Consider the following 72,089-nt stretch of genomic DNA (forward strand, 5'->3'; position numbering starts at 1 on the left):
GCAATGAGAAGCATTCATTACAGGCTATTGACCCTCAGCAGCCTTGGTGGAAGGAAGCATGGAACAGCAGTAGAAACCATGGCTGCTTTGAGATTCAAGCTGGGCTATGACATGAGCTGAGTGACACAAGGGACATGGGTGGTGGTTGCCGCAGCAAGCTAAAATTCAGGGAAACAATGGCCCAGAGATTAAGTAGAGTTTAGGAGCAAAACGGAGGCATTAGGAAGGGATGCCACCTTAAGGCACTGAAAGAGTAAAGTAGGTTTTGTATCTGGAGAAATTCTATTTGTTCAGCTACAAGGTGATGGCAATCATAATCCTGTTTTTGACTTGTATTAGCAGAGAAGCTAACTGTTGATCTGATACATAATTGTAGCACTAGACCTAAAAATAAGTGAGTGTACAACTTTTTTGACAATAAAGACTTAAGTTTTTCCTTTACTAACAAAGACTGAGATTTCAAGAATAAAAAGTCCAGAAACCAGGCACCTTTATCCAGTCACTGCATATTATAGCAAAACATCTTTTAGTGACTGTACTTAATACAGGGTTGCTTTAGTTGCTTCCTTGTCAATTTTTTTCTCGGTTTTATTTTTGAAAATATCAAACCTACAGAAAAGCTGGAAGCATTATAAACTCTTTCCTCATTTCATCAACTATAATAGTTGCTATATTTGCTTTCTATATAAAAAGCAAATTATACTTAAAATTTTCAGCCCCCCAAAATGTCCTTTATAACTTTTAATTAAAATATCCAGTTAAGGTTCAAATGTTAAAACCCTAATCCCCAGTGTGATGGTATTTGGAGGTGAGGACTTTAGGAGGTAAGCAGATTTAGATGAAGTCATCAGGGTGGATCCCTCATGATGAGAATTATGTTCTTATAAAAGAAAGAGACCAGAGCCCCCTCCCTCTCTACGCTATGAGAACACAGCAAGAAGGCATCTATCTGAAAACCAGAAAGAGTGTTCTCATCAGACTAAATAAATCTGCCAGTGCCTTGATCTTGGACTTCCCAGACTCCAGAACTGTGAGAAATTTGTTATTTAAGCCACCCAGTCTGTGGTGTTTTGTTACAGCATCCTGAACAGACCAAATGTTCTATAATCTATTATTGTTATTCTTTTCTTTAATATCAAATTGCCCCAAATTTGGCCCTTGAAGCCAATTTTTGTGTCCCACCAATCTATGGGCATTTTTTCTTTTCTGACTCAAGATGTTCTAAGCTGAGCTTATACTTTATCTGCCTCCAACCTGGAATCAACGATTTTCCCAAACATCCCTGGGTCTGTGGAATAATATTTAGAAACCAAGATCAAGGGAACCAGGGGTGCTCATTATTACCAGGTTATGGCTTCTAGGCCCTTTCAGAGCACAGAGCCAGAGCTGGGTTTGGGGGTGGGGGAAAGGTGGGGTGTTGGGAAGAAAGAGAGGAAAATACACATATATTCGTACAAATATCCCCAGTTCAAAACTCGTAACACGGGGGTCTTCTTTATCTTCCTCCACTTTCTATCTCCCTTCTCCCACTGTGAGTAACCTAATTTACACTAACATCAACAGTTTGCTCAATTTTTAAAACCTATGAGATTCAGAATTACTTCTTAAAAATAGTCTCAGGAACATTTTCATCTTTAAACACTTAAATTTAACATCAGTGTTACCGTATCATCCCAGATTATCCCACAGAAGTCATACAGAACAGACTAAGAGCTCTCTAAACAGCAACAAGAGATAACGCAACTATATTTTGGACTTGAACTGGACAACTTAGCAATGGCTGTTTCTTGAGAGTACCAAAGAGGACAAAGTTTAGAAGAGATTACTGTGGTTTCTGCTTTAACTGGTTGAAGACTATTTGAGGTGTTTTCCTTTTCAAAATCTATCCTGTTTGATGTTTGGCATTTGTTTCAAAGCAATCCAGTAGGAAGTGTGAGAAGATACACGAAACAGTGGTCATAAGTTAATGAGGTGGCAGTGGGTGATGGGTAGATGAGCGTTCTTTGTGCTATTTATATTCTCAGCTTTTGTGGATGTTTAAAATTTTTTATGATAGAAAGATTTTTAAAATATATTCCTGTCAAATCAGAGTAAGCATAAGCTTAAATGGCCAGCCCCAACTGAAATAAAAGGCAAATAAGATGTGGCTCTATTATGTGAAAATAGGAAGTGTGGATGACAGTCTAGCTTATCTTTAAAAAACTGTCTGAGGAACTTTCAATCTTTTGGACTTAAGTTCCATGTCTTAAAGACTAGTCTATGTAGCTAGACTATCCTCCACTAAATACAACTTCACCAATTGTGGGAAAAGAGTGACTTTAATTCTGCCTATCATTTTGCCAGATAGCTTTGTCACTAGAGGGAGAGTGTATGATTAAAATATTCTTATAAAATATTCTTACAGTGTGGATATTTCATATTCCCCTTGGGATCAAAGTCCCCTCACAGTGACGTGGAAACCCTCAGGCTATAGCATAACATGGCATCTCCCACAGCCAGATCTGCTGAGAGGCAAGGCATGAATGAACACAACGAATAGTGCTACATAAGTGAGACCAAAACTTGCAAAATCCAACCATGCAAAAGACAAAAACAGGAAAAACATTCAGGCAACTGTTGAGGCAATTTTGGTGTTTCTGAGAGAAGAGGAACATGAAAGACTTTCCAGGTAAGAGGGAAGCTGGACTTTGAAAAGAGGCTTGCCACTTGTAAAAGCATAAAAATAAATTAAAAATGACACTGGGGATGATGCATCTTCTGTCTAGTAAAGCTGGTTCCCCTACCTCATTTTTTCATAAACAGAAAGGAGCTAGAAAAATAAAAAACTGTAACTACACAGTAAGAATGGGGGAAATGCACATGACCTCTGACTTCTCTTTCTTTTCCTGGGGGTGTCATCATGATCAGGAGGGTTTCTGCTTCTGGCCACCAAGTTGGCCAACTGCTGTCCAATGGGGATTGGCTTTAACCAGCTCACACACTGACCAAAAAAAAAAAGCGTTTTCACAACAAAGCTATAGAGCCTGGGGAAGCTTCCCAGGCTAGAAGACAAATAACCACTGCCATTAATGTGCACATGGAGGGACTGCATTTTAATAAAAATGGTCATGACCCAAGATGAGAAATAGTCTGCAAATTTGGAGCAAAAGAATCCGGTTGAGCTTGGGAATAGCCAGATCATGTAAAGAAATTTTCCTTGTACCTCTTATCAAGGAAATTTACATGACATAATGTATTCTAATCAAGGATGCTTTGTTAACTCAGTGCTCAGATTAGTACTAGACGATGCAAGAACCTCCATTTTCTGAGGCAGTTTCTGTTCTTTCAAAAAAAACAAAGTCTCAGAGTACTGGGATACAGTACTCATCTGAGATACTTAAAAATTAAAACTGTAGGAGAGCATCTTGCTATCTTACCACACTTGACCTGCATGGAACAATCACTATAGCCTGGGCAGAAGAGATGCTGTCTAGCTGGCTCCAGGGCACGTCCAACATGGCAGAAGGATGGGCTGCCCCCATCAAGGACCAAATTTCTGGATAAACTATCATTTTTTTAATTTAAAAAAATCCCAAATTTTTGGGGTCCCAGCTTGACATAGTACAGAAGGATGCCAAGACGAGGATGCAGGTTAGGCAGATTTCAAGATACCTACATCAAAAATTCTAGATCCTTTGTTAAGCTATGCAAAGAAAACCGGTTCACTAGGTGGTCTCAAGGTTGAAGTGCTGGAGTTGTTAAAAATAATTTTACATCAAGTTTTCATAAATATCTCTTCATTTATTTCAGTCAAGATCTCAAAAACAATAAAACCAAATTGTACCAGAAAGTGTCAGCAGAAATTATCACTTTCTTAGGAAGTCGGTGAGATTCCAAAGTGTCTGGGTGTGAGCACAGCTTTGTGTGCAGGAGCACATCATGCTGCCAGGGGGTCCTCTGGAGGTGGATGTCTAGGTGTGGGATGAGGGAAGAATCCAACTCTAGGATCTTGAGCTGCATTAAGACATGCTCACCACTTGGGCTGGAAAATTCAGATGCCAATTCTAGAGATGAAGCCGTTCAAAAATGGTCTGAGTTGAAGCTTAGCCATAGGTTTGGAATTGTAGGAAGATCTGGGAGTTGCATTCTCAGCCCTGGTCTCTGAATTATAAAGAGTGTTATCTGGTTAGGCAACAGGACTGTGAAAAGAAGGACTGCAGCAGAAAAGCCAGTGGTTGGTCAGGAACGTCAAGCATTCACATTCCATGTCCTTATGCATCACAGATGTGGCCAGCTGTGAGCAAACCAGATTCATTTCTTCTTTTCAGCCATCTTCATCAGCCGATGGTCTAGGTCTTGATTTAAGGATCAATGGAGACCAAGCAGTAGCAAGGGTTTTAGAATTAGTTTCCTTCTAATGCCACTTCTACTATAAATGGATACAAAGAAACTAATTCACCAATGGAAAACCGTGAAAAACTGGTGATACCTGTAACAGCTTTATAGCTGTAAATTGTTTATATGACTTTAACACTGAAATACATATCATTTGCTTTGAAGTAAGTCAGTAGCTTAAAGAAATGATGACTCACCAATCTACAGCATCTAAAAACATCCTGTAGCATCAAGTTTGATAAGCAGTCGATTCTGTCTGTGGCCTACCCTGAATACTATAGACTACGTACCGTAATGTTTTGCCGTCAGCAGATAAAGAACAAATGTATGTGACAGGTGCCAATATACCATTTCCCCTGTTCAAGTGAATAAAATTAGACCCCCTATATTCTACCTTCCCCCTGACATGACCTTCAATTTCTGGAAAATTAGGCGTGTCTATGTGTTGAAATAAGTACAACTCTTTGGAGTCAGACGTGCTACCATTGCGCCACGAGGTCACTAAATAAGTACAACTCTTTGTTTTACAAGAATATAAGAGCAGAGACTAATTCAGAAGCCTGTACCTAATATTTATGAATCATATGGAAATACTTGGGGAGGTACCATTTTCAGTCACTTTTCAGAACTTATTTTTAAACCAATTCTCAGGACCCCAAGATTAAAATTTAAAAAACAAAAACAAAACAAAAAGAGAACATGAACAGCTATAGCTGTCTATATGCTGCTAATTCTAGCAGCCAGAGAGGAATTTCACCAAATGTCAAACGGGTTGTCTCTGGACTAGAGATGAGGCAAAGGGCCTTGTTGTTTGCTGTTGGCTGTCTTGGAGGAATCTATCCATGGCTCTCCCATTTAATGGGCCTCTGGTCTTATCTATCAAAGAATCCCTTTTCGCCCAGGAAAAGAGTAGTAATAAATATTTAAGTATAGTGTATTATCTAATATCCTTTATTATCATCCCAGAAAGTCTCAGTAAATATAAATGTGAACTACTTAGTGGAGTAAGTAGTGCCTATCAGTGGTGATGCAATACTGATTTACTGAATGAGGAATACCTTGAACTTGACTTCTACTTGCTGTTCCCCAATCTCAGAAACCTATGACACTGATTAAGCCCCACTGGTGACTAACCTAGTAACTAATTCAAATGGAGTCAGCAGAGGAGAACACATAAGGCTTATAACATAAGCACTCAGGCATTCTAAAGCCTTCATCTGGGCCAACATAAGTTACCTAATTACCTACATAAACTCTACCCCACAGCCTAGATCTGGAAAAATCAGGAAAAATCAGGGGAAAAAAAAAAATGGAGATCAGCACCCACAACACACCGCATGCCACTCCTTCTGCAGCTATTCCTAGCCAGCACGTGTGAAAGACTTTATTTGTCAGCTCGTTTCACTTTTCCTTGATCCTCTACTTTCTTTATGGCTGCCTGGATAGCCTCTTGGTCACCCAGGAACTGGTGAGGCCCGATGGCATGCAGGTTCTCATCCAGTTCCAGGAGAATGGGGACTCCGGTGGGAAGAGTAATGTTGATAATGTCTTCATCTGAGATACCTGGAGATTAAGAGAGGGAGGAGCAAAGTGTTAAAGACAATCCAGAAGGAAGCCCTGTTTCCTTATTGAACTGCACATTTACTTAGTCCCATGTTAACTGCAGTTTGGAACCACACCAGATACCGTAAGGGATTCCAGCTATCGTTGCTGGGAGCCAAGGAAAAAGTTTAAAGAAAACAAAAAAAAGACAGTCACATTACATCGAATCTTAGGACAGTAAATATCTTTAGGGGCAACCTGTTCCTGGCTGTTTCCTATCTAAATCTTAAGGGAATGAACATTATTCTCTCCATGCCCACATTTGTGTTACTGGTTTTCCACAGAAATCAATTTTGAAAAACCTGAAAGTGAACCACAAGGGTTTTCTCGTTTTTTCCTTTTATATGTTGTCCCCAGGCTGGCTAAAATTAACCTTGGAACCTAGTTTAACTGATCAAAAAGTGGCTGGTATTCCCGCACTGAGTGAGCGGGGGCTAGACCCAGCCAAGCAGAAGCCCTCCGCCTGGTGCTCAGGAAGCACCATCGAGGGGAGTCGAGAGAGGATGGATTAACATGCCTTGTAAACAGGCCTCGTTCTCCTCTGTCCCTTACCTCCCAACTGCTAGGAGAACAAGGTGTGTGTAATGGAGAAATCACCTTCAATTCTCTTTTTATTTCCTTTTAAATTTTATTTATTTATTTATTTATTTATTTATCTATCTATCTATCTATTTATTGCCAGGCTGCATGGCTTGTGGGATCTTAGTTCCCTGACCAGGGATCAAACCCGGGCCCTTGGCAGTGAGAACACGGAGTCCTAACCACTGGACCGCTAGGGAATTCCAATTCTTTTTTAAATAACCTGAATCAGGGAATTCCCTGGCAGTCCAGTGGTTAGGACTCTGCACTCTCACTGCCAAGGGCCTGGGTTCGATCCCTGGTAGGGGAACTAAAATCCCACAAGCCATGCAGGGCGGCCAAAAAAAAAAAATTTTTTTTTTGAATAAGTAAATAAATAATCTGAATCGTAGGTTGTTTAACTTCGGCCAGAAGAGCTGGAGCTGTAGCAAGGATGGCAGCAGCCGTGGTGATAAGGTTTTTATTATTATGAGTACTTTTAACAATAAATAGCAAACGTACTGAGAGTACATTCTGCATGCCAGGTACCCTTGTAAGTACTATATGTGTATTAACTTATTTAATCACTATTGTAATCCTAGGAGACTAGGCACTATTATTTTTCCATGTAACAATTTCTGACACAGAGAGGTTAAGCAAACAACTCAGGATCACACAGGCAGTAAATAGCAAAGCCTGGATTTAAACCCAGGTATCTGTAACTAGTGCACAATGTCTTTCAAGCTTCTCTGAGTTCAAAACGGGCAAAGAGAAGAAGAGGAGACCTAAAGAGATGGAGTTAATAAGCTAATTAAAAGGCAACTGAAAGTATTCAAATTATCTACTTTAAAAACACACCTTTATTATATAGACTTCTAAATTCTAACCATATGCTTCTGTTCTATATGAATAGAAAGGACCTAAATAGAGCAAGTTCTGAGGGGAGTTCAAGGGTCCATCTTTACTTGGAAGGTGAGGATGACAGAATAAGTTAGTAGCAGTTAGTTATCAATGCACTTTATCATTTTGACTAACCAGTGGTCATAACTATGACTAGTCACAGAATCATAGCACTGGATCTCAACCGCTGGGGTGGTCCTTTATTAGAATTTCATTTCTAGGTCCAGAGAGCTTCCTAAGAACTCTTAAGCACAAGCTGTATACTCAAACAGCTACGAAACAATGGAAAGGATCCTCACTTGGAAGTCAGGGTCTCTTCAAAGTACATGTCCCATCTCCTCCTCTGCCAGTCCCCTTCCAAATACTACCTAGTATATAACTTTAGACAAGTAACCTCGTTGGGCCTCCACTGCCTCTGTCTAATTAAAAGAAAGAAACATACACTCTTCTCTACCATTACAAAGGGTGCAGGGTGGGAAGGATGGACTTAAAAGAGAATATACATGAAAAAGTATAGCACAATAAGTATTGCTTCTTTCTCTATGAGGAATTCTCTTCTAGGTAGAAGATTTAAAGGGTAGGCTACTAAAACACTGCTTTGCCCTGCCAAGCCCTCATCCCCACACTGCAACCCTACACAAGATTACCATCTCAAACTAAAGCTGGCAAGAACAGATAAATTCAGACCACACAGCCAGCTGTTTAGCTGGGAGATGACTGCCTTGGATTCTAAGAGCCCTCGAGCTCTGTAAGGTCAGATCTGTCAGCTGGACGCAGAGCAGCTGCCACTGCATCCCTTGGAGGTACCCAGGGTGGAACGCAAGAGCACGTGGTTTAGAGCCAGGTGACCACTAAGGATATAGAGAAACTGAAAACCGAATACATTGTAAAATTAAGAGTATAAAATCCTGTGGAATCCTTGGAAAACCATCTGGCAATTCCTCAAACAGTTACGCATAGAATTACCATTGGACCCAGCAATTTCACTCCTAGGTGTACACACCCAAGGGAAATGAAAACACAGGCCCACACAAAAACCTGCATGTGAGCCCTCAGAGCAGCATTACTCACAATAGACACAAGATGGAAACAGCCTAAGTGTCCACCAACTGATGAACAGATAAAGTAAATGTGGTAGATCCAGGCAATGGAATATTATTTGGCCATAAAAAGGAATGAAGCACTGATGCATGCTAAACACTGATGCCCCTTGAAAACACTGTGCTAAGTGAAAGAAACCAGTCACAAAGTACATACTGTATGAGTACATTTGTATGAAATGTCTGGAACAGGCAAATCTATAGTGACATAAATAGATCTGGGTTGCTTAGGCCAGAGGGAATGGGAGGACTGGGCAGTGACTGCGAGGATAATGAAAATGCTCTAAACCTGACTGTGGTGATAGATGGACAACCCTGTGAAAAGCCCCTGAACTGTACACTTTAAGTGGGTGAACTGTGTGCCATGTGAATTATATCTCGAGAAAGCTGTTTAAAAAACTACTAAACAGATTCAGAGAAGTTAAATAAAACTGTTTGTCACAAGACTGTTAACAAAGTAAAATTGGACCTTTTTGTTTTTTAATTCCCAAATTCCAGGACTTCAGCTCTGGTCATCTGACTCGCCTATGGATATTTCTGCCACAGCATAAGGAGAGAGGAGAATGTGTTCATGCTCCACCCTTGTGAAGGGCTGGGTGCCAATTGGACACCAGCACCTAGTGTTCGCATGTCTTCAAGACTAGTCAAGGGATGAACAGATTTGTCTGATCCCCCGAAACAGCTAATACACTGGGATCATGATGGGCCAGGTTTAGGGGTTGCAGCCTGTGACCTCAGAAAAAAGTTCTAGGTCTTTAGCAAGGGGCGAGGGGCACACATGGAACTCATCTGACCACAGCCTCAGCTCTAACTAGACCTAACAAGTCCTTTCTTTAAGAGCACCACTCTCAAGCTCATGCCTATGGCTTAGGTAACAACCCACTTTTGTGTGGGATTAAATGAAAGAGCCAACTAAACAAAGGCCATGAGAAGTACAATATTTCACCTATAAAAAGAGGAGAGCTTAACAAACATAGAACTGTTTCCAATAAATAAAGATGACGTTCCACTTTAATAACCACGCATGCCATTTGCACAGCAGACTAATTACTTACAAATATTTAAAATACTTAGACTGGTTAATAACCAGTCAATGAGACTTAAGCGACTGACATTTTAAAAATAGCAAAGTAGGAAAAACCACAATGAAGCCATTACTCATTACTTAATTTTGGCATAAGCCACATTCTGTCCTAAGAGAGTTAAGCAAGCAGAACTCCTAAGGCTAGAAAAATGCATCTGCATTGGATTAAACCAAACTGCATCAATACTATATTATGTAATATCATATTACAAACTCATTAACTGGAACATCATATGAAAGCTAAAACTCATGGCCAGATATCATGTCTGATAACGGGCTTAGCTTGTTTTATATGGCATCCAAGAATGTTCTGAAGGAAAACATCAAATCCTGCAACAACCCTTCTCCATCACTACCCCTTCACCAACTCCCAACCGTTGTCTTTAATTCTTGAATCTTCACGTGGGAGCGTCTGGGAGTTAACTGCAATCCATTTAAATGACTGGGATATTTCCAGTAGGAAAGAATGAAAGTTTGGTGGGAAGTCAAAGGAGTAACTTGAAGCCAAAATGGGAAGAAATTCAAACAATTTCATTTTCTGCATACGGGACTAACTTCAGAAAGTCAAATCCATACCTATGATGACTCCCCTGAGTCACTGTAGCAGGAACAGGAACCACAGACAGTCATTAAGATCACTGCACATATATACAGTGTTCCCACTTCGCCTTCTGTTACAAGTGGCTGAGCAAATGCTCACTTCTCCCACAGGGATTATAAGGGACCATGCTTTATACCTCCTTCTGTCACCCATGCTCTCTGATCAGTGCCTTATACGCTGCAAGAATTTAGTAAATGTTTGTTCTACTATAAGGAATTCTATCACGTGTTGCTGGTAGGATCCAGAAATTATTTAGCTTTATGATCCAATATTGCAACTGCATGTATTATGTGAATCTGCTTCTTACATATAAATAAAGGCTATTAGGCATAAAATGTTAACTGAAAGCTCTAATGTATACAGCCTATACGTGAAAGCACTTGGAGGGCTTTGTCAGAGGAACAGTACCAGCTGAGTTACAGAAGGAAATCAAAAGGGAGATGTATGCGCCTCAAAAGTAAGGCCTTTGTACGTCCAATTCTAGGTGCTGTATCCTTGTACCAAGAATAGTACAGTACCTGATTTAATGAGCCCTTGGCACACAGTGGAAATGAATGAATCTGAACTCTGAGCTTTCAAATTAAATCTAGTCCTTTACTGTTGAAGACTTGATTAAACATTGTGTTTCCTTTATTACCCTATTAAGAAAAAAAGAGAGGGTTGAAAAGGTTGGGAAAAAAAGTCATTTGTAATTAGTGCTCATAAAATAAACAATTTGAATTAAATTTATCTTCTATATATTTTCTTTGGTTTTCTCCAAAATGTGCGCTCGAAATTTCTGAATATCAGGAACAGGAGAAAAGATGTTCAGGGAGACAGATCTGTTACAGGACAAGAGGAAACCCCAGCTCCACAATGCATGTTTTTGGGGATGAGAGGGAGAGGAAAACAGCTCCGATCAAATCATTCAGCTGTGGGGTGCCACCCACGCCCCACCTCCTTTCCCCAGTTGAGTCAGTCACCATCCAAGCGCCACTGACGGGTGATTTGTGATAAGAGTTCTGTATTCTTCTATTGCCAAAGTGAGAGCTGACACAAGAGATTCTGAATTTAAGGTATAGTCTACCTATTTTCAATTTTATTTCTTTTAGGTTTAAATGCTACCCATGTATAACTTAAAGCTGGGGGACAATTGGAAAGGGGTTATTTCAATAGTGTAACATGATGGCAGCATAACAGCCTCTAGCGTAGAATAAGGCAGAGAGAAGAATCCATTCTACATCTAATTTTATAGTTAAATGGCCTATATCTTTAAAAAATGAAGCTTTCTATAAATCAATTATAATAAGAAAAAGCTTAGCCACACCACTAGATAAGCATTTGCCTCACAGAAGAGAGGCCTGACTTTGCTACTTCTGAAAATATCCCACTATAAAATGCCAAAGGTGACTGACTGGTCAGTCCCCATCCCCATAGCAAGTCCCAGTGACCTTTCCTCCTTGAGTCTCTAATTTCACCTCATCACTTCTTTGCCTTGTTATGTGTGCAGCTGCACACAGTTCTTCAGGGGTCTGTCTTGCATGCCACTCTTACTCCAAACTTGAAACTGCCTAGTCCTTTCTTGAACCCAGACTAAACAATCCACTTCCGCTGGCAAGATGCAGACTACATCCAATGCTTCAGTTCAGTAACTGGCTTCTCTTTCAATGTGGGCCGGCAGGAAACAAACAGGAAGTGACTATTCCAACCACAGAGAAAGAAACACACGCCTGTCTGGAATGCTAAGGAACAGAGTGCTGTTAGATACTTAAGCCTGGGTTAGGAGTTTTCAGGGTGGTTCTTGGTGAGAGGTGGGCCCTGCTGTAATCCGGACTTGCTAGTACAGCACAGGTAGTTGTTTGTGCTGCTAAAAATCAGTAAAGCAGCCCCTTAAGTAGGAATTTTCTTACCATATAATATTTCATATGTCTGTTTTAAGTCTTCTTTCTTCTGAAGGGATTAAGAACTACTATCAAATTAAAAGTAAAGCAATCCATGGGACCACACCAAACTAAAAAGCTTTGGCACAGACAAGGAAACTATCAACAAACCAAAAGGCAGCATTCTGAATGGGAAAAGATATTTGCAAATGACACATCTGATAAGGGCTTCCTATCCAAAATGTACAAGGAACTCATACACCTCAACATCAAAAAAAAACCAAACAACCTGTTAAAAAATGGGCAGAGGACCTGAATAGACATTTTCCGAAGAGGAAAAGCAGATGGCCAAGAGACACATAAAAAGATGCTCAACATCCCTCATCATCAGGGAAATGCAAATTAAAGCCACAATGAGATATCATCTCACACCTGTAAGAATGGCCATCATCAAAAAGACAACAAATAACAAATGTTGGCAAGAACATGGAGAAAAGGGAACTCTGTGCACTGTTGGTAGGATTGTAAATTGGTGCAGCCATTATGGAAAGCAGTATGGAGGTTCTTCAAAAAATTAAAACTAGAACTACCATATGATCTAGCAATTTCACTTCTGGGTATTTATCCAAAGAAAACAAAAACACTAATTCAAAAAGATATATGGAATTCCCTTGCAGTCCAGTGGTTAGGACTCTGTGCTTTCATTGCCAAAGGCGTGAGTTCGGTTCCTGGTCAGGGAACTAAGATTCCACAAAGCCATGTGGCATGGCCAAGAAAAAAAAATTTTTTTTTTCCAAAAAGATACACGCACACTAATGTTCACTGCAGCACTGTTTATAATAGCCAAGATATGGAAGCAACCTAAGTGTTCATTGATAAATGAATGGATGAGGAAGATGTGGTACATATATATGTAATGAAATATTACTCAGCCATAAAAAAAAGAAAGCCTGCCGTTTGTCACAACATGGATGGGTCTGGAGGGTATTATGCTAAGTGAAATCAGTCAGAGAAAGACAAATACTGTACGATCTCACTTATATGTGGAATCTGAAAAACAAAAAGAACAAACAGAACAGAATGAAAACAATCCACGATTGCTCAAAGGAAATTTAAAAAACATGACTTAACAACATGAAACAGCAGAGTAAAATAAAGTGTTGAACAAAGTAAAACAAAATGTTGAACTATAGCTTTCCAGTGAGTTCAGAGATTTGTTCTAGTTCCTACAAGAAACAAGACATGTAAGTAAAATGCTTAGAACTGCGCTTAGCACATAGGGTGCACTCAAAAAAGGGCCACATTGTATAGCTGTACTAGGGAGTGTCATTCACAGACCACCACATTAGGGTAACAGCAATAACAATGTAAGACTCAATTAGTTGCATGAAATTACCTTTTTTATGGTTTACTTGCCAAAGATACTCTTGACTCAGCTTCTACAACATACTATTCCAAACAGAACAGATCAAGGGAAAGGCTACTTTTCAGAAAAAATTTAAAACAAAACAGCCCAGGCAGTAATCGTGTCTAGAGACTCAGTGAACTGGAATTCATGACTCCAACTACTTATCCGCACCATGGCTAAGCCATCTGAGGTCCGCCTGGGTTTCATTTTCCTTCAACAGCACCTGTCTTCTTTCCCGCAAATGGAAGACGTGTCAGGCAGGATTTGACTAACTCGGGGGTAAAATCACAACACCAAATATTTGAGAAACAAAATAACGTCTTAGGAACTAACACTCTCCATTGTTGAGGTATAGACAATCTAGAGTAGATGAGTAACACTAGTATACTCTCCATCGCAAGATCTTAAGGCACTTGGAGACGTCAGGGTAGACCAATTTCCTAATTAGCTATGTGCCTGGGTCATAATTCTTCCTACTTCAAAATTACAATAAAGTATTTTTATGACAGGACAGTGTGCTGTCATTGATTCTATTAGTTCCTGCACTCCTCCCCAGCAGAAGGTAAGATGTTTGAAGTCTGTCAGGCATTTTAAGGACAACATGGGGAAAAACTGCCCACTTCCTTGGAAGATCCTATTTATAGGGGAGAATTTTACATATACATGTCTGGACAACACGACTAGTAATCAGATCAGTCTACAACCACAGGCATTTTTATTTTTGTGATCAATGCGGAGAATTTAGCAACTTTTTCATTTATAGTCCCTGTTCGGGAGGGGCCACACAGCAGGAGGTGAGCAGTGAGTGAGGGGCCAAAGCTTCATCTGCTGCTCCCCACTGCTCGCATTACTGCCTGAATGCCTCCCCACCTCCCCATCCCCGACCCCCGGCCGTGGAAAAACTGTCTTCCATGAAACCAGTCCCTGGTGCCAAAAAGGTTGGGGACTGCTGTTTATAGGGAGTATGGAATCCGGCCACGCTCATTTCAAAGATTCATTCTTAATACAGATGAAAGCTAACATCTTTGTAACATGACCACATAATTTATCATCCAAGTTGGGGCACTTTTGAAAGTGAAAGGAGATGCTGCTAATAATTGTACTGGGACAACAGGTATTAATCAGAACATGGGGAGTGTGTAGTCATGTAAATTCACAGTAAAAATAGATTGGCAATTAAGATGGTAAATTTTATAACATTTTTTAACACAAACACATACACACATAAATAAATTAGCCAAGAATCTTTCCTATAAAACAAAAATCTACATTTTCCCCTTAAAGTAAAGGAGATTCACTTAATTTTGGGAGTCTTGGGAAGTCAATATCCAAATTCAATAGAATGTTTTCTTTTAGGATGAGAATTTATCAAGTACCACATGAAGCCTTCATACATGAACTCCTGAAAGTTAGACGTGCAAGATAAGAGGACTAATGTTGGTATTCCTAACCCAGTAAGCATATACATCCACTATAAATCTTAAAAGGGCTGAAATCTCACTAAATTAACAAAAATGACATGGAAGAAATAACATACACTATTTCTTCTGATCTTTGGGAAAGTGACTTATGCTTAATTCTCAGAGCTGTGACATAGAATACTTGGACCTTATTTTTCAATATACACTGTAAGAGAAATTCTATTGGTGGAGATTGGCATTTAGAGGACTCCTAAAACAAGAGATGACAACTAATTTATGATGTCATCCTAAAACCTAACCCAGTCAAATTTCAGGCGCAAGAAGTAATCAAAGAATTTGATGAATCTTAACAATAGTACCACCAGGGGGTACTGGAGGCCAAAAGGGAACAAAGTTGTTCTCCCCAGGATGGCTGAGCCGGGACTATAAACCACTCTTATGCCTTCCTATGGACAAATCACAGTCCTCACTCCACTTCATTTGCTTCCCCAGCTATTGCCGTGTGCCTAGTTGGATATTCTGGCTTTTCTGCCAATTTTTTCCCTGAATGTCTGCCATCCTCCCTGACCACCAGCCCTACCATTTCTATTTCCTATCACCCTACCATTTACCTCCCTTCTCCTCTCCTGTAGACATCTGCCAGCCTTACATCTTTCTCTACACATACTTCCTACTCTTCGTACAATTTACATCTTCCAGCAAGAACACCACTGTTTTAAATCAATTATTCCCCAAGTAAAAACATTTTCTATACAGCCTATTCATAGTGATAGGGATAGGAGTTATAATTTAAGTTTGCTTCTATTTCACTAATTTCTGAAAGGTAATTTAGTTCTATACATGCAAATTTAAAAAAAAAAAAAAAGACCTTCAGAAGAAAAGTTAAATGAAGCCTGAGGACAAACACCTGCTAATTTCTCAGTACTCCTTATAAATCCATTTCTGCCCCCGCTGTCAAAGCTGTGTTTTAATTTTTTTCTTTAGTCTACATTCCACATCCATGCATATCTCCTTTGTTATCTGTCACTTTCACGTATTTGCCATAAACTATTGCTTTCTAGGCCAATGTCAAATTCTTTCATCTCTAAATCTCATTGAATAAATTATTTTGCAGCTTTAATGAGATAATTTGCATACCATACAATTCACCCACTTAATGTATACAATGGCTTTTAGCATATTCAGAGTTGTGCAACCATCACCACAACCAATTTTAGAACATTTTCACCACCTCAATAAGAAACCTGCACGTACTAGCCGTCACTCTTCATTCCACCCACCCTCTTCCCCTCCACCCCAGCCCTAGGAAAAAAATCATCTATTTTCTGTCTATATAGATTTGCCTATTCTGATGATTTTATACAAATATAATCCTACAATATGTGATCCTCTGTGACTGGCTTTTTTCATGTAATACTGATTTCAAGGTTCATCCATGTTATAACATGTGCCAGGACTTCATTATTTTTCATTGCAGAATAATATTTAATTGTATGGACATACTGCCTTTAATTTATCCAATCATCTGTTGATGGGCATTTGGGTTGTTTCCACATTATGGCTATCATGAGTAATACTGCTTTGAAGGTTTGTGTACAAGTTTTTCTGTGAACATATGTTTCATTTCTCTTAGGTATTGTTATGAGTTGAACTGTATTCCCCCCAAAAAGACATTCTGAAGTTAACCTCCAGTAGCTCAAAATGTGATCTTACTTGGAAATGGGTCTTTATAGAGGTAACCAAGCTAAAATGAGGTCATTGTGGTGAGCCCTAGTCCAATATTACTGGTGTCCTTATAAACGGGAAAATTTGGACAAGAAGTAGAGACACACAGCGAGAACACCAAGTGAAGACTGAGGGTTGCACTGATGTATCTACAAACCAAGGAATGTTACAGATTTCTGGCAAACACCAGAAAGTGCAAGAGGCAAGAGAGGATTCTCTCTTAGAGCCATTAGGAAGAGCAGGACCCTGCCAATACTTTGATTTAGGACTTCCAGCTCCCAGAACTGTGAGGCAATCATTATCTGTTTTTCTAAGCCACCCCATTTGGGATACTTTGTTACAGTAGTACTAGGAAATGAATACAGTATGTACCTAGAAGTAGAGCTACTGGATCATAAGGTAACTCTATGTTTCACCATCAAGGAACTGCCAGATTATTTTCCCAAGCAGCTATACCCTTTGATTGTTTTTCAATAAACTATTAATTGTTTCAAAACCTCCCTCAAATATAGAGTCAGCTTTTCCATATGTTACCTTGCCCTCGACTGGTAATTCTCCCTCCATCCCCACAATGGCGGCAGTCTTCTTCACCACCATTTGTTAAACCTTCCTATTTCTTTCAAAAAAGAACAGTAACAGATAGTTAAATAACCAACACACGAAAAGAAGGGGGTATCTAGAATAAGCTATGCTTGGGGCTGTGGAATCATCTTAAAGTCCTAAACCTGAAGATAGGAAAAGAGTAAATAGTATTAAACAGCAGGAAACTGCCTTTAAAAGGAGGATTTCCTAGCTGAGATGGGGAAGAAAAGAGGATCCTGAAGGAGATGATGGCATTTTATTTAGGGAAGGGAATCTGGCCACAAAGAGATCTAAGTCCCATCTCTGAAAAAAAGGAATTGGCATAAAAAGAGAATACATCTTCTGGCAGAAACTTTGAAATTCTGAAATTCAGTTTCTTGTTGTCCTAAGAGGAGCCTCAAGTTTTCTTCAAACAATAAGGTACTATGATAAATCCAGAAATGATGAAGTTATATATAGATATTTAATCAAATAGCTGACTCTTCTGAACAAGGAAGAATAAAACCCTTTATACAGTTGAGTAAATAAGATATATACACAAACACACACATGAACAGATCAAGTCCCATGTCTGGCCAATAAAATTTGTAACAGCCAATAAAGCCTGTAGACTTTAGATTTCTGCACAACGAATGGATGTCAGGTATATGAGTAATGATTTGGCTCTTGGCCATGCTATAAAAATTAGGGGGAGAAAAACACATGCTAAAAGGTTTACATTAAAATCTCATAAAGATCACTTTATTAACAGTAACCTATTTTCACTTATTTCATGTGCAATGTCAACCGTTTCATTTTTCACAGCCTCATATAGAAAAATAAAGCAGAATGAAAAGAGAATGTTGGAGAAACACATTCTAATGCCAGTGAGCTAACTGCTGACAGTGACCAACAGACAGGAAAACACCAGACAGAGCAGATCACTCAAAATGCACAACCATCCAAGATTATTTAGTGAAGGGAGAGAAGGGAAGGAGAAACCCCCTGAAGGTGTCACAGTGTAATCACTGGTACCCAAAACTGGTGAGCTCAAGTCCTCAGAAGAGTTCATTTATTTAGTTCATGTTACTTAAGAGGAAGGTAACAACACAGTACTTTCTAGAACACAACATCAAGGACTTAAAATAAAATTAAGGCTACTGATTATCTCCAATAAGCCATCCTTTTATTTCCCTTCTCCTGAACTTTCTCCCAATCAATGACTAAGCCTGGTCTGGAAAGAGAAGACTGGAACAAAACAATTATTCAGAAAAGCTAGGTCTGAAAATACAGCAATGATTGTCTAAAGCTGGAAGAATGTGAGCAAAATGAAGTCTATATGATTTTACTTATCTTGAAAGACTCAAAAAATAAATTTAACCTTGCATACCATTTCTATAGAAATTTCTTCCCTCCCTAGCATCCTCTTACCTGTTACAACAAAAGCCACATAATCTTTTAGACCAGTGGTGCTGAAGTACTTAGAGAAGCCCAAGCAGCAGTACCAGCATCACCTGAAAATGCCTCAGAAATGCACATTATTGGGCCACACCCCAGGCCCTACAGATTGAGAAACTCAAAGGGTGGGGCCCGCAACCAGTGGGGGTCTAAGCACTCCCTCCCTCCAGGTGATTCTGATGCTTAAGTTAGAGAATCAATGCTTCAGATAATACGAATGCAAAAGGCCCAGGATTTTTGATTGATAGAATAAAACAATCCTTAAAAGACTGAAATCACAAAAGGTAATAGGGAAGGAAAGTCTATTACGTAAACTATGCGTTATTAGCTTAGCAACCATGTCCTTTCTAGATTAAGGCCCAAGTGTAATAGTAGCAACCTTCAGTAAGTAACAGCATAAAGATGGTACCTTCCTTGGGCTTCCCTGGTGGTGCAGTGGTTAAGAATCCGCCTGCCAATGTAGGGGACACGGGTTCGATCCCTGCTCCAGGAAGATCCCACATGCCGCAGAACAATTAAGCCCCGAGCCACAACTATTGAGCCCATGTACTGCAACTACTGAAGCCCACGCACCTAGAGCCCATGCTCTGCATATCAATAAGAGAAGCCACGGCAATGAGGAGCCTGTGCACCACAACAAAGAGCAGCCCCTGCTTGCCGCAACTAGAGAAAACCCATGTGCAGCAACAAAGACCCAACACAGTGAATAAATAAATAAAAATTAATTAATTAATTAAAAAAAAAAGATGGTACCTTCCAGGGACTTCCCTGGTGGTGCAGTGGTTAATAATCCACCTGCCAATGCAGGGAACACGGGTTCGATCCCTGCTCCAGGAAGATCTCACATACTGCGGAGCAACTAAGTCCGTGCACCACAACTACTGAGCTTGCACTCTACAGCCTGCGAGCCACAACTATTGAGCCCACGTGCCACAGCTAATGATGCCCGAGCTCTGCCCGTGCTCCACAAGAGAAGCCACTGCAATGAGAAGCCCGTGCAGCACAACAAAGAGTAGCCCCCACTCACCGCAACTAGAGGAAGCCTGCATGCAGCAACGAAGACCCAACGCAGCCAATAAATACATAATAAATAAATAAATTTATTTAAAAAAAAAAAAAAAGATGGTACCTTCAAGATGTTTCAGGAGTGCCCGGCTGCTATTTCCATGAGCAGATATCAGGATGGTTTTACCACTCAATACTTCCGGGGCAATCCTTTCATTCCAATAGGGAAGGAGTCTCTCCAGAACATCCTTTAAGCTCTCGGATCGTGGCAGCTGATCCAAAGGCACGTCGCACACTTTATACCTCCGGTCATTGTAGATTTCATGGTAGTAAGGATGGGACTCATCGATGGGCGGTGGGGTCACATTGTAGCTCCTTCTCCACAGCCTCACTTGTTCCTCGCCGTGATTCAATGCCATCTGCTCCCTGTTGAGACCAATCAAGGCTCCGTAGTGACGCTCATTGAGACGCCAGGAGCTTTCCGTGGGAACCCACTCCTGCCCCAGCTCTTCCAGGATCACCCAGGCTGTGTGGATGGACCGGTTCAGGATGGATGTGAACACGAGATCAAACTCAAAGTTTAGCGCTTTGAGTTGCTTCCCACAGTTCCGAGCCTCCTCCATTCCATCCCTGTTAAGTTTCTGATCCACCCAGCTACAAAAACGGTTCTCTTTATTCCAAGCACCCTCTCCATGTCTTAACATAACCAGTTTGTACTTGGACATACTGGTGGCTGAGCTTCCCTGATGCTTTCCAGTGGGACAGTGTTCAGTGACAGCAGTGCATCTAGAAAGAAAAGAAGCAAAAAGTATGTTATAGTCTTCATTCAACCGACTACCTGGGAGTGGAAGCACAACTTTTCAACAGCCCGTTTCTAAAATACACTGGAATGATTCCTTGAACAGTTTTGACATCAGACATCTAGCAACTCCATACACACTACGGCACATACAGGCAGAGTCTACAGATAATTAATTACGGGGAACCTAGTTAGTTGACTTAAATTTTCTTATGTCTGGGTGATATGTTAATTGTATGATGTAATACATCAGGACACTTCACTCTAATGGCATGCTACATTTCCACCAGTTACAAAGGCAGTTTTTGCTTACAGAAGAGAGAATTTAATGGAATGAGTTGTAGGTGTCTAAAAGGATGACTTGCAGCTGGGAACTCCCAGCTCCAAGAAACTGATTCAAGATCGAAGGCACCCTTCTCATTCTGTGCTCCCTCTCGTGGAGGGAGAAATATTTACCAGTCTCCTCCTATTATAGAAGTTATTAAACATGTTAATTCAATAAACCACCACATTCATCATATGTAAATCACTGATTGGTGGCAACTAGCTCTTCGATGCCACAGGCTGTATACACCACATACAAGAAAATATAAGGTTCAACATTTAAAAAACATTAAAGTGATTGAAATCGACATTAACACCCAATATGGTACTTACCTAAATAATCTCTCACCTGCCACAAGATAGAGTTTTTGGCAGGAATAAATCCAGATGCAAAACAAGCTATCAAATTAAGCAGCTGAGAGATGCTGCCTGTAGAAACAGATTACCAGGAGCAGGTCTGTAGGAGTGAGAGGAAGCACACAGATAAGGAGGCCATGTCTCCTCCACCCAACCCTTCAGCTGTCCTACACATGCCAGCCACATCTCAGCAGGCGAAGGCTCTAGTAAAGTGGGACAGGCAACCCTAAAGTGTTTCTGAACTCCCTTAGGGAAGCTGCTGGCCCAAAGATCTGCTGGGCCCACTGTGTACCCTGGAGAATCTGCGGCCTGGCTGCATCAGCCTGCCTCTCTCTCCTTGCAGGGGACAGATTTACACCAACAATGCTGCTCAGTGTACGTGCCCAGCGCTTTCCACACTGGGGGGTACAGGTTATATGAACAGCAGGGCCTGGTCGTCTGCCATTCTTGGAAACTTCCATTAACTGGAGATTCTCTGTCCCACTTAAACTGTGGTTCACCCACAGTTATATAACAATCCGTGACAAAGTTAACTGGAATTTAGATCTAATTTCTTCCTTTCTTTAGTAATTGCTACAGATTTTGAATGGGGGGAAAAGTCTTTAAATCAAAGCTTCCAGTTGCAGTGGAAGGCCAACAGAGGACCTGAGGGAGGAAGCAGAATAAGATGATCTGCAAGCGGTTGAAAGGCTCTAGCGGTTATGACTTCCCTTTCTCATCAGGCATCGATCAAGTCTGATGCTTTATTTAGTGCATCAGGTCACTGGAAAAGCCTGGGCTCAGGACACAGGTGAAGGTACCTCACAGAGCCGAGACTGTCTGGAGGGAGAGCAATGCTTCTACCCTCAATCCAGATGGCATCGGGTGGCAGAAGGACAGAGAATGGGATGAAAGACAACTGGGCTGTGTCTGGCTAGGTGACTACTGTGCCTGGAAGCAGAATAATCAGGAAACTAATGAAGTTCAAGCTTCAGGGCCCCTCACTTAAACAAACTTCTTCTAAAGCGCTGGGCGAGACCAAATAATGAACTCATGTGGATGAGAGAGAGAGAGTGTGTGTTTAATCAGCAAAAGAAAGACACTTCTGTATTGTTTTTTTTTAAAAAAGCCCAGCCCAATCCACTGAGTACTGGAAGCTTCAGGCCCATCAAAAACTGGATCCACGCCCACGCAACATTTACCGCTTTGTTTTTGGTGGTGGTGGAGGAGGGGGATGGAGAAAAGAGAAGCTATCAATTGTTCTCTACGTCAGCCCTTACTGTGTCTTGTCAAGCAAGAAGTTCGTTATACTGATGAAGCTACTTTCCCTTCAAATGAAGAAGGTGTGATGGACAAACATTTTAGGCAGAGGCACCTCTCCATCATCTTCTGATTATGAGCTATATGGAGGGAAAAAAGTGCAGCAACAGCATCACGAACACTCAGGCACCTATCACCAAACTTTGCAGTATTTTAATCTGCTCTATCTGCTTACATTAAGAAATAAAACAATTCCTGTTTTTTTCCCCTCAACACATATATACTGGAGCAGAGAAGTGCTACAGCCACAAAGACTCTACAAATACATACCCACCCCTTACTCCCCACGGTATAGAGGGCGAATACAGGATAAGGTACCAAAGCATCTACCTCAGGTCAACAGAAAGTCCCTTCCCTCTCTCCTCCTCGCTATTAATTGAACTTTGTCATTTAATTATCTGCTGAATACTCACAAAGGAGCTGTTGAGGTTTATAGTTTGCAACCTTTATGATTTAATCACCGTGGGAGCTCATAGTCAAGTGTTTACCCACAAACAACACTGTAGTCAGTTTCATTTAAAGTTGCAGGCAGATCTGTGAGGAGCAGTGCCCCGTGGGGCTGCACGGGTGGTGGGAACAGTGCTGAACTGCAGGGGAACATATGGACTTCTCTGACAGAAGCACTCACGCACACGGATGAAGCACTTGCATAATCCGGTCTCAGTGAGCTAAGTTCTACCATTCTAGAACTCTTCTGGCAAACAAAGAAAAGCTGGGGCTGCTGAAACCCAAGATTGGAGAGAATGCAAGACCCAGACCAGAAAGAACTTGTGGATTCTGCATTGTTTTTAGAGCAAATAAGTCTTTTTTTTTTTTAATGTGATTATTTCAGCTCTTAGACGTTCATATAAAAAATGGAGTAGCTGCTACTTAGCTCCAGCCTATTTCTTTGCAACACTGAGGAACTGGGGTTCTCAATCTTCCAATTCTCAAAAGAACTGTAAATGTGAATTTTATGTGATAACCAATATAAATACTAGCAACTAATTTGAAGACATTTAAAAAATGTGAGCTACACAAGACATGTCTGAGGGTAGATTGAGTCTGCTAGTGTCTAACCTGTGACTTAACGGGACAGCTCCTCCGGGCCACAGGGGAATGAAGAGCCCCACCCCCACTCCCTGGAGCCGGCCAGACCCAAGCCTCCAGGCTCTAACCCCAGCCTTCCTCTGTGGTTGTCCAGCTCACGCTTTCAAAGGACAGACCCTCTACTCCCCACATATGCCAGGCTTCCTTGTCCCTGAACACCCTTCACCAAACCTTTGCCAGTGCCCTGCAGAGTCCCAGCTCTGTAATCAAACTCCTACTCAACTTTGGACTCTTCCGGAATGTTTCCTCCAGCTCTCAACTTTAACCAAGCTGAAAATGAACTGAACACAAAACTATTCCCAGGTGCCTGCTTCTCTCTTTAACAGCTGTGTCGGTGCCTCACATCCTGGGGCAGGGACAGCTGACGGGCAGTGTCCCGCTCCCTCCCTCTCAATAGTACTTCCTGACTAAATGCCTCCACCCCCACCATCTTTTGGGCAGGTGGGGGGAGCTTTGATTCTGAGAGTCTTGCAGTATTCAGCTGGAGCTCTCTTGCCCTCATGTATTAGCTACAAACTTCCTGAAAACTGAGTACCCTATTTAAAACCCTCAAATTACTTCCTGTTGATCTTAGGACAAAGCTCAAAATCCTGAATCTGACTGCAAGGCTTTGGTTTTCTTTTATTTCCTTGAACATGCCATATTCCTTCTGGCCTCAGGACCTCTGCACAGACTGTCTCCTACACAGAATCCTCACCCATCACCCCCTCCCCTCCACTGCCACTTCAGTCCCTCCCAGCTTTGGGGACCCACCGGTCATCTTTTAGATCAGCTGTGTCCAATCAAAATGTAATGCAAGCCACATATAATTGCCTTTTTTAAATTGGTAATTTTAAATTTTCTAAAAACTGTATTGAGCAGCAAAAATAGGTAAAATTTTAATAATACACTTTAACCCTTTAGGTTCGAAAGATTACCATTCCAACATACGATCTATATAAAATTCTCAACGAGGTATTCTACTTTCTTTTTTTCTTAGAAAGTCTCTGAAACCTGATGTGTAGTTTATACTCAAAGCATGCCTCAATTTGGACTAGCCACATTTCAAGGACTCCATAGCTACACATGACCAGTGGCTTCTATACTGAATGCTGTAGTTTTAGCACTTGGCTTAAATGTTATTTCCTCTAGGCTAGTGGTTCTCAAACTTTAATGTCCATCAGAATCACCAAGAGAACTGGTTCAAACGGATTGTTGGGCCCCACTTCCACAAGCCTGAATGAGTAGGTCTGGGCTGGGCCTGAGCATCTGTATTTCTAACACGCTTCCAGGTGATGTGACGATGCTGGTTTGAGGATGATGCTTTTAGAACCTCTGCAGACTTCCCTGCCCTTCCTTCCCACCCACTGGGAAGTGGTGAGGTGCTTCCCACAGCCCCCTGCTTTATGACATTGGGTGCAGTTGTGATGGGTCACTTGTGACACATCCCTCGTTCCATGTCTGTGTGCCCTGTCAGACTGTAAGCTGCATCAAGGTTGGTCTGACTCACTGCCCCATCTCTAGAACCCAGCAAGACACTTGACACATACTAGGTACTTAGTAGGTGGTTAAGCAAAAATGATTAGATTGTGCTAATAAGGTTAAGGCCTGATAGTTTTAGTGGTAACTACCAAAGCAAAAACAGTCAGGCCCGAGATGTTAGGAAGCTTTCATTCAAGAATCCCAATGTATCTGATGGCAAAGGCAGAGCCAAGAATAATCATCCATTATATTTTTGTACCTGTTACAGTTTAGTATGTTCATGAATGGCCATAACCTCCACAGAGAAAAAGAGTGACTCTGACTGACTTGTCCAAAAACACAGAGCCACTAAATGGAACTGGAGCTGTGACCCAGGTCCTGAGTCTCTGACACCCGCGCTCTTTCTACCTCACCACGGAAGACTTTCGAGTCTGGGTGTGAGCAACTAGGCTCACTTGGCTTCACTTCACAGGAGCATCTCCAGTCACAGCTTGTCTTTCCAACCCAAGCAGACATTCCATGAGATGCACACAAACAAGGTGAATATAAAGGAGGCTCAGCATTCGACTGCTCTTGAGAAGAACCTCAAGTCACAAAGTCGAGTCAGGCAAAGGTCACCCCCAAGTTATAAAAGGGGTGCCACACTAAGAATGAAAAACTCTTCTTTTTAAAAATCAAGCTTTGTTTTTTTGTGTGTTGCTTTTGGTAAAGCTCACCACGCTGGAGTGGGTCCTTAAGGGTCCTCTTTTATCCCTTGGCAAGGGTTACTGGCACTTGAATTAAGCACTGATTTTAGTCAATGATTTACTTCATACCCCCAAAGGGCCACACAGCTCACTGAATTACCATATCCCAGGGTTCCTTCCTTTTTAAAGTATGGTGTGGCTCAAAGAAAAAAATTTACTAAACAAACATATCTTTTTTTTTGGCACACGGGCTTAGCTGCTCCTCGGCATGTGGGATCTTCCTAGAGCTGGGATCGAACCCGTGACCCCTGCATTGGCAGGTGGATTCTTAACCACTGCGCCACCTAGGAAGCCCCAACAAACATATCTTTTACAGGACTCTGCATCTCATCTTCCTGCCCCTTCCTCTTGGCTGTTTTTCCCTTCCTTCTGGTCATGACTTTTTTAGTCCTCTGACACCTAACTTATACCTTGCCCATCCTACTGAAATGGTCTCTCCAAAGATAGCTGACTAGTTATTTCTCACTGAATGGAGACCATCTTCGCTCAGGACTCACACTACTTTGACCCCTCTGAAGCTGACTACTTCTATTAAAGCAAGAAAAATCTTCTAAGATTTGGTGCTGCATCTCTCCCAGCTCTTCTATTGTTACGTCCTGATGCTGAATCTGTATTTTCCACCCATCAGCAACAGTACTATGATGATGGAGACAGCAGATGACACCACAGCCGCTACCTTTCTTGGAGTGCTGTGTGCCTGGGACTGTTTGAATCCTCAACCACCATTCTACAGAGCAGTTACTACGATCACTCCTATTTCACAGATGCAAAAACCTAGGAGGAGAGGTTAACTTGCCCAAGATGACAAAGACTGTAACTGGCAGAGCTGGAGTTCAGTCTCAGGCAGGCTGGACCCCAAAGCCTATACATATGCCTTGAACCACTCAGCTCCACTGCCACATTGGCACCCAAGGCTCTGTCCTCAGTCCTTAGAAACCCCATTTTTCTTACTACTTAAATTATATTAAAATGGATAGTTTATACACTGACAGCCCCAAATACTCATCAGTCTACCCAGTCTGGTCAGTTAACTCACTCTTCAAACGTGTTACAAACTCCATTTGAACATGGCATAATGCTAGGTCTGTGAGGAATATAGAATCCGACATGAATGATGCCTCCAAGGGACTAATGGGGGAAAGGTGACATGTGTGTGTATCACCAAAGCAGATAGTAACCCACATCTTGAGAGAGCACTTCATGTATAAGGGAGATGGAAAACGGGAGATTTTTATTTTTGAATAATGCTTCATGGCACTATTTAAACTGGATTTGAAAAAATGTTTAAGATTAAGATTTACAGAAGAAAGAAAAGGAATTCCAGCCTCAGGGAATAGAGACTAGAGGCAAGGGAATGGGTGTTTATGGAGAATGGTGAGCCATTCAAACTGGTTTGCCTAGAACAGTCTTGCTTTAGGCCTGTTTCCCCAACATAATTATTATAGGGCCCCTTTCACACTTGAAGGTCCCACTTGGAAAATTATATGATCACTCTATGCTAAGTATAGGGTATAATAAGGAAGTAGGAGGAGACCAGTCTAGGAAGATAAGACTGAACAGTGGCCCCAAAAGGGCCTTGTGCCAAAGAACATAGGTTCTTCTATAAGTATTGAGACATCATTAAAGGTTTAATAATGTGTATTTTAGGAGGATCAGGCAGCACTTACAAGTAAAAGAGATGGGAAAACCAGGGACCTGAATACTTGTGAGGCTTTTGCAACCACTCTGTTAACATTTAATGAACACCTGGACCAGCATAATGGCTGTTGAAATGGGATGAAGGCGATGATGTGAAAGACACTCCAGCTTAGCTCAGGTGGGGGCAACTTTTTCCATAAGAGGCCCAATGGTAAATTTTTTAGGCTTTGTGGGCTATATGGTTTCTGTTACAAGTACCTAATTCTGCCGTTGTAGCTGAAAGCAGCCACAAACCACACATATGTGAACAGAAAAGGCTGTGTTCCAATAAACGCACTGGCACTTTTTTGTCTTTTACGTATGGACAAAGAAATTAGAATCTCATATAATTTTCGTGCACATGAAATATAGTTACTCTTTGATTTATTTCAACCATTTAAAAACATAAAAACCATTCAGTTTGTGGGCTGTACAAAAACAGGTAGAGGGCCAGAAGGCCTTAGTTTGCCAAACCTGGCCTAGCTGGGATTACTCAGATCTACTGAGATCTACTAATCACATCAGCATTTTGAACCTTTAAGCATCCTGTTATGGGATAATCCCAATATTATTAAATCACCTGATTTTAGCCTTGGCCAGAACTGCAAGTACCTTGAATAATGGAATCCCATTCATAACTGTTTTTATTCCTCACAGAAGACAGTACTGAGCACATTTAAATCAGTCTGACTAGTTTATTTTGCTTCATCAAATTATTAAATAATGAGTTCAAGTTAGAACAAGAGGAAAAAATTACTCATCTTGTCAACAAACTTCAAAAATATAATTTGTCTTTCTGACATGCTTTACTTTTATTAGACATCTTTATAAATGCTTCACACTTCAGGTGAATGTATACCTGCTCAGGAATAGGTGCTATGCAATTGCCTTGGCAAAAAATAGGCGATTCAAAGAAAACCCAATTTGCAGGTGACTCATATTTTCAAAGACCTTTCGAACACACACATACATATATACATTTTTTGCACCTAAATTGGCCACAGGGTAAAAAATATCCTTTCCATAAATACCACCATAAAATTGAGTTATGTTTCAAGATTAGCACCCTTTTGGCAAGGTAGGGATGAATGGAGAGGGTAGGTAGGTAGGTAGGAGACTGGTACACACGCAGGTCATTGCATTTACTGAGGTTACTTCTACAATATTTCCAGAATCTCTAGGTAGTTTCAACAAACGTAGCTAACAATCTTGCTGCTGCCTCCTGCTCCTCATTAAACCACATGATTTCACACACCTCTCCCTTGCCCACCATAACTGAGGCTCATCCTCTCTTCCAAACCAATGCTCCTGGGGCAGTGCCTCCTCCTTGCCTCCGGTGTTTGAAAAGTAACAACGTCTAAGACTCTAGGTATGGCGACTCAAGAACAGGTGGGGAAAATTACAGGATAAAGTCCAGTCTAAACACTTAGTTTTCTGTTTCTAAAAACTGAGCAGGAAATGTGGTCAATGATATAATGTTGAAATAATATAAAATAAGGCATGCAGAGCCAAAGCTGCTTTGAGCCAAAGCTTATCCTTAAATATTAAATATTCAAATGCTACCCTAGACCACTTGGATGTTTTCCCTGGTCCAAATCCTCACTCCATGCCTTTGAACAACTTTTAACCTCCACTGCATTAGGGATCTAACTCTATAAAGACAGGCTGGCTAGATTTGAGGATAGGAAAAAGAGAGGTTAACCACGTTTCTGATAAATTAAAAAGGAACAGTTCTTAAGGGGAACGAAATCTGGAACTCAGTTCCTTAGAGTCTTAAAATATGCTTTTCCCCAAGCCCAGCTCAATATGAAAAGTTCAAATGACTGTATCCAAAAGTACCTACTGTTTCATCATCTATTACTTTTCCTAAAGCTTTATGGTAACTTTTCCATTTGTATTTGCATTACAAGAATAACTCTTTACCTGGAGCAAATTATTACTTACAGATGTTTTCCAGACACTATCACCCTGTCATTCTCCAACTTTAAACCTACTAACAGCCCCTACTGACCACTTCTTACAAAAGTCACAAACCATAGCAGGTAGATCCCTATTCACAGGGAAGAGACACACGTGTAATGAGATGTGTGTGTGCCTGGGGCATGTGGCCTGTTCCAGCCTGCGTGGCATCACTGATGTGCACAACACCTACTCAGGACACCTCCTTCCTACCTAATTACTATTCTCAAGGGGCTATGAGGAAGACTAAATGAGATTACAGTGAAGTCGTCTACCAAAAAGAGTGCGAGGTATTCTGGGTTGAATGGAGCAGACGTTGACTAACACATGAAGACTGACACAGACTTCAGGCCCTTGAAAGTGGTCCTGCCTTGCTGATGGTATGGGCAGAAGCAAAAGCTGGGAATAAAGTTAAAATGAGGGTGGGGATAAGGAGAAAAGGTTAAATGAGATAGTGGAAGGAGGAATGCAATCAAATGTTGTGTGTGTGTTTCAGGGCAGGGGTGTTGACGGTAAGATACAGTCTTGGAAGCATACCAAATGCTAAGAGATATTCTACAATCCAAATGCTTTAGTGAAGTGACTAATTTAATTTCACATTTTATAAACTATGTTTTTTTCCATATTTGTGGCCAAGTTTCAGTGAAAGAGTTTTGCTATTAAGTGATACTTTTGGTCCTATTTCCCCATATAAATGTCACTTCACACCAGGGATGTTCAAGTGACCTATCAGTTCACACTGATTCCAGGGATGTTCAAGTGACCTATCAGTTCACACATCGGCCTGTCCTCTGTGCTCTAGGCACCAAGACACACAAAGATGAAGGCGTAGCTGAATTTAGGTGTCATTACTTAAAATGAAATGTGCCACTTAATTTCAATCAACCATAGAAGGCAAAAGAGGAAGAGAGACTGAAAGATCTACCCAAATACCAACAGTGGTTGCCTCTGAATGATGGAATAAAGGATGACATTTTCTGCCACATTACAATTCTGTACAATGTTCATTCTGGACAACGGTCAAATTTTCTACAGTGATCCACTTGGTTTGGTTTAAATATGGACACAAAAGAACAGGTAGCTGTTCTTGTAGCTGGGAACTTCTATTTGCTAACAGACTGGTTAGGAATTTACTGCAATGAGGTTTTGCCGATGTCCTGGTGGTGGAAAACATCTAAGGATCTTTGGTTTACAACAGACTTTGAACACAGGCATGGACCTCGGAAACAATTTAATGTAACATCCACTTTTTAAAGATGCAAAAATTAAGAGCCAGAGAATTGAAATGATTTAAGATCACACAAATGGCTTCAAGACTAAAACCCAGGTGTCTTGCCTGCCAACTGAGAGCTCCTTCCGTGACACCATTTGCTTGAATATGCTTCTCTCAGCTCCACCACAACTAAGCAGCATCTGTGGTTTGTGAGGTGCTACAGGAACACAAAGATGGATCAAGCCTAGTCCCCTGGCCTCAGGGGAGACAGTTTTAAAATAAAAGACAAAATGACATGTGTTCTGCTTTCATTATAGAAAACCCCAGTAGCTACTGGTGAAAGATAGCCTCTGATTTTTTTCCCCAAAAGTGTGCATTCAGTCAGTTAACATTCTGGTACCACTCACAAGCCATAAAGCCTCCATACTTTGGAAGGGAGGTGGTAGGGAAATGAGAGTTATAATAAATTAGCTAACAACCAACTATCCTTCAACACTTAGCCGCGAACTTTACTTCCATTATGCATTTCTGCCATCGTTCTCCAGTAACGTGGCCCCCAGCCCTTCCAAAGGAGAATAAATACACTCACTTTTCTCATTTGTAGCGGTTCGAAGAACCCTGTGATTTAGCTCCAGATGTGAACCCTCCATGAAACCAGTGTAGGTATTCAGCGCTCCCCTTTCATGACACTCAAGTTTTTCCTACCTACTGAGCCTTTTAGGGCCAGGTCTGCCATCTCCCTCGATGTAGTGGCGAGCTCCCCTCCACTAGGAGCCCTACTAGGGACGGGGCTCTGTCACCCCGTGCCTCAGACGTCCAGGGGAGTTGAGTTCATCACCCCCTTCAACCACTGTTTATTCTTGCCGTCAAGACACCACTACCAAGGCGGGATCCCCCTTCCGGCTGACAGACCAGAGAGGCTTATCCTGAGAGGGGGACCGCTGAAAGGCACCTGGGGTACAAGTGAGGGTCGGAGCTTGAGGGGCGGACGCGCGAGAGCCAGACTCTCATCAGAGACTGGACCCGGGGAGAAAAGGCACTGGCCCTCCCGCACGCCAAAATAAACCGCCACATCACTGAGAAATGGAAACGTTCGCAACAGCAATATCCCGGAACAAAACCACTCACCTGCAAAAAGGCCAACAGCAGCAGCCACTCCTCAGGACCGCAAAGCAGCCAGTACCTCCAAGGACTCATCCCTGCTGCCGGCATCGACGCTCTTTTCTAGCCCGGGAGCCAGAAGGGGCAGGTCCTAGGGCTCTGACTATTGGGCGGTCGAGCTGTCACTCTGTCACAGCCCCACCCCACTCCAGGAACAGGTCTAGGTCTTTTCCGTTTTTCAAATGCCCGGAGTAGAAAGTGAGGCTCGATTGGCTCGCTGAGGAGACGAGCACACTTCTAGACCAGCAAGGAGCTAGCTTTATCACTAGTGGGCGGGCTTGGGCCTAGGGAAGTAGAAAAACAAAGCCGGCGCGTCGCCCTGGCAATAGGAAAACTTCAGGCGCTTTCTAGCGGTTGAGGTGCTGGAAAGTGTTTAGCGTCGCAAAGGAACTATCCGTGGAGGACGTAGGAAGGGTCGACGGAATCTTGGAAGTGATGAGGTGATTCCTTCCTTTCCTCTTGGGAAACTGCAACCTGGGGATGAAAGTGGGCACTCCTCACGGAGGAAACTCCTGCTTTCCTCGTGGTTAAGTCCTGAAGGGTGTTTAAGGCAAAAGCCTTTAAAGTGCCGTTTTATGGACAGTAACTCGTCCTCACTCTCTCCTAGTATTGATACTTCTATAGGGATTTCCCCTCAGGCAATCCCCTGATGCTGTTTTGGTTGGGGGAAGAAAAGTGGTACATGGAAGGCACTAAAAGCTTATAGGACAGATGGAGGATGGAGTGAAATGAGAATTGTAGATTTGGAGGCCACAATTACTGAACAGGAGAAACCTATGAAAATATCCGAAGCTTGGCACGGGGCCCTGTAAGCTTCTAAGCAGGATTGAAGTACCACACAAGCCTTTGAAACATAAGGGTCAGAACTTTTGAGTGGGTGAGAAAGACAGTAAAGATTGGTGTCTTTGCCTGACCACGTGGGAAATTCCCCTTCTTGATTTCTAGAAGCTGTCCTACCTAGTGTTTAATGTCCTCTTTTGGGTTTTTCCTATTTCATCCTCATAACAAGTCCAGTAGATATGTGGCGGCCAAGCAGGTCCTCAGAATAATTACATATAAATTTGAAAAGATAATTTCCACATTTTTAACCCTGTGACGCACTGTGTATTGAATTTGTTAAGACGTGAGCATTTGTAGTTAGTTCTGTATCTCCTTTTTCCTTCTTAGAGCATAACAAGTCCTCCTAGGACGTCAAAGAACAGACCCTTACTTCAGGAAGAGCACAAATTCAAGGCCTGCCTATCCCAGCCGGGTGGTAGATACCATCTAGGGATAGCTGAATTCAACTTATACGAGATCACTGGAGGTCAGGTTAGAGCAGCTGCAGGAGGCAGCTTCCAGTCTTGACTCCCAAGAATGTAGCTTCCAAATCCTATACTCTTACCCACTTCCTCTTCCTTTTCTCTGTACCAGGTGAGGACAAAATGAGGGGACAGCTTTTCTGCTACAGTGTAGCATCAAAGCTTCCTACTTAAGAGTGCCCACCCTGGAGGATAAAGACAGCCACTCACAAGTGTCAATCTTATAGCATTTGACATTTAGGGATCTTACTCTGGACTTAAGTGCTCATTGGATTTTGTTTTACTGTTGTTATGGATACCTGTGGAATGCTAGCTTGTCACATAGAACATTAACAACATCAGGGGAGGTCAGAGACTGACTGTGCAGACTGACGTCCTCGAAATTAACATTATCATAGAGGGCACCTCTGGCTAGAGAGGTTCTGGCTAACAAGTAATTAAACCTGGATGTGTAAGAGATCCTTTATTAATCATTTAGCAAAATTGAAATGGATTTTCTTCTAAGCGTTGTGACAAGAGGTGTGCTGTATTAAGCATCGATTAGAACCGCAGCTTTGGAAAGAAAAAGGATTTTAGAGTTGTGACTCAGCACCAGGGCACCCGTCCCCAACACACCTCCTTGGCTAGCCGTCTGATCTAAACCATCACTGTCTCTTACCTGGATTCTCACAATAATCTCCTGACAGTTTACTCTGCTTCCGCCTCTGCCCCCTTACACAGAATTCTTAACAATGGCCCAGAGTGAGCCTGTATAAATGTCAAGTCAGATCACGACCCTCCTCTGCTCCATACTTCACTCAGAGTCTTTACGTGGCCTATAAGGTCCCACAGGACATGACCTCCCCTCCCACAACTGCTCTGACCTCACACCTACTCCTCCACCCACCCCAGGCTCACTCCACCCCAGCTGCACCAGCCTCCTTGTCAGTCTTTGAATGGACACAGCCCACCTCAGGCCCTTGGCACAGGGCCTTTTTATTTAAATGTCTCCCATTCAGAGGCCTACCCTAGTGACCTTCTTAAAATTGCAAACCAGCTCTCCACCCCCCCCCCGCCAAAAAAACGAACATTAACAACATCAAACATCACCTGCCTTTTAGAATCTCATTGTACAGGTGAGGAATCGGAAGTTTAAGAAGTTTGTTCAGAATTAATAAGGATCCAAGGTTGCTAATTCATAATTCTGGAAAATGCTTCCTCTTCTGCTGCCTCCCTCTCCCCCCCTAACACAAACACACAGGAGCAATATTTTTTTAAAAATCAAGATTACTAATTTGAAATTTTATTTCCATTAAGACCAGTCCTGAAAATTTACTTCTGATATAGCCGACAGTATAGATAATATGAAAATAAATCAGTGTCCCAGTTCACTACTTCAAACAACTTTTGGTGTAGTCCCACTTTCATTCAAATAAGAAATGAAAATTCAGTAAATTATTATAGACATGTTGTCTTTCTGTTATGAGTGTATCAAAAAGTCACTGTTAACACGTATAGTACTTTAAGGATTAGTAGTAGATTGTCTTATTCAGGACTTTAATAAAATACACTTTTATGATAGCCTACATACTGGGCCAAAATAATTTCACAGCTATTTACACAGAGCCCCTAGCCTTTGCAGGTGGGGTTGAGCTGGTCCACCAAGCATCAAAACATGGCTGGCTCTCTCCTTCCCTCCAGCAAAGTCCTGTATATCCCCTGTACAGGATTGTCTCCTTAACAATCTTATCATCATGATCTGGTGGTTTGCTGCTGGTATCTAGTCTTCCACCACACCCTACCTTCTTCAGGGTTGGATTAAAATCTGCTCCCCATAGCCTAGTATTACAGGCCCAAGGTGTTTGGCTGCCACCATTGACCTATTAAGTACATGACTCCTCTGCTGAAACCAAAAGCTGCAAATGCCCTTTGGGATCAGCCATGGAGAACTTCACAAGAGACTTTGAAGCCATCTGTCCCTTCATTTCACAAGTGAAAACATAGAATGCTTATCTCACAGAGTGCAAAGAATAAGAAAGGCCATTTTGAAATAGTTTTGCAATCTCTGTAGCACCGTATGTCTGCCACTTCCTTGCACTGGGAACTGAGGCATGGTGTCTGACCTCAGCCTGTGTCTTTATCTGTGAAATAGGGATAATACCTAAGTGGCCATTGTGAAAATTAAGTGAGATAATGCAGGATGTACCCGGCACAAGGAAAGTGTTCAGTACATGGTCTTCTTAATAAGTACAGTAATGATAGATGTAAAGTGCTGTAATTACTTACACACACTCTTGTTTTAAGAACTCAAAGTCCCTTCTGAGGTTCTACACGGCTGATCCCAAAGGTCTCTCTACTCCAGTGGGGACCTGGCCTCCTGAAGAGGCTACAGAACAGGAATTTCCTTAGTTATCTTGCTGCCACCCAGGGAAGTGACCGTCAAGATGTGAATGCTGAAGAGGGTACAGACCCAGTGCGGGGCCAGGAGGCCTGAACTATGTGAGGTTTCCCTACTGTATGTCTCCACGTGGAGCATTGTAGTGAACGAAGTAGTCATAATTTCTCCCTGTGGAGTTGTTTTTCAAATGCTGTATCAGATTTATGGATCATACTTTACACTAAAAATATGTTTATTTGCATAAAGCTTAGAAAATATTTTAAACACCTGTATTCCTACCAGGTAGAATTTATTGTTAACAATTTTTATTTCCTTCTATTTTTTCCCTGTAAATCAATTATTTTAAAAAGACCGGAATCCATAGAATATATACCACTTCATGGCAATATTAATTCATTATGAACCTCTCTCCATGTCATTTAATATTCTTCTTCAATTACAATTCCATCATGTGACTGTGCCTTTGAGTATTATGTCTCACAGTTCAACCAGTCTCCTTAGGACTCTTGGGCGTTGAGGTGGTTTCAGTTTCTTTCAAAGATGCAGGAACTTCAATGGGCTCCTGCTCTCCTTAAATGACAGGGTGCTCTGGGAATGTCTGTTGAACCAAAGGTACTGGCTGCTGGCCCCAGCCCTTCTCTGCAGAGAGGCTGATAAAGTCACCAGGTATTCTTTTCTCTGTGCCATGGAGGTATTCTTTTCTCTGTGCCGTGGCATTACAGAGCTAAGAAAGCTGAAGCCAGGGAAGCCTGAAAGCTCCAGGATGGTTGCCCCTTCACTCACTCTCCCTCACGCCCCGAGTTTCCTATTCTGTAACCTGAAGAAAAGGCATTGAGGTGAAATTGAGGGAGGCGTTGGAAATCAGGGCTCCGTTAATAAAACCTTACACAACTCCTGGCATACGTGTCTCCATTTTACAGGTGAGGAAAGTAGGGCACAGGGACAATGTGCAAACCTGCACAGCTAGTTAGAGAATCTGAGTTGGACTTGGCTCTGAAATTTGAACTCTTCCCCACCATGCTTGCTACTTCTTCTAAAAACCGATGTCTGTGACTTCATTCTTTTTCCCTGTGAGAAACTTGTGTCACGTCTCCTAAGATGTATTGCTTATCTGCTCCCTTAAAAAACAAAATTCCCTCCTGACTGTCCAAGAATTTCTTCTGCCTCTGGGTTTCCTGAGTTGGCTCCCTCTTTGCCAGAAGAATATATCCTCATTCTTTGAAGAAGAATCAGACAATTTAGCTTTTCTCCCCCCACATATTTGCTTGTTTTCTTACAGAAGTGACCTCACTATAAACATCGGGAGGTCAAACTCATAAAAGGAAATTCTTATAAAGCCTGCATCAATTTAACAATGTTACACATAGTTCCTTAGCTTTGGGGATTTATAAAGTATGAATATATAGAGAGCAATAAGTCTGTTTTTCTGGTTTGGTTATAAACTCGTTCTGAAGGATGTATTAAAAGAGGCTTTACAAAATTGTTTAGAGCCATGCGGCATCATTAGAATGGGTGTATAACCTCCCAACATGACACTTTGAAGGCAGTAACACATATTTGGAAGTATAATTTCTGGAATGCTTTGTTAAAGCCTCTATACCTAATCTAATCAGAATCAGTTTCAATCAAGAAGATACCTTTTTTCCATCCTCCCAGCCCCACCCCTCCACACTATACCAACACCCTAACCCAAGCTACCATCACCTCTTGCCTGGATTTTCTCGGTAGCCTCCTAACAAATCTTCCTGAGCCCACTTTTGCTCTCTTTTAGCCAGGCAGGGTGATCTTTGTGCCATGGTGCAGCTAAATCCCCTCCTTCCACCAGCTTGAAACACTGTAACGGCTTCCCACTGCCCCTAGGACTGGGCTTTTCTCCTCTTCCCTATGGCCGTTAGACCTTTGCACAAGCATTTTCCCTACCTAGAATGTTCTTCCTTTCCAGGTTGTTAAAGCGCGAAACAAGAATTCCGTTTTCCTAATTCCCAGGCTGAATCTCTAATGTAAGTGTGTGGGGCTATAGTCGTTGTCCAGCAGGGGAAAACATGATTTGGAGGTTCAAAGGAAATTCAGTGTCGCAAGGGATAGGAGTGTGCGCTTCTGGGCCAGTCTGCCTGGGTTCCAGTCCTGGCTTTATGTATTAACCATATCATCTTGGGCAGTTTTTTTTTGTTTTTTGTTTTTTTTTTAACACTGTTGCCTTATTTCTGCTGTTGTATAATTGGTAGTAAGGGTATCTACCTCATAAAGCTACATTATTTAAATGTTAACACATGGAAAGAGCTCAGTAAATTTTAACTTTAAAACATCCCAATGATAGATTAAGGGCCCAATGTAATTTCTTTTGTAGAGAGTAAAATCAGCCTTGTTAATTTCTCTTGTTTTCTTTCTGGAGAAAAACAGATACAGCAAGCAACTGAGAGGCCCTCCTAGGGCAGTGAAAGGCTGGTCCTAGCAGATAAGGCTTCAGGGACTGCACCATGTAGGGAAAGACGTGTGATTACCTAGTCAAAACAGGTGCCAGTCCACACATGCTAATGAGCTAACATGAAGCCTAAGGGGTTTAAAAAATACACAAGGAAAAAAAAATTAAATCTAAAAGAGTATAAAAAAAATCACAACTGTGGACAAAAGACAATCTATTTACAGATGAAGTCATTTCAGCTTCTAAACTAAGCCCTGTCATATGAAATATCTTTTACTTGTGTGATAAACATTTTGGAGGCTACTTGAGGTCCCAGAATTTTTTACCAGAATGTTCTCTGGTAGCTCTGAGATCATATCCAGCTACTTCTAGGTACTATTTTGTACCTAGAAGAGAGAAGTTACTTTATCTATAGATCTGTGACTTCAACTTCTTTTTATTCCCCATTTAAATCCTCACAGAATCATTGTTAGATAAATTTAGAAAATATTTTGACTGGCTTGACTTAGTAGTGAGTTTTCAAGTAAGGAATAATGAGAATACAGAATTTGTTACCAGTTTGGTAACCGTCAGTGACTTCCAGCCACTGAGTGTTGGTCTCTTTATACCAGTTGAGTCTCGTAACTAGTCTCTGCCATCAGCTATCTCTCTGTGAGATCAGGTGAGAGGAATAGGTAAGTCACCTGTCAGCAGCTACAGCATATAAAAATTAGCAAGAAAGGCTATTCTCACATGTGGTGTTCTGTAGACTATTACTAGACTTACAAGTAATGGCAAAGGCTCTAACACTTGATGGTCCTTGGAGAGAGGTGCTGAAACTCAGGTGGTTGCAATCCATGATCATTCAGTGACAGCTGAAGCAGAGAACTACAATGCCAAATGACCTATATTTCTTCACCTTTGAAACTTTAAGCAAGTGTATAAAGGCCAGGCATCTATAGCTTGCTAAGACTTCTCTACTGTTGAAAATTATTTTTATGACTAATAGGAAAGAACCTGTGTTCTCAGATTCAAACCCAACTATATTAGGCAAAATATTAATACAGACCAATGTTTAACAAAGTATTATGGTAAATGTTTCATTTTTTATCAAAGAATGATAATTGTAGCCATATATATATATATATTCCTCTTTGCCTAAACACATATATTTCTTTATGCTTTGTTGCTTCTCTACCTTCTCTAAAATGGATGAGAAAGATGAACAAAAAAAGGAAAAGGAAGAAGGAGAAAACAAGTAAAACCTTCAGAAATGCACAGGATCTGGTCTCAACCAGCAAATCAAACCAAAAAAGAAACCAATTATTCATTGAGTATCGCCTAATGTTTAAGAAATTGTATTAAGAAGTCCTTAAACTTCCTAATTTTGAAGTTTTGAAGGATGAGAATTAATATTATTAGTGCCTACCATAAACTGTGCCAGGAGCAAGAGGTATTAAGATAAATGAAACGTGGTCCTTGTCTTCAAGGAGCATGGCCCAGTAAGAGAGAAACCAACTCATGAACTATGAATTACAGTCCAGCAGATCCAGCAGTGCAAGTGTGATTATTGAGGACTCACAGAGCGTTTTGGTGGATGGGGGAGGAGGTGTTCTTAAGTGTGTGTGGGGAGGGGCCTGGGGTGAGAAGAGTCATCTGGGATGTGAGAAGTTTAGATACATAATGGAAGAGGTACATTCTGAGCAATGTTAAAAAATGAGTAACTTCCAGCCAGAATCCAAAACTGGATTGTGGTGCTAGTCGCACAATTGTATTAAACTCGCTGAACTCATTTGGATTATGTACTAAAAAATGGGTAAATTTTATGTATGTAAATTATATCTCAAAAAAAAATGTTTTTTTCTTAAGAACATTGGCTTTAGAAACAGACAGATGTGGACAGATTCCTGGCTCTGCGATTTACTAGCTGTATGGCCTTGGTCCCATTAGTTAACCTCCTGTGAAGTTGGAATATGACACGTAGCTCAGGGTTGCTGGCAAGGTTAAATGGGATGGTGTATGTGAAGCGCCTGCTGCATACCTCCTCTCCCTGGGATGATTAATGAGTGCTTGTTTGTGCTGTCCACCAGAACCCTCTTTTTGCTGGGTCTTTTAAGTGGTTCGAGAGCAGCTGTAGCTTCTTCTGACTTCCTTTCAGTAGAACTTGACTCTGATGTCTCCTCCCTCCCCCATTACTCTCCCATTTCCCTTCATCCTTTGCTTGCTAAGCACCTTCATCAAGCTTGTTACCTGTGCTTCCAGTGGTGTTTCTCCATGTCTTCACAAATGCTGTTCTTTCTACCTCCAACGTGTTTATTACCTCCTTCACTTAACTATCGTCCTTTAATTTTTTAGGATTTTAAAATTATGTAATATTTCAAACATATAGATGTTCAGAGCTCCCACTTCCCCAGTCCTCTCTGTTACGAGAGGCTTTCTTCTTGTCTGTGAGGTTAAGCCACAGCTTATCACTCATGTGGGGACTTGAATAGCCATCATCGTAGGCGGCAAAAGAGAAGATGCCCAACCCCGCCCCCACCCCCCACCCCAGCCCAGAAGGCCACCCTTGCTTCCAGAGAGGGGGCAGTGGAGGTAGTTTTCTATGATAATACATTTGAAAATATAAATGAAATGAAAAAGTAAACAATATAACTTACTAAAATTGACTCAAGAAGAAATAGAAGATCTGAATTGTTCTATAACCAATAAAGGAATGGAATCTAAAGTATAAAATCTTCCCCTACCAAAAACAAAAACACTGGCCCGGAAAGTTTTGTAGTTGAGGATTGCAGAAAATGCTTATTCCTAGAGCTCGATATTCCCTTCCATGTGGAAGGAACTGTATTGGTGTAACATAGTTGGCCTCTTTCTAGCCCTCTAGGTTACTTATCTTCAGGGAAATGGGAACAGTTTATCTAATTAGTGAGTATGGGAGAAAGCTTTGAGTGCATCTGACCTCACCCTCCTTTGGAATTGGCTAGTTTCAGCGAGAAAGTGCAAGAGTGATCTTATCTGCAAAGCTACTGCCCTTGCCAGATAGACCTCAGGGTGTAGTGCTGCCTGTCTGGGTGGATAGTCTGTCTAGGTCTGGGGATGGTATTAAGAAGCTTATTATTGCTTCATACTTGAGCCATATTATCCAACAACTTTATCAGGCATATAGCTGCTATTCTGCTTCCTACGTTATGACACCTATCTATTTCTTTCCGTACTTAATTACCAATTTTACAACTTTGGACCAATTTTACAACTTTAAAAGCAGTGAAGAACTGCTTTTAAAGCTTTTTATGTTGAACTAAATTTAGACTGATATAAAGGTTGCCAGAACCTAGAGACTGCCATACAGATTGAAGTGAGTCAGAAAGAGAAAAATATCATATATTAACATATATGCGGAATATAGAAAAATGGTACAAATCAACCGGTTTGCAAAGCAGAAATAGAGACGCAGATGTAGAGAACAAACATATGGACCCCAAGTGGGGAAAGCGGCGGGGTGGAGGGGGGGGGCGGGCAGTTGGAGGGGAATGAATTGGGAGATTGGAATTGCCATATATACATTACTAATAAGAAAAAAATATCAAATTATACACTTTAAATATATGCAGTTTCTTGTATGTCAATTGTATCTCAATAGAAGTTCTTAAAGAAAGAAAAAAAAAAAGGTTGCTAGAATAGTACAGAGTTTCATGTATCCTTCACCCAGCTTCCCGTAATGTTAACATCTGGCATAAGTATACTAGAATGGTCAGAACCAGGAAGATAACATTGGTACAGTACCACTAGCTGAACTGAAGACCTTATACAGATCTGGCCACTAATCTTTCAGTAACGTCCTTTTTCTATTCCAGGATCTTATCTAGGATCTCACACTGCATTTAGTTGTTAGTTGTCCTTGGTGCCCTGAGATCTATAATAGCTCCTCAGTCTTTCCTTGTCCTTCATGACCTTGATATTCTTGAAGAGTATAGATGATTTTGCCATACGTCTCTCAGTTTGAGTTTGGCTGATGTTTTTTCATGATTGAACTGAGGTTCTGCGGGTTAGGTGAGAGTACCATGAAATACTGTGTCCTCCTCAGTCATGTCACGGAGTTCACAATGTTGATGTGTGTTATTATTGGTGGTGTTAACCCTGATCCCTTGGTTAACGTGATTTCTGCTAAGTTTCTCCACCATAAAATTACATCTTTCCCTTTGTAATTAGTAAGTATGTTGGGGGAGATCTTTTGAAATCATGCAAACTTTATTTCTCCCCAAACTGTTACCCATCTACGGATGTAACTTGTCTGCAACAGTTATTATTGTGGTATTTTATGGTGATTTTATAGTTTTCTCTTTCCTTTTACATTTGTTAATTCAAATTCTACTATAAGGAAGAGTTGTCCCATCTCTACCATTTATTTGATTATTTTTATCAGTGTGGACTCATTTATTATATTTAAGGATTATAATCTAATACTATAATTATTATTTTGTTGCTCAAATTGTTCCAGCTCTGGTACTTAGGAGCTGTTTGGGGTTGGCCCATGTGTTTTGTTTTGTTTTGTTTTTGGAGCACGTTCTTACTTTCTGGCAAAAGATGTTCTGGGCTCATCTTATTATCATATTATGTGCCTTGGCCCTGGAATCAACTATTTCCCCAAGGAATTCTGGTTCCTTTTCTTAGAGAGTAGTGTTTAGCATCCAGGATCTGAACACAAGGTGTGAAATCGGCTAAAATTTCTGACAATTCCAAGTTGATGAAAATGGGGACTAATTGGAATTTGTATGCTTATGGGAATTGGTACAATCAGTTTGGAAAACAATTTGGCATTAGCTACTAAAGCGTAGGTAGGTACATTCCATGAGTCAGTAATTTACTGGAAGAACTCTTGCACATGTGCAGCGAGTTGGATGCAGTTTTGTTTAGAATAGCACATAACTGAAAACAACTCAAACGCCCATTAGTAGGAGAACAGATAAAGTGTGGTATATTCATACAATGGAATATTCTAAAGCAGTGAAAATGAGCCACAGCTATACAAAGCAACAGGAATGAATCTCAGATGCATAATATTTGCCAAAAAAGAATACAAACAGTATAATTCCATTTACAGAAAGTTCATCAATATGCAGAATAAAACAGTATAGATATTTGTAGGGATGCATAAGTGTTAAGATGATAAAACTAGAAAGAAAAGGTAACGATAACTGTAAAATCCAGGATAGTGATTACAGGGGTTAGAAGGCATGGGGCTTCAGAAGTATTGGTAGTATATTTCTTAAGCTGGATGGTGGGTTAATGGGCTTTCATTTTATTTAGATCAGACATATGTTTGAAATATTGCATAATGAAGAAGAAGAAAAGGGGAGGAGCTGGAGGAAGGGAGAGAAGAGCAAAGAAGAAACGAATCAAAAAAGGGAAGGAAGGAAATAAGGAAGGATGGAGGGAAGGAAAAAAAGAAACAAGCATTCCTGGGACCTCCTAGGTGGCACAGTGGTTAAGAATCTGCCTGCCAATGCAGGGGACACGGGTTCGAGCCCTGGTCCAGGAAGATCCCACATGTCGCGGAGCAACTGAGCCTGTGCACCACAAGTATTGAGCCTGCGCGCTGGAGCCCGCGAGCCACAACTACTGAGCCCATGTACCACAACTACTGAAACCCACTGACATAGAGAGCCTGTGCTCTGCAACAAGAGAAGCCACGGCAATGAGGAGCCCGCACACAACAACAAAGAGTAGTCCCTGCTCACCACAACTAGAGAAAGCCCGTATGCGGTAACGAAGACCCAACATAGCCAATAAATAAATGAATAAATAAATTTTTTAAAAAAAGAGCATTCCTGTACACAATGTCTTAAGATCTGAGTGGTTGTTCAGATTCTGACACCGAATATCTCTTTGGCTTTGAATGAGTCACTAAACTTTTTGGAGCCTCAGTTTTCACTGAAGGCGGTCCAGTCAAAATATTATTCCAAGCAAAGAATAAGGACAGTGAGAAAACTAAAGTATATGGGTTGAGTCTGTAAATTAGACATTTGGTGATCTTTCCTGTTGTCCACTCCCACCCATTAGGGGTCCTTCAACCACAATAGGAAGATCCTTCCTAGCACGAATAACTCTCCCCCACTCTGGGCTGCTTCTTTAGCCTCTGATTTCTGCTATAATGACTGGCTCCTGACCTTTTGCTTTTTAAATCTTTTATTTATTCTATCAATAAAATTTATTCATTGATCACTTTATAGATATTCTAGTATTTACCTTTTAATTTCTGAAATAAAGCATATTTGGGCACATTGTAGTTTACAAATATGCCATTAGAATCAATTGTTATATATTTTATTTATAATTTTTTATTTATATTTTTTAAGAGGCTGGTCTACAGTTTTGAATGATTCTTGGCAAGATTTTGGTCCCCAGGTCATTCTAACCTTGTAGATAAATTGGGAAAGTTCCCTCTTTTCTGATGCTTTGGATAATTTGAATATCATAGGTATTACTTGCACTCTGAATGTTTGATAACATTCTCTTGGTTAATCATTCTAGTCTGGGACTTTTTAGAGGGTAGACATTTTTACATGTTTTTTACCCCCTCAACCCCACCTCTCACCCCTGGTGCTACCTGGTCTACTTGGGTTTTCTATCTCTTCTTAAGTCAATTCTGGTAATTTGTCTTTCCTATGTAATCATCCATTTCATCTAGATTTTCAAGTTTATGGCTCCAAAATTTTATGTAGTGTTCTCTTAGAACTTTCAAATATCTTTTTTGACTGTACTTATAACCCTTTTGTTATTCAAGTTGGTATCATTTCACTTGGCTACAGTTACCTCCAAACTAGTCTTCCTACATCCATTCTAACCACACTCTGTGTATCTACCCCATCTTTTATCATTCCCTGCTATATCCATCAGTGGCCCAAATGGACTATTTAAGTAGTAAAACATGGGTAGTCTCTTTCTAGATGATCTGTTACTAATCCTGGCTGTGAGCTGTGGGACAGTCATGTCTATTTTTGGACATCCAGTTTTATGTCACTATATTACTTACATCTCTAGCTCTTCTCACGTATATATACATACACCTGTCCTCCGTGGGTCCCTGCTCTACTCAGCCCAGTTGCATCCATCCTATACATCCTCCCCAGCCTGCCTCCATAGCTCACCTCTGTTACTGGGGAAAGAGATTAAGATGCCCTGTACGTGTTATCTTGGATTCCTAGCATTGTATAAAACGACTGAGCACCCAGTGGTCAAATGAGAGTTCATAGTGCTACAAGCAAACCGTTTACTAAAGAAATCACTAAGGAAACTCCAATCTAGTTCTACTCAGCCTCACCCTGAAGGGAGGTAGAAAAGTAGACAAAGACAGTATACACTGAGTCTTCACCTCTTCAGAAACTCCCCCAAACCAGCTAAGCATATCTATCTTTTAGAATCTTAGGTCCCATCCTGACCCACCTCACACATACAGAGCTCTTTCTTTCCCTCTTCACCTCTTCGCTATTTATGTCTCTCTCTGAGACACCTTGATTCTTATGCAAAAGTCAGCTCTTTCCTGATCTTTAACTAAAGCTTGATTTCTTGCTTACTCCTGGGCAGTATCCTTAACCAATGAGATTAGGAGTTGAACTATTATGGTGCAAATTATTTTTTTTAGATATACAATAGAGGATTTATATTCATGGAAAATATGTGCTTCTTTCAGCAAACAAGATTATGTATGAAGTCACCAGTTCTGTAAAAGGGAAAGAAGAAAAACAATTGGTTCAAAGAGAGGACTGCCCCCCTTCTTTTTTGGTATGCAGTGCCACACACTTGAACAATTCATATAGACTCAATTCATTGATGTAGTGTGGTGTAATACACAAGCATGGCCGGCAGTCAGGAGATTTTGGGTCTGCTCCCACAATCTGTTATCCTAGCTGTGTGACCTCAGGATACATTGCTTAAAACTGTTATCCAAGTTATTTGTCTGTAATTTTAAGATGTTAAACTACATAACCTTTGAGAATCTTTTTAATATGGCAGTTTGGGAACTCAAAGAGTATATAAGTACTTATCCTATGTTGGGGCCTTGAGTAGTATGGGAAAAATATAGTCTTTATTCTCAAGAAGCATATCATTTCATGAAAATGCAACTTATTTTAAATAGTCAGGTATGACATTTTTCTTTTTCGCTCATTAAGGTAAATTTGGTTCAAGCCATTTTAGCCCCATTATAACTAACTTTTCTTCATCTATTCTGTTATCCCTCTTTCTAGCCCCCAGAAAAAGACACGTGATATAATCATGGTCCAAGAAACCAAATCCTATTATTCAACACATCTACGTGGCTTATTATTTATTTCTCACTTCCTTTTTCTTCCAAAGTTACAACCTTTAACTGATATAGATTAAAATATTTCTTATACTTTTCACAGCTAGGATTATGATGGACTAGACAGAATAGTCCATCTCCCACTAGTCTAGTCATCTCCCTCTAGTCTAGTCATCTCCCACTACTAGATGACTAGAACCTGGATAAATTTCAAATATAGTTTTTTTTTTGAAAGTGTACAATTTGATATATTTTTTTCTTATTAGTAATGTATATATGGCAATCCCAGTCTCCCAGTTCATCCCCCAATCCCTCTCACTTTCCCCACTTGGTGTCCATATGTTTGTCCTCCACATCTGTGTCTCAAATATAGTTTTAATACATCACTGACATACAAGAAATAAATGGTATTCCCCCTTGTGCCAAAAATGGAAAGTGAAAACAACTAAATCTGAAATGGTGAGCAGTTTAAACAAATGAAAAGGTTAGGATTGCCTTGAGGGAAAAATGTCAATACCAGTGCTGGAATTAGAAGAGTAAGCCTTGGGCATTCTGCAAATGGAGAGTGAGACTCCTCCATTAAGCCAGGTTGGTTTCAGATCAGTTATCCCCCTAGATCTATGAAGAAACAAATCCATATCCCCAGTTGAGGCCTTCTGATTTGCAAAGATTAAATATAATCAAATATAATAAGAAATTTAAAAACATACCATGAATGGAAGACAGAAAACAGTAACAACACATTTAAATTCCTGAGAATGTAAATATTGAAATCACCAGAGAATATAAAGTAATTATGGATCAAATATTTTAAGAAACTAAAGATGGAATAAAAAGTGAAAAAGGACCAAAATATAGATCTAATTAAAAATACCAGGCATATTTGAAAAAATTAAATTAGAACCTTTATAAATAAAATGTAATTATTGACATTAATAACTCTGGATGTATTAAACAGCAGAATATATGCAGGTGAAGAGAATTAAATCTGAAGGAAATGCTCAGACTATAATGTGTAGAGACAAGGCAATAAATATGAAAGAGAGGTTCAGCTACATGGAGGATATAATGAGAAAGTATAATACATCTAACTGGAGTTCCAGAAGGAGAAAATATTAAAAAGGCAATATTTGAAGACAGAAAGACTGAGAATTTCCCCAAACTGATGAAGGGACATGAATCTGCAGATAGAGTCCAAGACAGAATAGATACATAAAAAGAAAGTCATACTCAGATATATTTTAGTAAAACCAAAGAATATCATAGACAAAGAGAAGATCTTAAAAACAGGCAGAGTTTTCTCAATAGCAACTATAGAAGTCAGAACAGAGTAGGATGATATCTTCAAAGTTCTGAAGAGAAAATAACCATCAACCTAGGTTTGTAGGTTTAGCAAAACTATTTTGCAAGGACAGGGAAACAAAGACATAATCAGACTGACATAGACTGAATTTACCTCCAAGGAACCTTCCCTAAAGGAACTTTTAAAAGAATGCACTTTAGAAAGAAGAAAAATGATTCTAAAAACAAGTTCAGGATATCCACATGCAAAAGAATGAGGCTGGACCCTTTTCTTACACCATATACAAAAATTAACTCAAAATGGATCAAAGACCTAAATGTGAGAGAAAATCATAACACCTTTGGAAGAAAACATAGGGGTAAATCTTCATAATCTTGGAGTTGGCAATGGTTTCTTAGATATGACACCAAATGCACAAACAACAAAAGAGAAAATATACTGTACTTCATCAAAATTAAACATTTTTGTGCATCAAAGGACATTATCAAGAAAGTGAAAAGACAACCTACAGAATGGAACTATTATTTGCAAATTATATAAATGATGTGTCAAGTATCCAGAATTTATAAAGAACTTGTACAACTCAACAACAAAAAGACAACCCAATCAAAAAGTGAGCAAGCCACAGGCTCTTTGGTGGGGCTAATGGCGGACTCTGGGAGGGCTCATGCCAATGAGCACTTCCCAGAACCCCTGCTGCCAGTGCCCCTGCCTCCTCGGTGAGCCACAGCTGCCCCCCACCTCGGCAGGCAACCCTCCAACACCAGCAGGAAAAATGAGGATCATCATAGTCTCTGCTTCACGGGGTTGTTGCAATGATTAAATGAAATAATACTTGTAAAATGCTTGGAACAATACCTGCACATAGTAGTGTTTTTCAGGTGGTGCTGTTAGCAGGACTTGGTGATTGATTGAATGTGGAGAACGAAGGAGAGAAAGGAGTCATAGAAAACCCTGAGGTTTCTCCATTTGCAACTTGGATGGTGGTGCAAATAAGGATATAGGAACAAAAGCAAACTTGATGAGAAGAGCAATGTGTTCAGTTTTGGACCTGATGCATTTGAGATGCCTCTGGGGCAGCCAGTGTGGATATTCAAAACTCCAATAAAGGCTTATGCTTTCCCCTTACTTCCTGCTTCTGCCTCCTGATCAAAACCTGGTGCCTCCCCTGTGGCCCTGAGTGGCGTGGCGTGTCCCCTTCTCTCAGGAATGACATAACTTCCCAGCACTTACAGAACGCTTTCAAGATGCCTCAGAAGAAATGACACATATTCCCCAAAGAGTTGCTGTCCTTTATACCTCTTTCAAGATTAAACTTGGCTGTATGGAATGTCTTGCTTGCAAAATTTTGATTGCAGTTAGCAGAAGTGTCCTGTGGTTAGTGTAAACCAAAGAAGAAAAACTGGATGAGAGAGAAGAAGTTAATGAAAGGATGCTGGAGGTATTTTGTGGCATCAAAGGAAGAGTTGAACAATTAAAATTTATAAAAGAAAGAAACTAAGGCACAGGTAAGGTCATCTATAATTTTCAAAAGAAGCTTCACTAGTAAACACAGGAAGTACCAAAAGCAAGAAAAGAAAAAAGATCTTTGAACTCGGAATGAGACCTTCACCAGCAGCCCCCCAGTTCTTTAGCTTTTGGCCTTGGACTCAATTGCAGCACCAGCTTTCTTGCTTCTCCAGAAGGCATATGGGCAGATCATGGGACTTCTCAGCCTCCGTAATCATACTCTTCCAGCTGCATCATAACTGGCCTCCCTGATTCCCAGCTTCCATCATGAGTTCATCCTTAACACCAGTGACAGATGAATCTTCCTGGACTACTGCTTTATTCAGGTCACTTCACCATTTTAAAATCTCCAGTGGCTCCCCATTGTCTTCAGCTCAGCATTCAAGTCTACATAGGTGGGAAGACCACAGGTTTTATAAGCAATCTGATCTCCGTTCTAATACCAACTCTGCCCTTACGAGTTGCAGGATTTGGGGCAAGACCCTGACCCTCTCAGAACCTGTTTTCACGTCTATAAAATGGGGGTACTAACACCCAACTGAAAAGATTATTGTAAGGTTTAAGCAAGATAGTGTAAGCCGACCCTTTGGCCGCCCATAGTAGGCACTCAATAATTGGCATCTTTCCTTCTTCTACAAGCCAATGCCAACCTATCTTTACCTTCACAACTTTATTCTCCCTCCTTGGCTATTCTCCTAACACAGCTTCCTGCCACCTGTGTCTTTGGAGAAGCTGTTCCCTCTGCTTGCCTTGCCTTCCATCTTTGCCTATAGAATCCCTTATGTCCTTTAAGGGCCACAGTCGTGAACTGTTCCTTGATCAGTTTTGTCAGATATGGTCAGTGGCATGCCAAGGTGACCTATATGTGTTGCCACTAATATTGTTTAGAATTGCTGGCTCATAGTGATAATAAAAGCACACAGCCTTTTAGTTTTACGCCACTGTATCTAATAATATCTCCCTTCTCTGAATTCCAAAAAATGCAAAGCATCATTTATAAGATATTTAATATACTGTTTAATATAATTCAAAAAAAAAAAAAGCAAGTGAGTTGAACAGACATTTTTCTAAAGAGGATATACAAATGGCCAACAAGCACATGAAAAGATGTTCAGCATCATTAGTCATTAGGGAAATGCAAATCAAAACTTTAATGAGATACCACTTCATGGCCAGTAGAATTGCTATTATTATTTTTTAAATAAAAACAAACATCTATAGAAAACAAACTTGTGGTTACCAGCCAGAAAGGGGAGGGAGGAGGGATAAATTGGGAGATTGGGATTGACATATACACACTACTATATATAAAATAGATAATAAGGACCTACTGTATAGCACAGGAAACTCTACTCAATACTCTGTAATGACCTATATGGGAAATGAATCTAAAAAAGGGTGGATATATGTATATGTATAACTGATACACCTGTTGTACACCTGAAATGCAACATTGTAAATCAACTATACTCCAATAAAAATTTTTAAAAAAACATGGTGAGGATGTGGATAAATTAGAACCCTTGTACATTGCTGGTAGGAATTTTAAATCATGCAGCCACTGCGGAAAAAAGTGTGGTGGTTCTTCAAAAAGTTAAACGAAAAATTACCATATGACCCAGCAATTCCACTCCTAGTTATAGAACCCCCGAAACCGAAGACAGGTATTCAAACAGATACTTGGACACCAATGTTCATAGCAAAACTATTCACAATAGCCAAAAGGTAAAAACAACCCAAATGTCCATCAAATGATGATGGATAAATCTAGTATATTCATACAGTAAAATATTATTCGCTCCCAAAAAAAGGAATTAAGTGCTGATGCTTACTACAACATGGATGAATCTCAAACACATTATGTTAAGTGAAAGAAATCAGACATAAAAGGTCACATATTGTATGATTCCAATTCAAATGCCCAGAGCAGGCAAATCTATAGAGACAACAGGTCATTGGTTGCCAGAGGCTGGGGAGAGGAAGGAATGGAAAGTAACTGCTTAATTGGCATGGATTTTCCTTTTGCAGTAATGAAAATGTTCTGGAAACAGATAGTGACGATGACTGCACAACATTGTGAATGCACTAAATGCCACTCAATTGTACATTGTGAAATGGTTAAAACTGTGAATTTTATGTTTTATTGTAATAAAGTTCACAGTTGTAAAGAAATTAGCAAACATGTGAGCTGTATATTGTATATTATGATAAATGATTTGTGTTATTCTAAAAATGAGATGAAGTAGTGCACAGCACAAACATGTGAGTTGAGAAAGGGGTAATCAGAGTTAAAGCATTTAATGTCCCTATGAGAGCGACTGCCTTTCAAGTGTTTTTATCTGTAATCCACCCACATTGCCACTCAGTGCACACACACACATATATGACTGCAACAAAATTTTCACAAAAATAATGCTTCTTCTATGTATTATATGCTGATATTTTCTAACCTAATTTCATTTTTTTAAAATGCTGACTGTGTCCCATTAAGTTGATTTCATGACCCACTAAATAGATTATAACCCACCACTTGAAAAAACTAGTGTAAAGAGCGCGTGGTGACACCCAAGTAAAAATGTGGGTAAGAAGAAAAAATAAAGAGAAGAAAGGATCTTGAGCAGCTCAGTATTGATTCTGTTTCTATATCCACAAGCATCTGCAAATGGTGAATCAGCAGTATTTTTCAAAATCTTTTGTAGGTATCCAGTACTGGAATCTTCATAGGGCAAAATATTTCTACTAGTGCACTGGAAACCCTTTGAACAATTCCATATTTGTATAGCATGGATGTAGCGAATGGAAAGCACTTCATATCCATGTACATTGCAGAATAATCTACCTCATTTTGAGGAAATCAGAAGATCTGAGTCATGGTCTTACCACCTGTTACCTTGGACAAATCACTTCATTTCTCCTGGTTTCAGTTCCTTTATCTGTAAAATTGAAGGGAACTTTACATTCTTCCTGAAAAAGAAGTCTGTAATTGCTTCTAACAAGCTATGGAGACCCCTGATTTCACACACTTACACATACACACACACAAATGCATTGCACTGAGATGAAGGAAATTTAATGTAGGCTCTTAGGAAACACCCAAAGCTTTGGCATTAATCTGTTTTAAAATAGAAAGTGACGAGAAGTGATGATATATTGAGCATATTTTTATATATTTTCAGACATAATTGTTAATTTATAAGACATTTATAGTTTTGTTTTTTAATTAGTTGTTGATTGGGTGTGGAGTGGTTTAGTTACTGCAACTTCAGGAGCTTTGCTAAGTTAAGAAAGTGGATCATACTGGTCTGAGCCTGTATGTGTAAACATGTGCACATTCCATGGTAGCTAAATGGCTCGTGTTTAAATTCTTGTTCCAGTTGCTGCTAGGTACCTCAGAGAACAATATTTGGTAAGCTGTGTTTACACATGGGATACACATGGCTGTTTTCCCCACCACAATTGTTTGTTTATGTTAGCTAAGCATTGTAACCTCCCATACTCTAGGATGAGGTGTGCCTAAGAGATTTGGTATCTGCAGTCCACCACTGTCTGGGAAGATTCCTATGAAATAAAAGAGTGGAAAAGACACTCTTCACTTCAGCCATACTGAACTATTTTTAGTTCACTGAAAGCCTTTTGATAATTTTTGCTTATTGTCTTTTTTAAAAACTCATTTTTTGTGGAAAATTTCAAACATAAATAGAATAGTATAATGAACCCCATTCACTCATCACTCAACTTCAACTATTAATATTCTCCTACTCTCATTTCATCTATACCTTCCGCTCCCCAACCCTTCCATTTGATTATCGTTATTTTTACAGTTAAGGTGAAATTTACATACATTGAAATATTCAAGTCTAAATTGAACAATTTTGACAACTAGACACAACTGTGTACCTACACCCTTACCAGCTTTCCATCTCCTGAGAAAGAGTCCTTCTCTCTTCCCAGGTGGTCCCCCAACCTCCCCAAAGCAACCACTGATTTTTGTTTCACCTTAATTAGTTTTCTTATTCTAAAACTTCATACAATTTTTATAGACTTTTTTGTGTCTAGCTTCTTTTCTCAGCATTACGTTTGTGAGATGCAGTCGGGTTGTTGCGTGTATTGGTACAATATCGCCAAGTGGTAATATACCACAATTTGTTTACCCATCCTCTTGTCGATGGACTTTTGGGTTGTTTTCAATTTGGGGCTATTGTGAACAAAGCTGCTATGAAAATTATTATACAAGTCCTTTTGTAAACATATATTTTCACTTATCTTGGATAATTACCTGGGACTGCAGTTGCTGGATCATAGGGTAAGTATATGTTTATAAGAAACTACCACACTCTTTGCTAAAGTGGTTATATCATTTTACACTCCTACTAGCAATATATGTGACTTCTAATTGTTCCACATTCTCATCAGTACTTGGTATTGTCGGTCTTAAATTTTAGCTGTTCTAGTGAGTGTAAAGTAGTGCCTCAATGACTAAAGATGTTGAGCACGTTTCATGGGCTTATTCCTTTGGCCTAGTGTATTTTTCACATGCAGTTCCCTTGTCCAGACACTTACCACCACCCTTGTCTAGTTAACTACTTATTTCTTGTTCTTCCCACTATTGAAAGGAACCCTTCCGCCAGTGAAGTTAAGAGAAAAGGAAATCAACCTAAAAGCTACATGGGAACGAGTTTTCTAGAACCAACATCAACCACTGTCTTTTTGGAGTGCCCTGGAACGTTAGGGCAGGGGAGGCTCTCCTCTCCTGCACCCCCTTCCATTTCCCAACTTCGTAACTACAAACAGCCCAAGTCTTAGTTACTCATTTAGTTTGATGTTAAGAGGTACAAAAAGCTTCTAAGGCTGGGACATAAGTGGAGACTGGGCCAAACTATAAACTCTAAAAGGAAAGTACTATGTGGAAATTTTATAGAAGAACAGTAAGGACCTCAGCTTCAATCTCTCCCTTTGAAGGGATAATCCTGTGGCTTTCAAGCCTGTAGAGAAATAGGATGGTTAAAATTTACAGCATGAGAAAGAAATATTATTTTCTTGGAATATATGCACGAAGTTCCCATTGATGAGAAAGGCACTGTATTCTCTTGCTGGCTATGCTCTGTAAAGCTCCTCTCCTGACCAGTTTCCAATGTCTTCAAAGAAGACAAGCAGAAATTTTCACAAGCCTCCCTTAGCCCGACCTTCAGTGACTGCCTGGGGGTTGAGGAGAGGCATGCAAGGATCTGTGTGGGAAGAAAGTAGGGCTGCTATCACAAAGATTACAGTTTATGCTTTCCGTATCTTGCCACCCTTGGTTGCTCTGGCCTTTTGGTTTCCTCCCATTAAAAGGAAGCTTAAATAGTGTGTTTATAATCAGTTATGCCTCTGAAGTAGATACTTTCGGCACCACTCATATCCCCTTGGCACTCAACATTCCTATGTACATTGACAGCTTTCTATTGCCAATACCCGTATCCTTTAGCCTGAGAGCTTCTCTGACCACTGAAGCATGCTGGGTGCCAGGCTGACTGGACGTGCCGGGGAGTTAACATCCCTAGGAATAGCCCCCAAGCTAATAACAGATGGGAGTTAGTAGCAAAATTCTCCATCTTTCTCATCCTTTGGGTGGGCAATTCTCAGGTATGCTTGCCACCAGCTCCCAGGGTTGCATAATAGAAGTGAGCCCCAGTTCTCCATGGCAGTAACCTACTCATGAGTGCATCCTCTGCTGGCTGCCTTCCCTTCCCTGGCTCACTGCCTCCTCCCCACCAATGCTTCCTGAGATCTCTTCCAAATAAGCTAGCCTCAATTCTAGTCTCAGGGTCTGTTCTGGTGAAACCTATTCTAGGCTAGTTTAATATCAAGCAAACTAATAATATTAGAATGAACATATTTTTAATAAATTTTCTAACACTTTAAATGCTTCACTTCACATCCAGCAATCCTAAAGACATAGAATTCAGTTCCTTTGAGTTTACCTGGTTTTATCCCCAAAGTATTATTGTTAGAGAATTCTTCTCAGGTAAAGATTGAGTTTAATGGAATAATCCCCAGACCAAGGAAGTCTGTCCCACATATTTGAGTTCAGATGGATAGTCAACTACTTGCTTTCTCAAAGCAAATATATATATAATGTATATTATTTCCCAGCATATTTAGGTAATTCTGTGTATAATAAAAGACATCCTTAACATATTGATGTTTTGGTTTTACTCACCTTTGCCCATGCTTGGAAACAAAAATGGAAAGCAAGGATAATATTGCTGAAGAGGGAGAGATGGCTGACGCTGGTGTATATACAGACATGTGCATGTGGTGGACCCAGGAGTCCTCATCGTTCTTTGCCCTCCACACTCTCTTCCTTCCAAAACATGAACACATGGACAGCAACCAAAATACTCTGGGAAGTTTAGGTTTATGGATGTGCCATGCGTTGATTAAATGGCTCCACTTAATATTTTTATAGGTCAAGAATCAGAAGAGTATCACAAAATTGAAACGTTGGGGTCCCATGGCTCAAGATTCTAGAAATCTTCTTGGGACCAAGATAAATTTTATTTCCCTAGCCATTAAAATATTTCTTCTTAAATCCCAATCCCAAATCCAGAGATTCAGGCCTGAAGCTTAGTTCCATAGCCCCCTTCAAATAATTGTCTTCCAGGTAATTTATTTTCACTGTTCTTTTTTTTTTTTAAACAATGTAATTGCTACTTGATAAGGACTGAACCTTATTCTACTTATTCTACTGAACCTTATAAAAATTCATGTTTAATTAAGTATACTGTATGGTTTATGCAAAGAAGAAGAAAAACCTCCTAGTGCTTCAGGTTTGTCTCATGATGCTTATAGAGAAATCCTTGTGTCAACATAGTGCAACGCAAAGATACTTACTGGTCCTGTTCCAGATTTTTAATTTTCATCTAATGTTCATCAATTCTCAATGAAAGACTTTGTACACTTTCTGTAACCAATATCTTTGTAAACATAACACCTTTCTTGTCCTCCCTCCCTGCCCATGTTTTTCTTTCCAGAGGAAATGGGGGCAAGTGTTAATGAACATCTATTCTGGTTATCCTTTGATTCTCCCTAGATCCATTCTCTGTTCACCTCTGCTTTGTTCTTTGTACTGGGAGGCTGGCATCTGTGGACTGTGTCACCCTCTGACCAGTGGGAGGCACCAGCAGGGGACCAGATTGGGGGAGGAGAGAGATGCCAGGGTGTTTATTCTGTTTATTCCCTCTTTCTCTCTGCCTCACTGTGGATCTATCAGTGGCCTCATCACCAAATCTACAGTTGTGGTTGGGCAGTCCCTCTTCACTCCAGAGGTCAACCAGGCTCTGGTAATAGGGTTGACTCCCCCTGCTGTTCAAGCTGGGGATTGCAACAGCCCCCTCTGTTTCTAGTGGCGGGGAGGAGGGTATCTTAACATTCCTCATTGGCTCATCTAATTCTGACCCTATCTCTGTAAATAGTTCCTTTACTGAATAGCCTCTACACAACAAAGTTGAGTATGCTCTCAATTTCTTGCTGAGCCCCTGGCTAATATAGCCTCCTACTTCAAGTGTTCAGCAGTCCATGACACAGTGACAGATTTAGGGATCACGGTCATTTCCTTAGCCTGGAATCAAGTAAGTACCTGTGCAAATAAAGACATCATATTTCCCTCTGAGCACTCCCAATACTCATAGGGAAACTTGATGTCAGAAATTTAAAAAAAGAAAAATAGAAGTGTCTGAAACACACTGTGCCATTTGATGTAGAAGGTCATAGAAAAATATATTTGCATCTTGTAGGGTCAAGAATGGTATTTTCTGGGAACTGAAACAGAATTGGGGAAAATCTGGTCATTTGTGGAACTATTGGTATGTATATCAGTTAGCTATGGCCCCCCAAATTCTGTGTAACAAACTACCCCAAAACTCAGTACCTTAGAATAATAATCACTTTATTCCACAGAGCTGCAGGTCAGCTGGGTGGTGGCTCTTCACCCTTCTTAAATGGGTGACTAGTTAAGACATGCTCTTCTCATGGCAATGACAGAGGTGCAAGAGGCAAGCACAGCCACTCAAGCATATTTCAAACCCCTGTTTATGTGACATCTGCCAAAGCAAGTCACATGGCCAAGCCCAAGGTCAAGGGGTGAAAGGGAGAAGGTGTAAATATTCTTGACAATAATCTACCACAGTAAGTAAACTACAGGAAGGTCACTCAGAGGCAGGCTACAGTTTGTTCAGTTAAAGAGAGGAGAATTTTGGTTTTAGTTTTCCTCTCTTTCATCATAGGTGAACTAAAGCGACTTTTTAAAACATCAGGGCTAAATTTCTTGGCATCTAGAAAGTTGTTTAATACAGAGATGATATTGCCCTAGAAATAGAGGCATTTGGAGGTTTCAGAGATTAAGCAAATGTTATTGTTATAGAGATTCCATTATCTGTTCATGACTAGAGTGGGATTGCCAGACTTGAGAATCTAGCCTTGTCCTTTTTTTTTTTTTTTTTTCCTCTTGCAAGGTTCAGATCCCAAAAGAATTACTCCCATTCCAAATCCTGGGGTGAAAATCAGCACATCCCACTGAATATGCCTGTTAGTGATTCTACAGTCTGGATATCCAAAAAGAGGTCAAAGGATCCATAATGAATATTACCTTATCTGCACAGAATTTTCTTAATTAGTGACTGATTTGTACTTCGAGGTTTATTCAATTTGAAAGGGGTTAAAGTTGAAGCTTTCACCAGTTTACTATCTATTAATCTTTCTTAGCCCAAGGATGGGGGGAAAAGTGCTTCCTTTGCATAGGATTGGTCATTATCCTTCCTTTGCATTATCTTGCTCATCTTTGGGAAGGACAGAATTGTTTAAAATGGTGAACCCAGCAAAGAGAACTAGAAGATCAGCAAGAAATCTCCATTATGCTCTTAGCACAGTGTGTGAACTCAATGAGTGTTTATAGATGATGAGTTAATTTCAAAAGAAACATGTTTGGGATTTGAGCTGTCAAGGGACAGTATAGAAATTCAGAGTAGAAAGATACCAATATAGTTTGCAGTCATGACAAACCATGTAGATCAGATGATACTGGAACTGGACTTGAAGAATAAATTGGTTTGAATGGATAAAGAAAAAGGGAAATGCACTGGGAGACAGAGTGTGAGTAAAGTTTGGAGTTATGAATGAACATGATATATGTGGTAGCCTGGAGGGAGTAGTGAGAAGACCATCTTGATCAAAATGGGGAAGTGGTCATGAATTAGGTGGGATAGAGATTGTACTGCCAGATTATGAGGGTCTTAATAGGCAAAGGCATTTCAGTGTTATGTGGTGGATGTTAGAAGCTGTTGGATTTCTTGGTGGTAAGATTATCTAGTGCAAACATCTCCAGTTGTCACAACAGGCTGGTTTTCTCTGGGACTCTAGGACAGCTTTTGACTTGATGGTAATGATTGTGGTGGATGAAAGAGGAGATGATTCATGTGTGTTTTGACTTCTTTACAAATTTGTTTTTAGCCTGAATCATAGGAAGAGTCTGTAGGCTTTTCCCATGGTTTTTGTTGGCAGCAGCTGTATGTTCCCATGGGAACACACATACTTACCTATCCAAACCTTCCTCTATTATTTATGCCCTCAGCTTCTGTTCACTTGGATGTTTTCATCTTTTCTATGAAGCATATTCACATATAAGCTTAGAGCACAGCCTATTTTTCTCTTACAACTGAGGATTCATTCTGAATATTTTCAAATACATAAAACTCCAGGTAAAACTCCAAACCAAATATGATGGGAGGAGGCATTTGGATAGACCACAGAGTGATAACATCGCTTTGAACACCATCTGTGATAAACATTTTCGCTTTTTGCAGTGACCAGATGAAGGAAAGCTGGCTCAGTATGCTTCTTTGGTGGCTAATTTTGGAAAGCCTTTGCTAAATTCTAATCCAAAATAGGAAGAATCTCCCTCTCTCATGTTCAAGAACTTGCAGTGCTAGGGGTGACATTGCGATTTTCATCTCCTGGGGAGAAGTTCTCCTCTAATCATAACGGCAAATCAGCAAACACTTACTGAGCTCTTTATTCACAGAGGACACACTCATTTCTATGTTACTTTGTTCCTTTGCCAAATTCCAATGGCTCGATCCAAAATAGATGAAGTTAAATAAGAGCAGTTGTATGTTTTCAAGAAACTCATGGGTTTGGTTACTGTAGATTTTCTAAGATACTGCTTTCCTTAGTTTATACGAAAAACATCTATTGAGCTAGCTTCTAGACTAAGTGCTGGTGATTCAGACATGAATAACACTTCCTCTGGAGTGTTACAGGTAAGACAAATACATAACAAATAAGCTATAATAAAATTTAGTAAGTCCCTTAACAGAAGTGCACAAGTTCTATGGCAGTGTTGAAGAAAACAGTCCCATGGTTCCAGGGTGGCCTGCATAGAGCAGAAGGCATTTGGGCAAGTCTCAAAGGGTGAGCAAGGCCTCCCTAAGTGGAGTAAGAGCACCTAAGGCAGAGAACAGAATGCACAAAAGCACCAGTACATCAAAGTGCAGTACTGGCTGTTATTTCTTTTCATTCCAGATGACACAAGTCAGGAATCCAAGGAGAGCCAAGGGTCTGGGAGGCTGCCCTCCTCAAGGATGGTCTTCTCAGCTCAGCCCTGCTGCAAGCAGAAATTTCAGGACTGCAGAATCAGGCTGATTAAATCATAAGGGTAGGACTTTCTGGGGAGCAAAGTATTTGCAAACATTTTTATGGAAATGGGACAATGGACTCAAAACAACTGCAAGTTTTCCAGCCTATCAGGAAACATGATTTCTGGATGAGGAGCCATATTCTTCTAGAAGGAACCTAAGGGAAATGCCCCAAGGTTTTAGGAACTTCAAGTGGTCCCAGCCTCCTTCCATGGTCCCAAGAATGCTTCCTTGTGGTTTTCCTGACCAGCACTTTTCACTTTACTAAACTCTGAGCTCACTCCCTGTATTGGCTTCTCAGGGCTACCATAACAAGTTACCACAAACATGGCTTAAAACAACAGAAATTTATTCTCTCATAGTTCAGGAGGCCAGAAGTCTGAAATCAAGGTGTCAGCAGGGTTGGTTCCTTCTGAAGACTCTGAGGGAGAATCTGTTCCATGCCTCTGCCCTCGCTTCTGGTAATTACCAGCAATCCTTGGCTCCTATACATGCAGCACTCCAGCCTCTGCCTCCATCTTTAAAACGACTTCTTCCCCTCTCTGTGTGTCTCAAAGCTCTCTCTCCCCTCTCTTTATATGGATGCTAATCATTTGGGGCCCATCCTAAATCCAGGATAATCTCATCCCAAGATTCTTAACTTAATTACATCTGCAAAGATCCGATTTTCAAGCAAGGTCATATTCACAGGTTCCAGGAATTAGACCTTGGACATACCTTCTGGGGAACAGTATTCGACTCACTAGATCCCCCTTTCATTGCCCACATCCAGTGGCTTCTGGGCACTTGCACATGGGTTGTTAGACCTTGTCCAGAAACTGGATACTGGAATGGAAAGACACTGTATCGTAACTCCCATTGGCGAGGAATGAAACAATGGTCCAGATTATCTGGCTCATCAAAGATGTGAGCTCTACCTGCAAAAGGTCCAGAGTAAACATTTTTTACTAGAGAAAGGTGGGGCTACTTCAAACACACCTTTTTTTGCTTTTTACAATCTCTGTGGTTGTCATATATTCAGCCTCTTGTCTATGGGAACAGATTATTTACAACACTTACAGTTAAATGGAATGTTGGGTTCTGATTCCTTAGCTAATCAGTGGCTACAGGGTCAACCAGAGCCAAGAGGCTCAGCGAGGAAGGCCAGTTCACAACATTTATTGACGGTAGAAGGGTTAACCAATTGCTTCCTGCTAAATCCCAGATCAGCTTTTGCGGAGCAAAACTTTCAAAATGGATTTAGTAAAGCTACTTCTTTTACTTTCCCACAAATCACTTTTCTCTCTTTGCTTATAACATATTCCCAAGAATCTTGGAATTCAGACTGACTTTCCCAAGAAAATTTTATTTCTTAGCTAATTACTGAATGATGTCTTCCTGGAGCAAAATTACAGGTTGGGGGTTGTACATAAAGCCTACTCAACCTTGATCAAATTAATTCCCCCAATCCATGCCTGCACGCAAGTAGCTGAACATGGCTGGAAAATGACCCAACCATGCTGACTGCCCTCACTTTAAATTTATGATCACTAAACACAAGTGGGTCTTTGGTGCTACTTGGCCATCTCTCTCCATTTCTCTCATCTATTCCCAATCCTGAATGAATTTCACACCTTCTCTCTCCTCAATCCTCCAACAACTCTTCCTCCTCAATTCTCCGATGTCAGCTGACTTCCTTGCTTCTGTGAAGACTTACATTGCAATTCAGAAGAGAATTTCCACACACTCTCCCTGTTTCAACATCCATGGCTGTACACTCTGCCCCGTCACTCTCCATGAACATGTGCTCCCAAGGAAGCCCCCTCCCGTTGTGCACCGATCCCACACCCTCTCATTTACTAAGGATGTCACTTCTGTAGGTTTCCCGCTTTTTCCTCCATCGTCAGTTTTTCCCTCTTGACTGGATCAGTCCCATCAACATACAAACATGCTCCAACATTTCCCATCTTAAGTGCACACACACACACACACACACACCCCCCTCTTTTGACCCCCCCACATCTCCCTCCAGCCACTGTTCAATTTCTCTACAACAAAACTATTTGAAAAAGTTGTCTATACAGGCCATCTCCGATTTCTCTTCTCTTTTGAACTCACTCCCTATCCTCAACCATACCTCCAAAATTGATCCTGTCAAGGTCACCGTGGCCTGCAAATTGCTAAATCCAATGGTCAATCCTCAGTCCTCACCTTAGGTGGCCCTTCTGCAGCATTTGCCACAGTTACTCTCTTGCTCCTGTTAGGGGCACATTTTAAACTTGCCTTCCAGGACTCCACTCTCTTTTTCACTGGCCTCTCCACAGTCTCCTTTGCTGGTTCCTTCTCATTTTGTTGACCTCTAAATGTTGGAATGCTGTAGAGCTTTGGACAACTTTTCTCTCTAACCTTACTCACTCTTGGGGTGATGCTAGATCATTTTCATGCTGTGGCTGCCCGCCTGTATCCCTTCAAGACTCATCTGTACACAGAGAAGGCTGCTTGCTGGGAACCTCTCTCCTGATTCTCCCTGGGTTGCAGGGGTGGGGGTGGGATGTGGTTAATGGCCCAGGGAGCACGGGGCTCTCCTGTGAGTAAGCTGGAAGTGCTGGAGAGTTAATGCCCCTAGAGCAGCCCTCAACCAAAGATGGACGGCAGTTCGGTGGATAAGTAACCTAGCTTTCCAGTCCCTCAGTTAGGATGCCTGTTACCGAGCCCAAGCTCTCTCTCCTCACAGCACAGGAGGCCAATAAATTGGGAGATGAGTTGCTGGGGTACGGAATGACAGCTTTAATCGGAAAACTAGCAGAATGAGAAGAGGGCAGACTAGTGTCTCAAAATACCATCTTCTCTCAGTCTGAATTCAGGCTCCTTTTATACAGAGGAAGGGGGAGGGGCCCAATGCGATGCCAACCAATGGCTGAGCGGGACAGCCAACTGTTGCTAACAGTCTCTCCCTAGAGGGAGGGGTCCACTGCAATGCTGACCAATGGTTGCGCAGGACCACTAAGGGTTGCTCGCTAACAGCGCAGGTTGCCTGCCCCCCTCCAGGGCCCTGTTACCTTTGAAGCCTGTTCTACACTCTCTCCCAGAATTCCACAATGGGACAAATTTCAGTTGCCAAAAGGGAAAACATATTTGATAACATACCTTTTATTGACTCTCTTTTCCTGTCTCACTTCTCTACTGGTAATTCTCGGACTCTCTTCACCAATAAACTACTTGCACTCAAATTCTTGTCAGGGTCTGTTTCTAGGGGAACCCAAGCTAAGACAAATACTGTTTATATGCCAGTGACTCCCATGTTTATTGACATATCCCCAGTCCAAACATCTCCCAGATTCCAGAATCACTATGTTCAATAGCCTCCCCCTCCCCTAGCTCTACGTGGATATCTAATATCCATTTCACACTTAATGTGTCCATAAGTGAGCTCCTGATTTCCCCTCCAAAGCTGCACTTCTCAAGCTGCACTCAACAACGTCTGCTGGCTCCATCTTCAACATATTTTCAATTCCTACCTCTCCTCTACGTATTGGACGCTCACCCAAGTTACTGTGCCTCGATTGTTGAGATAATTTCCAGACTGTTTTCAATCTTGGTCTCTTGCCCCATTGAAGTTTCTTTTCCCCTCAGCAACCGCAAGGATCCCCTTAACCCATAGACAGATCATGTCACTCCTCTGCTCAAAACTTGCCAATGACTTCATCTCTGCTGCCTGTCTCCCCTCTGATCTCCTCTCCTACTGTCACCGAAAATGCAAGTCTGTGTGCCCAACGCACAGTGAGGCCGAACAGTACCAAAACACCAGAGTTTGGCACAGAGAAATATTTACTGCAGGGCCATGCAAGGAGATGGGTGGCTCATGCCTTAAAAAACCCCAAACTCCCGGAAAGCTTTCAGCAAAGCCCTTTTACAGGAAAAATGAAGGAGGGGCATGGTTAGTTGTTGCAAACTGCTCCTTGGTGTCATGTCCTTTGTTCTTGAGGTCAGGTCATGGTCAGGTAACAATGTTTCTGTAAATCTCCACCGATCAACTGGTACCCACTGCCCCCACGAGAAAAGGGAAGGTCCCAAGCACAACTTTCACCCTTCGAGGTCCAGCCCTGGCTAAGAGAAGAGGGTCCCTGCGGGGGGTTGTTACCCTGCCCCGGACTATTCGTCCAGCACCCAGTCTGGGTGCTCCCGCCAGGGCCCAGGCCTGGCTGAAGTGGCAGATCTCAGTTGATGGCTCCCTCAGGGCCAGGTTCCCAGGCCCTGCCCAGTTGTCATCGCTGAGGGAGCCAGGCACCCAGGACCCAGCTGGCCCTCAGGCTTCTCAGGCTGCCCCAATGGTGGGGGCCGGGTCCCCCAGTCTGTGTCCCAAGCTGACTGCCGCTGCCATTAGGTCGCAGAGGCAGGGATGGGTGAGAGGGTCACCGCAGCCTCAGGGCCTGGGCCCCGCAAGTGGGTAGTCTTGGCAAGGGCTCTGGGGCCCTGCAGAACACACCCCCAGCCTGCTCCCATCCCCACCCCCACCCCAGCTCACCTGCCAACCAAGGCTGGGTGAGCTGGAGGGCCCCAGGGAGAAGGCCGGGATCCACCTCTTACCTCATTCTCTGCCTGGCAACCACCACTCTGCTGACAGTTGGCTCACAATGCCGCCTCTAACGGTCACTCATTGATAGTTGTTCACTTGGGGGAGGGACCCACTGCGGCACCTGACCAATGGCTGAGTGGCCATTAATGGTCTTGAGGCAACTGTTGCCTGGTAACGGGGTGGGGGATAACTGCCCACAGCCACAGCCGCGTGCTAAGGGATGCGCAGGGCTGCGCTCTCTTACAGTACCACTCTCCTGCTCTTTCTGTTGTAGGATCATTGGTTCCATGTTCCCCTAAACATGCTCCCTCCTAAGGTCTTTGCACTCTTGTCCTGCAACCTGGAACATTCTTATTCCAAATATCTGCATGGTCTGCTTCTTCATTTCTTTAAAGTCTCTATTGACATATCACCTTATTTCGAAGGGTTCTTCTCTGATCGTGCCCTTGCCCGACTCTGCTTTCTCCTGCATGCCGCTTTTCTCAGACTCCTGTGTTAGCTGGCTTCTTGTTGGGTTCAATCAACTCATGAGATTGGAGAGTTGGAGGAGGGAAAAGGGAGGGAGGGATATTTTCTCCTGTCTCAGGCTGCATCTCCAGGCAGCAGCAAGTGTCTTCTATGGCTTCAGTTCTCTTTGAACTAGCTTCTAGCTTCTTCCAGGTCACTCCAGCCTCCAGGATCTGATAGCACAGTATCCTTTGTCCCTCCATCATAGGAATGGTAGTGGCTTCCAGCTATTGGTGATTTCTGGGTTCTTTTACTATTACTTATTTAGCCTGTCAGGTCTTCCAATGTCCATGTAACCAATTCTTTCCATTACACTTCTCTCTTTTAAAATACTCAGACCTATTTCTGTTTTATTTATTGAATCCTGACTGACAACTTGTATCAGTTTCAGTCCCCAAAGGAAATTTGTAATTTGAGGAGGGTTTAATAAAAAGGACTATTTACATAGGTGTTGGCTTGGTTTTAGAAAAACAGCAGGGATTTGTACAGTAACTCTTTGCTAGTAACAGGATCCAATACATAGAAAACCCCAAAAGAATCCACAGAAAACTACCAGATCTAATAAATGAAGCAGAGTTGTAAGGTACAAGATCAACACTAAAAAATTAGTGTTTCTATGCACCAGCAATGAGCAATTTGTAAAGAAAAGTAAGAAAACAATTTCATTTACTATAGCATCCAGAAGAATAAAGTACCTAGGAACAAATTTAACCAGAGACATTGAAGTCTTGCATACCAAGAACTATAAAACATTGTTGAAAAAAATTAAAGAATACCTAAATAAATGGAAAGACATGTTCTGTGTTCACTGATGGATGACTTAATATTGTTAAGATGCAGAATTACCCAAAACAATATACAGATTCAATGCAACCTGTATCAAAATTTTAATGACCATTTTTGCAAAAATGAAAAATCCACTTTTCGTATGGAATTTAAAGGGTCCCAAATAGCCAAAGTAGTATTGAAAGAGAAGAATAGAGTTGGTGGACTCACATTTCCCTATTTCAAGACTTATTGCAAAGCTTATTACAGAGTAACCAAAGCTATGTTATTGGCATAAATATAGACAGGTAGGCCAATGGAATAGAACTGAGGGTCCTTACTAAAACCTGTACATCTATGGCCAGTAAATTTTAGACAAAGGTACCAAGATCATTCAGTGGGGAAACAATAAAAATCTCTTCAATAAATGGTACTGGAGCAATTTGATATCCACATGCAAAAAGACTGAAGTTGGACCTCTACCTCACACCATATACAAAAAATTAAAATGGATCAACTAATCTAAGTACAAGAGTTAAATCCGTAAAATTATTAGAAGAAAACATGGGTATAAATCTTCACGACCTTAGATTTGGCTATGGATTTGGGGTATGACACACAAAGCATAAGCAATAAAAGAAAAAAATAAATTGGATCTCATCACATTTAAAAACCTTTGTGCATCAAAGGACATTATTGAGACAGTGAAAAAAACAACCCCCAGAATGGGATAACTTATTTGCTAATCATATAAATAATGCATCTAGTATCCAGAATATACAAAGAAATTTTACAGCTCAACAACAAAAAGACAACCCAATTTAAAAACAGGCAAAAGATGTGAATAGATATTTCTTCCAAAGAAGGTATACAAATGGACAACAGGCAAATGAGAAGATGCTCAGTATCAGCAGTCATTAGGGAAATGCAAATCAAAACTGCAGTGAGATACCACTTCACACCCACTAGGATGGCTATAATTTTAAAACAGAAAATAATTTGTGTTGGCAAGGATATGGAGAAATTGGAACCCTCTTACGATGCTGATGGGAATTCAAAACGGTGCAGCCACTGCGGAAAACGGTTTGCTGATTCCTCAAAAAACTAAACGTAGAATTACCATATGAACCAGCAATTCCACTGCTGGGTACATACCCAAAAGAATCAAAAACATGTAATTCAAATACATGTACATGAGTGTTCAAAACAACACTGTTCACAATAGCTGAAAGGCGGGACAGTCCAGTTTCCATCAGTGAGTGATAAATTGTGGATAAACAAATTGTGGCATATTCACATAATGGAATAATATTCAGCCATAAAAATAATGAAGTTGATACATGTTACAACATGAATTGTTGTAACAAAAACATGCTAAGTAAAAGAAGCCAGGCGCAAAATGTCACACATTGTATGGTTTGGTTTATATGAAATATCCAGGACAGGTACATGCACAGAGAGAGAAAGCAGATTGGTGTTTGCCCAAGCCTGGGAGCAGGGGGATGGGGAGTAACTGCTTAATGGCATGGAGTTTCCTCCTGGGGTGAGGGAAATGCTCTGCAACTAGATAGAGGTGATGATTGCGCAGCCTCGTGAATGTACTAAATGCCACTGAATTATTCACTTTAAAATGGTGAGTTTTATGTTATGTGGATTTTACCTCAATCTAAAAAAGTTATGTATAAAATGCTCAGGAACTTAAAAGTTACCCCAACTTTTTAATGGATTTTTTTTTCTGGTAAGAAGAAAAGTAATAAAAAGTATTACATTATTAATTTAATATTTAGTACTAATTAAAGTATTAAAATGATTAGGAAGAGGAAAGTATATGTTTGTTAATGTAAGATGGGGAGAGCGAAGCGGGGTAGGAGAAAAGGGGGTTATTGTGGGATTCTATGCAATGATCTGTGTGAAGCTTTTGAAAATTATGAAGCACTACAGAATTTAAAAAACGTTTCATCCAATAAAAAGTAAATAAATAAAAATAAGTATTGGGCTGTAATAAGAAATTGCATGTTCTAGCGATTCAACATATTCTCCTGAAAAACTTTTGAGTCTAACATGTTGGGAAGTTAACAGAGACTGACACTGGTGAATCATATGGCTCGTGGGTCACTTTTGTTAAGAAAACTACAGCGTATGTCTTTGCTGTGGTGTTTTGTTGTTGCTATACTCTGTTGCTAGAGGGGTTTCCATGATTCGATATTTGGGGCCTCGGTCTGACATCTGTATGCCAATGCACTGCATTTATTGTTTCACTTACTTAACAAGAAATTTTATATTGTGATAGTCTAGACTGGATAAAATTAGTCAAACAAGATGGAATTTAACAGACATGAGAAATCCTTTACTCAGATCTAGGACAACAAACAACTGGGGGAGAGATGGTTTAACAGTATCACATGGGGGAAAAAAGGCTCAGGGGTTTCCGTTGGCTAGAAGCTGAACATGAGTCAATAGCAAGTTGTGGCTTCTTAACAAAACAAAACAGAGCAAAACAAAACCCTACAGAAATCTTAGCTTGGAAAAACAGAATTGTGGTATCTAGGCCAAGGTGAAGAAAGCTTTTTGTTTCTCCTTCACTAATCAGCCCATACCTGGGAAACTGAGTACTGCTCCAAGCATTGCATCATAGAGAGACAGCATCAAGACACAGGGGTCCAGAGGAAAGGGATGGGAAGGTGCAAGGCTCAAACCATCCACCTGAAGCGTGTCTGCAGGAATGGCGAATGCAGTGAGGGGTATATCTGTGCTGCGCAGAGAGGTGCAAGGAGGGAGTTCTTAAGAAATAAATTGCTTACTCTGTGACCCTCCCTTCTATAGAAAAACGACAGAAAGGGAACTTAGTGTTGAGTATCTACTCTGTGCCAGGAAGTGATAACCACTTTACACGTATTGTCACATTACTTCCCTGTACCAACTCTCTAGGACAGTTATTGATATGTTTCCAACACCTTAGCAGCATTCTAATAACTCTCTTGCATTTGAAGATCAAGTATATGCTTGCTAATGTAAGCACAGTCTTTTGATGCTGGGCTCCAGTATTCAACCTGAAGTTTAAGCACTCAACTTCAGAAGAAGGCCCTCTGCTCCCAGGGCCTGACACAAAGATATACCATTCACTTTCTGTACTCAGACCAGGAGCAGACTGGGGCAGGGAAGTTGGTGGACTGCAAGGGAAGAGGGAAATATTTGCAGGCTGCGAAATCCAGAAGCAGTGCCTGAGTAAGAGGTACCTGCCTCCTTCTATCTCAGCTATTGTTGGCTGGTGGACAGAGTAAGATCTTTAGGATCCCATCCAAGTGGTATGGTCCAGCCAGCCATTGTGGTGTGTCCCCCCACCCCCACCTTCACTGCTCTGCTTCAGCAATTACCTACTCATAGGTTCCTTAGCAGAATCTTACTCCCACTTGCTCTATCTTGAGACTCAGTTTATAAACAAGAACTTGAAAATCATATTCAGGAAATTATTTGAAAAATACTAAGGCAAGTATTTGAATTTCAATCAATCACTTCTATGCCTCCATATGAAATATAAATCCTGCTCCAAGCCGTCCAGGACTCTCCAGGTACATGTCAAATACGTTTTTTTCAAGCTTTGTTTTCCATTACATCCCTACATGGATGTAATGTAATGTTTGCCTTTATGTTCTCTATTTCATCTAAACTGAATTTCTCATCCCTAGTATCACACTACTGTGCTGTTTCCTGTTGTTCAACTTGGAAAGACTTCTCTTTATATATCTTTCAAAATCATACTCAGCATTTCAAAGTCCTTTTAAATATCATCTACTTCATGAACGCTTCTTTGACCAGCAATCCCCACATCATAGATGAGATTTTCCCCTCATTGAGCTCCAGAGTTCATGGCTAAGACCTTTGTGTGGCCCTTATGTCACTACCTCTCAACCTCTAAGACCAGTCCACATATTATGGTATGCAGATTTAATATATTTTGTTCCCTGTGTTTATAAAAGTAGAAGTCTTTAGTGGTTTCACTTGCATAATGGCTCATTGTAACCCATTTCCTCAATGGAAAAAGCAACTCAAAGAACTAGAAGGTAGCAACACAGTTTTGCACTTCAATGCTTTTGCAACTGGTTATTTGAACTATTTATAATTGATAGTGTACAGTGAGGAAACCGCTCTATTTTCTTTTACCTGTGCCTTTAAAAACACTGTTGGCTCTCCCTTCCTTCTCCCTTGGAGATACCATGGGCACATCCAAAGTCTCCCCATCCACTTTCCACTCACTGTTGGGTATGAAATAGTCTGATTTTTCAGGTATTAAAGGGTACTCTCCAGCTAGAAATTTCCAGTTGTCATCCAGTTCAAAGTGTTTCCCCTCCCTCAGCTTAGACCTGATTTGGGGTTTGAGTTACTGATGGGAAAAGATATGTGGCCTGTTCTTTCACTCTCCTTGCTCTTTGCTTTCTCCTCTCCCAGCTTGTCCTGGCAAGGGCACCTGGAGCCACTCCTGACAAACTCCTGGAATACCTCTTCAAAGTTTGGGGAAAAATGATGCCTACAGTAAATGAGGTGGAGATGATGGAAATTCCTTGGCAGAGGAAGAAGTCAAAGGCTCAGAAAGGTGGGCCTATTAGAACTGACTTATTTATGCAACACCAGAGAATCACCAGATGACTGTGTTTCTCAGGAAGGTGAGTGAACACTCTTCACTAAAGTAGGGAGGGATGCTTCATGAGAGAGATACCAGCATCTTAATAAACTCAGTGTTTTCTGTCCTCTGTAGGCCATGGCTATTGGCCAAGTAGGAAATACTGCTGGGAAAACTGGGCTCCCCGGTGTCAAGGAGGATGGTAGAATTCTGGAGTAGCAGAAGCAAGTTGAGAACATATAATTGTCAGAACGAAGGTAGGATCGGTGGAATTAATTTGCTGTTTTAATTGCCACAATAAGCCTAGAGGAAAACAGGTTGGTGCAGTTATCCTGATGGATAACAAGGTCAGAGTGACAGCCAAGGGGCCTTGACCCACAGGAATCTGTGCCAAAGACTAACACACCATGGTATCCTAGGAGCAAGACGTAAGGGCAGGTGATCGCTTGATTTATATATCCAAAAACGATCTTGAGTCAGTCAGTACCACAATGGGAAATCACAGTCTCTTGTCTAGTTTCAAGAGCTGAGGCAGTTTTCAGACTCAGAATCCATTGATTGAAGGGCCACGTCCCCTTGAAGAAAGTTTCTGAAACACCATAGCAAGTAGTTACCATAGCTATGAACAATCCTTCCTCAAAAGGACCTCCAGACATTTACCAGATTACCTATCCACTGGGGAAAGTGAATACTCAGGTATTTTGAAAGCTGTGGATAAGTCAACATGAATACCAAGCAACCCAAAATAGCATCAGCCTCTTTATTAGAGTGGGGATGATTAGAGGACAATTGATAAGTGGAGTCCTACCCCAAGTCAGGGGGCTGTGGGATGTTTAGCAACTGGAAGAACCCTCACATTGGTTCTCTGTGGCGTGAGTCTTTATGGTAGGAAAGGCTAAGTTGAAACCCCTAAAAGTCCTCCCTGATCTCCATCCCTGGGCAAAGATAGTAAGTTAAAAGACTAGAACATCCTCCAGGGATTCATGGCACCCTCAACCATCTGAAGCATGCAGCAGTGATGCTCTCCATAGTAACCCATTCAGTTCACCAGATTGATCCTTGCTTAAAGTATACAGATCATGGGCGATAATGATGGACCTTGATTGCCTGGACATTCTGGTCACTGGTCCACTGTATTGATGACACCATGCCAACTGGACCTGCTAACAGAAAGTGGCAAGAGTTTTGAATGCCTAAGTAAGAGATGTGCACCTCAGATGATAGGAAATAAACCCTACAAGCATGCTTGTGTTTTTGTTTGGTTTGGTTTGGTGTGTTTGTTTGGTGGGTCTGGTTTGGTTTTTTTCTTTTTGGCTGCGTTGGGTCTTAATTGTGGCACACAGGATCTTCGCTGAGGCATGTGGGCTCTTTCGTTGAGGCACGTGGGCTTCTCTCTAGTTGTGGCATGCGGGTCTTTTCTCTCTCTAGCTGTGCCGTGCAGGCTCCACAGCTCATGGGCTCTGTAGTTTGCGGCACGCAGGCTCTCTCATTGAGATGCACGAGCTCAGTAGTTGTAGCACACGGGCTTAGTTGCCCCGTGGCATGTGGGATCTTAGTTCCCTGACCAGGGATCGAACCCATGTCCCCTGCAACAGAAGGTGGATTCTTTACCACTGGACCACCAGGGAAGTCCCACAAGCATAAAATTCTGCATTTGATCTCAGGGCCTCCCCAAAGCCTGGGATCCATGAACACTATGTTAAGAACTCCTGGATGAAAATCTTCCTTACAGAAAGTTCACAGTGGAAAATAAACGGCAGGGAAGGTAAGAAGGGCATTTCTGAGTGTGGTGTGCCCATTTCAGGCAATGAGCACGTAGCAACATCATGGATGGATGCTTTCCCGCCCTAGGAGGATATTATGAAACTGTAAAGTACCAGGTGTGGGGAGATTTTTCCCCTGAGCTTGTGTTGGAGCAGTCACGGAAAGGTTGAAAGCAGTTACTTAGCCTCAGAGAGCCAAGTATTTGAAACTAGCTCGTCCAGATCCCAGATGTCATCTCCACTCCATCCCCTACAATCACCATTAGTGATTTTTCAACAT

General features: G+C 41.1%; 1 protein-coding gene and 1 long non-coding RNA gene across 2 annotated transcripts; one reads left to right on the plus strand and one right to left on the minus strand.

Annotated features, from left to right (window-relative positions):
• Positions 1–5,311: 5,311 nt before the first annotated feature.
• BPGM (bisphosphoglycerate mutase) lies at positions 5,312–31,823 on the minus strand. Its single transcript, XM_057733758.1, has 3 exons — positions 31,709–31,823; positions 19,781–20,442; positions 5,312–5,937 (listed from the first exon to the last, which is right to left on the minus strand). The coding sequence occupies exons 2-3, from the start codon at positions 20,379–20,381 to the stop codon at positions 5,759–5,761; spliced, it is 780 nt and encodes a 259-aa protein (XP_057589741.1). The 5' UTR covers positions 20,382–20,442; positions 31,709–31,823; the 3' UTR covers positions 5,312–5,758.
• Positions 31,824–59,499: 27,676 nt separating this feature from the next.
• LOC130852190 (uncharacterized) lies at positions 59,500–71,257 on the plus strand. Its single transcript, XR_009053308.1, has 3 exons — positions 59,500–59,621; positions 69,875–70,089; positions 70,182–71,257. It is a non-coding gene; the product is annotated as an uncharacterized LOC130852190 (long non-coding RNA).
• Positions 71,258–72,089: the final 832 nt, after the last annotated feature.

The sequence above is a fragment of the Hippopotamus amphibius genome, chromosome 4 (assembly GCF_030028045.1).
Source record: "Hippopotamus amphibius kiboko isolate mHipAmp2 chromosome 4, mHipAmp2.hap2, whole genome shotgun sequence".
Taxonomy (NCBI): Eukaryota; Metazoa; Chordata; class Mammalia; order Artiodactyla; family Hippopotamidae; genus Hippopotamus; species Hippopotamus amphibius.

Bases quoted from the DNA above. Each gene is read 5' to 3' on its own strand.
- BPGM (XM_057733758.1), bottom strand. From the start codon at position 20,381: ATGTCCAAGTACAAACTGGTTATGTTAAGACATGGAGAGGGTGCTTGG. The intron at 5,938-19,780 runs GTACCATCTTTT...CTTAATCTCCAG, and splicing joins ACTCCTGAAACATCTTGAAG to GTATCTCAGATGAAGACATT.